We start from the raw sequence: 69,941 nt of genomic DNA on the forward strand, positions 1-69,941 counted from the left end.
AACTTCTAAATTCTAATATTCATGCTTTATCTATATTCTGTGGTCAAGGTTTTTTTTTTTTTGTTTTGTTTTTTTTTTTGCTGAATTTGTCATATCTGTTAATTAGTATGGGACCGCGTTGGTCTCCTACTTCATTTGATTCCACCATCATCACAAGGCTGCAAGGGACCTGGAAAAATGACATCCTCTCAAGCTGAAAACATCTTCAAAAAGGTACATTTGGACATTTGTCACTACCTATGTTCTGCCTCAAAATATTGCCAAATGAGTTGTATATGAAAGACCAATATAAATAAAATAAGTTGGAGAGCTGACCTTGAGTGTTATTTTTGTTATTGATATGCAGGCACCCACAAGAAGAACAGCTTGATTACAGAGTAGAGACCACATAGCCATACCTGCTTGCTGATGGGACAACAAGGAACCTCATTCATGGATGCTACACAACTGTCAAATCTACCTGTCATATTTGGTCATGTCTAGGTAAATTTGGTGATTTGGTGACTTAATGAATGTGATTTGACTGACTAATTCACCTCTACACATCTGATATATGCTTTAAAGTTGCCACTTTGCCCATTTTGTTAAATAACCGTTGATATTTATACATCTGTCTGAAGACTCTTCATTTTATGTCTGATCTTGAACATTAACACCATACAATAGCATTTTTTGTTTGCACTGAAAAGAACACTTTATAAATAACACTTATTGGATTAAAACAACACAAAGGGTGTTAAATACCACATTGTGTAAAATGTAAACAACAATAGCAAGTGTAACACTTTACACTTGGAGTGTAATTTTTCTACACTGTAAGGTGCAATATTAACACTAAAAATGCAACACTATGAACGGTGTACTTTTAACACTAGACAGACCTTATATGATCTTTAGTAGTGTTAAAATTGACACTTTTCAATTTCAAGCTCTTTTTTTATAGAAAGACTTCCCAAAAACTGGCACACTTAACACACACCGTCTCATTCTGGATGATCTTTAATGAACAGTCACATTTCGTATTCATAAACATGGCAACAAGAAAAACAGTCTTTACTGATCATATCTGTCAGTCTTGAGGCACATTCACACAGAGAGAGCTTGATTTTGGTTACTGTCCTGTGCAACATTTTCTACAGAATAAGATTAGAGTAAGGCAATAAAATTCATGAATTTGTGGAGTCAATAAACACGTTTTTTTTTTTCCTTTTCACCCTTACTTCACTAATGAAGGGCACAGATATTCCTGTGTCAAACAACAGACAACAGGCTTCCTGTGTAAATTTTTGAACTAAGCAAACAGTCATATCTCCAGCTGACACCACACTTGTGTCTAAACAGTAAACATTCAGACAAACACAATCCCACACACACACAATCAGAACTCACAAAAAAACACAAAACACACTCACTGGGGTTTATGTTTTTTGACTACCATTAAAAGATTTGGGGTCAGTAAGATTTATAAAATAATTATTTTATTCAGCAAGGGTGCATTATATTGTTCAATAGTGACAGTAAAGACGTTTATAATGTTCAAAAAGATTTGTATTTCAAATAAATGCTGTTCTTTGTATTCACCAAATAACCATACAAAATGAACCAAATCAGCATATTAGAATGATTTCTGATCACGTGGCACTGAAGACTTCAGTAATGGCTGTTGAAAATTCAGCTTTGCCATCACAGGAATAAATTACATTTAATATATATATATATATATATATATATATATATATATATATATATATATATATATATATATATATATATATATATTATTATTGTAATAATGTTTCACAATATTAATGTTATTACAGTGTTACAATATTACAGTATTTAAATTGTACTTCTTTAAACACACACACACAAACTTTGAGAAAAAACCTAAGAGAAAATTTATGAGTACATAAAGTGTAGAATTTATTATAGTTATAAAAAAAAGGTAATATCCTAATATTTTATTTTAAATGATGACCACAGATTTTAAGATACTGGCAGCTAAGAGTTTTCCAAAAAATTAGAATGTCATGTCTGCTGCCATTGGTTTCTATTTTTGGAGCTTAAGGAACAAGTAACAAGTTCAGAAACAGTAAAGCACAAAATCTTAGGCATGCATCTCTGAAATTGAACTTTTTCACCACCCGAGGGTGCAAGAATGACACCATCAGGCCTCTGATAGGACAGTGCAAACTCCTCAAGAACCTGGACAGAGCTGTGTCCAGCAATAGATATGTTATACAAAAATCAGTTCTACTTACTGTTTGACATTCTATCAGAAATCATCTCACACCATTAATACTGCAACACATAAAACAAAAAAACAACAATGAAACAAGAACATCAATATACAGTAATAATGAGTTAGAAAGGTTAAAGTGGAATTGCGATCAGTAGAAAATGAAAAGACTGAGGTTAAAGTAGAAGGTTTCAAGGCTGGGGTGTCATGTAGGTGCTTCAATGATCAATTGGCGTAAAACTCTTAAAGCATTAGTTTTTTTGTCACATCCATCTGGATAATGTAATGACATGCAGTAGAAGACCTCAGAGGCGCATGTCAAGGGTGATTACGGGCACGCAGACCACAAGAGGAATGATCGGTGTAACTGAAGAAAATCCCCGTATAAAGGTTTAAAGGCTGAGGTGGCATTTAGATGCTTAAAGGATCAGACTTCATGCAGTACAAGTCCAACATAAAAGACAGGTGGAGTTCGCCACAGTGGAAACTGAACAAGACATCCTTGTCTGAGAGTCACTGTGTTATAAAATAAAATCACAAATGGTTTGGGGATAAACAGGGCTTGGGTCTGAATTTCAAGCAGAAAAAGAAGCAAGAACACATGAAAGATTCACAGTGGGATTAAGTTTTTTTTTTTTTTTTTGGAAATTTAGCTTTTACTCTTTGTCTCCATTTTGAAAATTTTCAGTTTTTTTTATATTAAAATCTTGATTTGTTATCCTTTTTAGCCTTAAATCAGTGTTTTTTTCTCTTGTTCTCTTCTATTTTTTTTCTGTTGCACTTTTTTTTAACACTTCTTAGTTCATTGAGCAAAGATATAATTTTCTAGCATTAGCTGAGGGGGGCTGGGTGGCCCCCAAAAGGGTCTGAGTGCCACATGGGCATATCTGGAGGATTCTTTTATCTTGGGGTTCATCTGTATCTGGTTCTGTAATGTAGCATTCTGAGGTTTTTATGCACAATTGGGCCTGTGTGTGAATGTTCGCCCAAGTTAGCGCCCAACGCTGATGTTGCAGGTCTTGCAGCTGGGGTCTTTCTTAGCATTGACAGTTGACAAGCTCATCAACTGGTGGCCGCTGATCTGAGAAACAGTCCCCTGGGCCAGCTGCACAGGCTCAGTATAAATCAGCTCCAGAATCACATCCTGCGCATGCTGAAACACCACCCGCCCATCCTCCCCGCTTACACGTGTGAGAAAGCGGTTGTTTGTGACATCCAGCTCTGGCAGGCGATCTCTACAGTAAAGGTCTCCACGCGAGCCTCGAGGAGCCAGGACGAGGATAACATAATGATAGGCAGTGTACATGCAGTAGAAGTCCCCGAAGTAGAGGCGAGTGTCATGGGTGAACAGAACCTCGGCGGGTATCTGGAAGCGGAAGCGGCCGTAGGGGGAATCCTGTGGCGGCTGACCTGTGTTAAACTCAGTGTTGCAGCTGAAGAAGATCCCCTCCAGTTTACCGCTGAGAGGTGAACCATGACTACCGCTGTTATCCTTTACCGAGGGCATCATTTGACTGCCAAGAACATCCCTGTGAGAGAAAAAAATACATTTCTAAAATTCCTTATTCACATGTCTTTACATCATTACTCTACTGTTAAGTCGCTTATGCTCACTAAAGCAACATTTATCTTATTTTGCAAAAACAGCATTGTGAAATATTACTACAAATTAAAACAACAGTTTTCTATTTTAATATATTTTATAATTTATTGATTTGGTGCTCAAGAAATATTTCTTATTACTATCAACGATGAAAAGAGATGTGCTGCTTTACTTTTTTGCCATGATAAGTTATTCTACTGTGATACAATTTTTCAGGATGAATACAAAATTCAAAAGAAAAGCATTTATTTGAAATAGAAATCTTATTATAAAAATATTGTTTTTCTATAAAAATATTTAACAAATATTATTTTTAACATAAACAACTATTATACATTTCTTGTAATCAGTTTAAAGTGTATATGTGGAATAAAAGTAGGACTTTTTTTTTTTTTTAATCATACTGATCCCAAACTTTTGAACATAAATGTAAGTGAAAATATAAAGGCAGTTCATAAAAAGCCTGATATTAATACCTGACTTATTAATGAGGAAATTATTCCACAAGAGAGAGTTGTTTGCTTCCTAATGCCAAACTGAAAATCAGAAGTAAAGAAAGATAATCATCATCTTCCTCAACCAGGATTACTATAGCTTTCCCTTCTCTCTCGTATCCGTAGCGTTTTTTACTTTGTTTATTTTTTTATTATTACCTGCAGTGTTGGAAGTAATCCTCATTCTGATTTCGGTAAAAGACGGAGAACTTGAGCATCCTGCCAGCAATGACTTCAGCCTTCTGCAACAGCTGTGTCAAATGCACTGAGGAATAATCTAGAAAATTGAAGAAAATATTTAATTAGTCTTGTTAACAACATAAAAAGCTGATCAATATCATAACATTTTATTATCTTTATTCTCCTATTTTAAATTATTTTGGTATTAGGTTTTTAAAAAACTTTTTTTGTGATTTCACATGTATGCGTATTTTTACATTTTAATTTCACTCTCTTTTTCTAATGCCAATTTACAGCACTTTTATTTACCTTTGTGTATCAAACAGTCTGTACAGTCTTGTCTTGCATTCTTTTTTTATATGTATGTGTGTGTTTGGGTGATTTACCTGCTGTACAAAATTCAACAATGTCACTCCATTCTGATACAGAGTAGTCTCCATCCGTCTGTTTGGATGCTATTTGCACGGCAACTGTGTATTCTGTCCGTGGACTCAGGAACCAATGGCCTCGCACTGTCATGGGCAACGGGACTGCCTTAGCAACAAGCTTTGTAGGCACATCCTAGACAGAGGATCATCAAGGAAAAGAATTTACTAATTAGTGACATTTAATCATTTTTTATTATGACTATGAACAACAGAATGAAATGTGGCTAAAACTCTCTCATAAATAGGCACAAAAAAAGCCAATTTGTATTATAAACTTTTACAAACTTTGAAACCCCAGGCAATACTCATACTAGGTATAATCTGTTGAAAAATGTCACATGAAAAAAATGTATTTGTAGTGTCATTGTGAAAACTAAAATTTTACTTGGCTATATATTTTTTTACATAAAAGACTAAATAATTTGTGTGGTGAACTGAATCATTGAGAACCTTGTGTTTGAATTTGTTGGAGTTTTTGTTCTCCTTCTTGTTAAGATCAATGAAGTAATGTGTGATCTTCTCTGTGGTATGAGGGTCCATTTCCCAGCAGATCTTAAAGGAGTCACATGTGATGTTACTGATCTTGATGTTGCGAGCAACAGGTAATTCCATTCCTACCACTCCAGGATCCTCAGCCTTACCTGAGATAAAGAAAGAAAGCATAGTGTCTAAAATCCTTTGAACTGTTTGAAATATTTATACTTATGTGTTTCTCTATAAATACTGGTACACTGACCCACATACACAATCACACAGAGCAAGAAAAGTGCTTTGTTGGCTACAGTGTGGCACTGTGCTATCTTAGTGTCCAGAAATGCACAACAGGAATGTGAGATTCCTGAATGCCACACACACTCTAAACAAAGCACAGTGAACATTGAACCGCCTCTTAAAACCATGAATGGGGTCATGATAAAGCTTTACTGTACAATAAGCACCCTCAGCTCACTGTTCACTAGACACTGAGTCCTTTTTTCTCCAAAACTAATTTCTTTATACTGCTGACATATTCCTCTGGAAAGAAATGACTCTAATATGAACTCTGTATGAGTATTACTTTATTGGAGGATACATATCTGAATATTGACAGATGCTCTTCCACTAAATGAATTATTGAACCCTGAAGTTTCACTAACATTTATGGACCAATTAAATTGATTAAAAATGTATAAAAAATGTATAGTGTTCCAAAAGAGTTCTATTTAAATTACATTCTGTTGTTCTGAACTTTATTAATCATATAATCCTGTAAACATGTATCATATTTTCCAGAAAGTAATAAGCTACTCTTTTAAACACTGATAATACCAATTTTATCCTGAGCACCAAATCAACATATTACAATGATTTCTGTATTATGTGAAAAGCCAGCTTTGCCATCACAGAAATACATTTTGAAAATGTTATATATTAAAACTGAAAACAGATATTTTAAATTATAATAATGTTTTGCAATATTCTTACTGTATTTTTTATAAATGCAGCCTTGGTGAGCATAAAAGACTTCTTTCAAAAACATTATCAAAAACATTAAAATTAAATCTTACTGACCCCAAAATTTTGAATGCTAGCGCATGTTTCATGCTTATGACCACAGAACTCTTCTGTTTTATTTACCACAGCACAATCCTGTAAAAGCCTGTTTCTGTCTTTGAATAAAAAATAAATAATGTAATATTGAGACTAAACATGAAATAAGAAAGTCAAAATTTTGAGAAATTCACATTGTGTCACAATTAAGGGAAATAGTTTCAACTACAATAAATATAGTTCAAAACAAGAAATGAAGTCAGCATAGAGAGACATAACGTAATTTGGAAATACAAAGTCACATTGTGTTGTAAAAAAGCCATATCTGTGACGAATTATAGAAAATAAAGTGACAATTTCAAAAAATAAAGTTGCACTTATGAGATATAAAGTAAAAAATGAAAGAGACAAATGCACAAGGAGACAAGTGCACAAATAAACAGTGAAATGTCTTATAGAAAAATAGTACTCACAATGTTCGGCTGAGTTATAGATATGTTCCTGTACTACACTAGTCCTCCTACAACACTGGCTCTAACAGAAGAAGCTCTCCAAACCCGCCTCTGCCAACAGCCTCCCTCACACAAACAACAGATGTCTGTTTATCAACCTTTGCTTTTCTCTGACGTCTTCTCACTGCAGAATCTGCTTTCCTTCACACTTTAAGAAACTGGTTTGATGCTGCATACGTTTAGCATACACAAACAATTTTATCTCCAGCAAATGTTAATGTAATCTTATTGAAGTTTTGGTCAAACGGTCATTAAAAAAACTCACTACAAAATCATAAAGCAAGTGTGTATAAATGAGATTACTTTATTTGCACCAAAAACAAGTACAAGACCAGCAGTATGCATCTCTCTAGAAAAGTGCCAGCTTCAAAACACACCCACAGGTCCTTCGACATGCTTTAACAAAGACAGATGTTTCCATGGAAGCAAACCAAGGCCATTAATCAATGTAGCATAATTTGAAGAGGAAGATGGGCAAAACCTTCACATACACAGTGATCAGAGCTGCAGGAAGATAAATTAATTTTCATTGTCTCCATTTCTCAGAAAAGCTGACACCTTTTATACCTCATGCACTACCATTGAAAAAAATTTTTTTTAAAGAGCTTAATACTGTTTCATTTGTCTTCAGAAGTGACAGTATATACTTTTTATTTATTAAAGTACCCTGGAAATAATGTATAATGATTTCCACAAAAATATTAATCAGCACAACTGTGATAATAAGAAACCTTTCTTGAACACCACACCAGCAAATTAGAATGATTTCTGAAGGAATAAAATACATTTTAGAAATATAATACTTATTTTATATTGCAATAATAATGTTTTACTGAATTTCGATCAAATAAATGCAGGCACATCAATCAACCACAAACTTTTGAACTGAAGTGTATATATAGAAAACAATGTGAGACTCAAAACAGGAGAGCACAGACAGAGAAATACCTGCTGAATCATGGGAGAGTATCAGACGAGGAAGGAAAAGTGTGGAGCATCTGGTTCTATATCGACTCTAATATTATCTCTAAAAGCCTCCTGGGGGACCACAGTCTATTTAAAGCAACACACACACACACACACACACACAGAAGAACCTACACTACTGAAACATCAGACATTTCAAATAAATCTATCACCGAAGCCCATTTTAAATATCTCCTTCATTAACACCTAAACAACCACGAATATCCATCAACAGAGAAGCTTGTGTGAGCTGCCTTCTCATAAAACTGCATTGTTGCATAACAAAGCAAAACAGAAATGTCCAGACTGTACAGACAGCACATCTAACATACGAAATAGCACACACTCACAAATCCAAAACTGCAGCGAGGTCTTAATGTGAGCAAACAGCACTGCATTTGACTACAAAATAGTATTGGTCTCTGTGCAAGCAAACAATGCTTTTCTCCTGTACGAGCTTCAACAGTAGCGAGATTGCCGGTTAAATCTGTAAATGTCTCTGTGTTGTTGCAGAATGCTAGTTTAGTAGGGTTTAGAGTTTGTTTAATGAGCTCTGGACCCACTCCAAACTGCACACAGAATTGCATATTATTTAACACATTTTCCATTTGCATAACAACAAGCTGTGCACAGCAGTAAATTCATATTTTAACAGTTTAGTCTGGCATAGTTAGTCAGGCTTTACATGTTTTATGATATCTACTGCAAGTGACAGAACCTGCCGCCAAACAAGCACAAAAAAGCTTGGTTAATGGTTATATACTGATTATTAAAAATATTTATCTACACTAAATAACTTTACGTTTTGTTTATAAGGTTATTAATGTTAATCCAAAGCAAACGATTCAAACAATTCCCACAAAAGCCTGCTAGTCAATGATTATGGCAGTTGAATGAAATGTTATATATGTTATATAAATGTTATATATATATATACTGTATATATAAACACACACATTTCTACATGATTCTCTTAGGATCCTAGCTCCAAATATGTGTGGGAAATTTTGATCTGAGCATAATCTGTTTCTCTCCGCCTACAATAAAGACACATTTACTTTGCAATTAACTTTTGCCAAGATGAGCTGCAGAGCTCACAATGAGTGCTGTGCACATAATATAATGGTACAGCAGGCTGCTGTTTTCTAGTTTATGAGCCCACAGCTTCTCTAGGGGAGGGAAAATGAACTTAAGTCAAGCCTCAAGCAACATATAATAATTACAGAACTTAATCATACAGAATGAAATATTTGCATTTAATTATGGATGATTTTCCAACCAGTCTACCAGTTAATTAAGCATGTGCTGTCTGTAATTCAGTAATTCAAAATGAATGTCTTTCCCTAGCTGGGAATTTGATGTTTCTTTTCTTTTTCAACAGCGGTGAATTGTATAGAGGTTTTGTTTGTTAATTCTCTTATATTTCACTAATCACATACATCAAAGCCTAGTCTTCATATTGCATCTCTCTTCATACTCGTATCCCTTGCTCAAGGGCACAATGGTGGAAGAAACAGTTTACAGTTCACTGGTTGCCTCTTACTATAATCAAATCTACAGCAGCTTCACTACAAATCCAGGTCCTTATTGGATAGGCTCACTTCAACATCTTAAACCGTTTATGTTATTTGTGCAATGTTTCTCTAAATGTATTTGTTCATGTGTTTCCAGCTGCAGTCAGGAATTCCCAAGGTTGCTCAACATCCTGCATGGAACAGATTCAGGTTTCTAGCTAATCTGATTTAGATATTTACACCAGCACTCAGCTGATGGATTAGAATTAGTCAATCCCAGCAGTTTCAATCATAATATGAATGCACACATTAACTAAAATCTTCTTTAAGAGCACAGTTTTTCAATAAAAATATCCAAAACATCATCTTATAAAGATCTTAAATTAGGGTGTTTAAAGTCAGATACAGCTGTCTGGTTAGGACATCTGAACAGATCTTCATGTCTGAGAAACACTCATGCCAAATAATTAGAGAGTTCAATTAGTACCTCAAAAACAAACTCAGTTTGTTACAATTAAACGAAATGAAATGAGCGCTAAAATGTAAACGTGGTAACTCAAAGAGATAAGAAGCACTGTGCTGCCAGTACAGCAATCTATTCAGGCTAATTAATGCTTATTCAAATACATTCATGTAGGGAAGATAAAAGTGGTGAGTCATTGTGGAACACTGCATTCTTCTGAAGCCTGCCAAATTGCGTATGCAGTTTGTTGCTTCAGTCATTCTTAAAGAGGATGACACATTTTGACATTTTTCAAACACATGCTCACTATTGAAGCACTGATGGTTGTAGTGCTTATTAAAAAGACAAAGGTGATTCCTTCAGTTAAATGGATTTGCATTTATAGGCTTGCAATTCCACTCAAACAAAATGAGATGTAAACAAGTGATGAAAGTGAAAGGCAATTACTGTATCCTCATGTAAGACTCTACATCAATCCTGTATGCCTTTAAAAGCCACAGCAGGTTCCTCCCAATATGAGTCCTGCTCAGTATGTGTGCGCAAGCACCTGACTTCACTTTCTGCTGTGAATATGTAGCTGTTAAAAATGTCTGATGCTCCTTGTAAACAGCTAAGTAAGTTTAGTGATTCAAGAAATGTGTTTATGCATTATTTAACACATTGTAAATATACATTTATATAAACAAAACATTGTGTATATTTAAAAAATATAAGTATCTTATATTAAGATCTTGTATTAATATTTTTACAATGATGTATGTATTACATAATATATGTACTGTATATACATTGTCAAAAAAGTAAAACTATAAAGTCATTTTTATTGATTCAAGTAAATGTTTTTGCATTATGTATATGAATTATGCATATGAATGTAATGTATATTTATATATCCGAAACAATATATAGGAAAATAAATAAATTGCAAACTAAAAGTATGTTATGATGTTATGTTTAGGATATATTAATATATTTGACAATTATTTTTATATATTGCATGATATAAGTATATAAAATATACAAATAATACAAAAATGAACATTAACACATATATAGCTCTCACTGCCAAAAAGCCTCACCCCCAACACATCAGCATCAAGTGCTTTAGGGCACCTGAGATTTTGATATTTATCATATTTTCTACAATACCAGTTTCTTGGTTTCAGCTTGACCGACCGCATGATGATTAAATGAGATTGCAAGAGAAAACACAGCTGACTACATGAGGGTAGTGTCCATGGTGCTGAAACCAAAGCCTCACACAGACAGTGAGATCAGATACCACAGCCAGCACACACAAAGGCAGCCTGCAATGTCTCACTATTCCGCTTTTCATGGATGTGACAGGCGATTCTTTTCCTACAGCAATGTATAACCCCGTGTTACTACAGTCTCTAAGCACTCAATACATTTAAAAATAAACGAGGTCCCTTAAAAAGGTTTGTTAATAGTGGAAAACAGGCGTAGATAATAGTGTCAAGTTTACAGTCTCTCACTGTGTGTTTCTTACCGTCTCTCTCGCACAGCTGGAGCGACTCCAGGCTCACGTTCTTGGTCATGCCCTCACGCGGTCTTACCGGGCTCGCGACCCCGTGTGCCTCCATGTCTGCAGAGGCGTGTGGATGTCTTTGGAAATAATTCTTAAGCTTCGGCTTGGAAAACCAAGTAGGCTGTGTATGGTGCTCTGTCGCCTTGATTCCTCTCTTTCTTTTCCTTGTCGTTTTGGTGGAAACTGCGTCTTCACCACCACCACACTGTTGGACATGGATGGGCAGAAGCATATACACTATAAGGAAGATTAATTTAGTCTAGTGGCTCAATAAAATGAATGTAGTTCTCCTCATCTTGAGAAAATAGAAAGGTATCTTAAGTTCCCTCGTTCTCGAACGCCACAAGTGTTTTCGCTGTGGTGAAACGGATTAACGCAAAATGAACAGAAGAACGGCGCGTTCAATGATGGTTTAGGTGAAGAAGAGATTACGCTCTACACTATCGCTGATTCTCAATTTCAGCACACTTCGATCCTTTACCTCTGCTCTTTATTCCACCACCCATTTCACTGACGTCACTTTAAGCGGTCTAACTCATGTCCTTATTTGGTACCGAATCGGCCCCTGCGTGAACAGGGTGGGGATATTGATTCATCCCAGTGATTCGAATCTTTTGAATTCGTTCAGTCAGACAGTGAACCCTTACATCAGATCACGAGTAAATGATTCAATAAAAAAAATTGCATTCATGACCGACACAACTTCAATTATATTGTATTAAAATGCATTTCTACATTGTGTATGGTCATTAAACAAGGGGGTGGTGTTATGAGTGACATCAATTCACGACAAAGTCTTAAAATGAGTGTCAACACTGTGTATTATCAGTCATTTTTACATATTCATAAGCGAAAAATAGTCACTGCATTTAAGTGCACAAGAATAAGTCGTTCACTTTCCTTAAGGTGGCTTCACAATTTTGCTAAAACGGTAGGCTACAAACTGATGGATTATTTAGAGCACTTTTTTCCCCACAAGGCTTTTATCAAATTAGCATTTCTTATTGATGTACATTACAACAATATAGGCAGAAATAGATTCTAACTAAAATCTACACCAACACAATACATACAAAAGCTTTTCCCCTTCGTGCATCTGATCTTCAGTCTGCAGTTTCTTTAGCTAAGGGTGGTTTATGTCTCACAGAATTAAATTAGCTTGTTCTAAAATAGTTAAGGTTCAAAGATTAGTTGCTTGTTAAATTACACACATTTATTTTGCGTTGCACTTTTTCACATCATGCTGACAGCTTCACCCTTTGGCCTCCCTCTCTCTCTCTCTCTCTCACACACACACACACACACACACACACACACACACACACACACACACACACAGTTCCTCGTTTAGAGGTAGATGTACATTGATATGCAAAACACACCACAAAATCCCACACGATCACCCATGTCTTTGCTTTTACTTGAATTTAAAGAGAAGTGCCTGAGATGTGGGAAGCAGAGTGATATTTCAGTTTTTCTGTGAAACTGTAAATTGCTACTATCATCAACCTTAAATGTGCTCTTACAGTCTCAACTTGACCAGTTAGCCTCATTTCATTTGCATTCATCAGACAACAGCCATACATTTATACCTTTTGCACTCCCTCTCTTTGATTTGATTGTGTACCTAAATAAATTGTAGTTTATGTTGAATGTCTATGGATTTATAGTAACATATAAAGATCATTTGATATGGCTTGCAAACATTTTATTTTCTAGAACAAAACCACAAATCAGTGGGAAACATTTAAAATATTTTTTTTCTTACACTTTAGCTTGAAATCCCTTTTTGTTACTTTCATAGAGGAATACTCTGGCAACACTCACAATCACAGGCAGCAAATGGCTTCTGTCCATTTTAAGAGACACTGATTTGGATTTACAGAACATTCTAACAAGGTAAAAACATGAACATTGTTCCCTTTGTCAAAGACTTAAATGTGATACAAATGCCAGTGTGACATCCAAAACAAAAACATTTCTCCCATAATGCTCCACTCCAAGACAATTGTAGCACAATTAGAACGGAAGAACAGTTGTTCCCTCAAAAAAAAAAAAAAAAAAGACTGTTAAACCAGTGACGTTATTTCAGTTGAAAAGTTGGAATAACTGAATGAACACACATGATTTGTTAGATGCAAAGACGCAACATATTCACTGGTTCCACTATGGTGAGGAATTTTACCTCTATACTTTATATCTATATAAAGTCTGTATTTTGCTCGTGAATGTTATGGTATTTTCACCTTGGACCTACAATCAAGCAATTAATATCACTGAGCAATAATACAAGAGTACCACAAACATTCTGTGCAATGTTTCAAAATTGTAAAAAAAAAAAAAAAAAAAAAACACAAGCATAAAAAGAGATTAGCAAGGCTTCTTATGGTGAAGCATTTAACAACAGAAGTTTCAAAAAGCTCTTTTCTCTTATGCATTATACATTCCTCTTTGTAGGCTGTACCGTGAATATAATACAAACCTAACATAAATGAAAAGTCCAAGTAACACTGATTTACTGTGAATGCTTCTATTAATATACACAATCTGGTTGGAAAGGAACAACTACACACATATATATATATATATATAAACTTAATAGAATGATAAACAAAAAAAGGTAATTTCTGATCAAAAGCAAGTATCTGAAAAATCATAAATTTACCAACAGTAGCCTTTGAGTTTAATTTATGGCTTTGAGCTATGAGTAATGGATTAGTACAAACATGCACATAATTATGCACACAAACCTGAAAGAAAACACCTGCCAGATACATGTTTGCACATACAAAGAGGAAACATTCCGTTACACATACCAACATTAAACTTCAACAAACACCCCACTTAGACTTGAAAAGTACCTAAGGCAGCTTAAATTTGATGTCTGTGCTACAAGTAATAAGGTAAATAACTTAAAGATTTTCCTAAACAAATGACTGGAATTTTATGGATAATATTTCCAAACATACAGTATTCCTTCAAAAAAGACTTCATTTACACCATAAGAATGGCTGACATCTGTCTGAGATTACTATTACACGTTCTGACAAATCAGACCACAGATTAAACAATAAAAACGAATTATGTCAAAACAACCAAAACAAAAAAAATAAACATAATGCCTTTTAAAAAGATTAACATAAAAAATATGAAAACATAATGAAACTATAAAATTAAATAGAATATATTTAAAATACAATAAGACCACAATAACCAATGCGTAATTAAACTGAATATGAATATAACAGTCCGGTAAACAACATAAGCATCAGCTGGTTGTGATTACCAAGCAGATGATCTTTGAGTGTTATCTGGAAATTCCTACTAAATAAGTGGCTTTGCTACTGGACAGCCCAATGTTACAAAAGAAAGACACTGCATACAACCTACCGGCAAAAACAGCAGAGTTTAGAGATTAAAGTGCTAGACACCAATACTGAAGCATTCTTGCTGACAGTACGGTTAGTTTTTAACTCTGTGCTTTGCCTGTTCATCCAGAGTAAACACACAACAACATTAACAGCACATTCTCTTAACAAAAGTTTCTAAATTCCTTTCCATATATTTTAGGCAAAAAAAAAATAAAAAATAAAACAAAAAGCAACCTTCATAACATCTCACCACATTTTTTTTTTTTTTTTAGATCTGAGACAATCTGTATTGCTTTATGGCTTTCTGTATCAATAAGAGTCCTATATGAAGTGGTTTGGGGTTCATATTCCCACAGGTAAGAGATCACCAGCGACCACTGACACTCGCCATGTCTGGGTGGAACTGGCGCAACAGACGACCGCTGGCCCCGCCTTCTAGGAAGGAGGAGCGAATGTTGGGTGTATCAAAGAGCTTCCTCCTGCTCTTATTCAACTCTGAGGAGACATTCAAATATCATCAGTTATCTGTCAAGTAAACACATGAGCTGCCTCTCTGCCTACATACAGGCAGCTGTATTTTAAGACAGAATCTTAACTCAAATGGAACTTCATAAGTTACTTATTTGAAACACTCTACATAGGCAGATATTCTATTAACAGTCACCAGCACACATCACATACGAGTAAATGATAACAGCATTTTTTGGTGCTGTCTAGATAGGCTGGCTCACTAAGTTTGTACTAAAGATACTAAATAGTATTCCAATGTTAAGAATTTATGAAAGGTCATCATGGAAGAAACAAAGCAGTGATTTCACATCATATTCTATCCACATCCTTTATTTTAGTTTATCTCTTTTTCTGTTGAACTGTAGCTTAGATTTAAACAAAGTTTACTGACCCGAGATCGCCAGTGACATTTTCCTGCGAGCACCAAATGTTGCGATTCCCAATTCCTTCAGGTCTGGATCCGTTAGTGTGACAAATGTTTGCAGATCTATCTATTAGACAACAACGTACAGACATACACATACTGTAAAACCACCAATCCACATTTATTACAGTGCTTGCAAGGTGAAATAGCAAAACATCTAACTTTATTTCCTAATGCAAGTAGAAAAATCAACTAAAAAAATCATCAAGGCATATTTTCCACACTGTTTTTTTACTAAATGAACACAAGAAGGAATAAAATAAAATAAACACTTCATTGACATTTTTTGAGTGACGATGCACACAATAATCTGCTTTTATCATTGCAAACACATGCAGATCTAAATTCATTATTTAAATGTTGTTCATGAATTACCTCCTGCTGCTGGAAGATGTCTGTGTATTTGCCGAGACCGAGTTTGCTGAACAGCTCAGGGAGATCTGTTCCTTTAAGAGATGAACTGAGAGAGCAGCCATTGCTGCCAGACATAGAGATACTGTCCATATAATTACTGCTGCTGAGATACTGCTCACCTACTGACCCAAACACACAGATAAAGTGAAAGATAGAACTAGTGAGTAGGCAGTTCATTTGTTGCATCTTGTTTAGAAGGAGTACAAACTCTTACGAGATTTGTTCTTGATTCTCTTTGAGCTGCTGACAGCAGGGGAATATTCTGATTTTCCTGTCAGTCCGTTCCCATTCAAATCCCCCCAATTATCAGATTTGGTGTCGTTACCCAAGCCCTCCTGACTCCCAGAGTGTGAGAGAGATAGATGAGAGTCCTGAAACCGTACAAACAAAAAGCAACATTGAAACCCTGCTTTTTCAAATAATTTTTGAAGACATCATTATCAAAATCCTTAGATGAAACTTCAATCAAACAAAATTTAGGCTGCATGTGACTGCACTAGTGAGTTTGTACCTCATAAGTTGTGCTTATGTTGGGTTTATACGGTACATGGTGTGCCCTGCGCAGCTCTTTCATGCTCTCTGCTGGCATTGATTTAGAAAAGCCCAATCCGCTCCAGGTATCTGTCGGGGTCCGAATCTCTGTCACAACCGGCTTCTTTAGCATGGCTATACAAAAACAGCACAAGTGTTTAACCACAGCCTAACTACTGATCTCACATTCAGATGTTATTTCATGTATATTTTTCCTTTCAGATGTTATATTAAGAGATCAAGTCTTTGCTCACCTTTAGTGGCCAGTAGCTTCTTTTTTTCATAGTCAAAAGCCTGAAAATCATCAGTACACAAGTGTGACTATGTTTTAATTTGTGTACACTTGCATGTGAAAACAGTGTGTGTTTATGTGTATATAAACCTGCATATGTGGTGCAAGTCGTCTTTCTGCAGCTCTCTCACTTCCTGGTGCTCTTTTGTCCGCCACAGGATTCTCACAATCAGAATCAGACAACACACACTCAACACTGCAGACACACATACACACACACAAACACAATTTTGAATACTGCCTTTCATGCAGTGTGTAATGTAGCTTTATGTGAATGTAAACATTCTACAAAAGAAAAAATAGACTCTGAACAGCCTAAACGAGTCATCAGTAATTCGAAACCCACTTCCATGATGGCTACACCGGCCTTTTTTTTTACAATGTTCGTAAACTTGACCTCACCCTCAAACACTGTATCTTGTACATGTGGTTAACATCATGTCAAGAAGATGCTGTGTCCTATGCTGTGAAAGTAAATTTGTGTTATTTTCACTTCTGAAAGATGAGGCTACAAAGAATCAGTGGTTTTAATTATGTTTTTCCACTGTACCACAGCAGTACAGCCCCAATCTTTTTTGTGTTCCCGTCATGACTGCTTCTGTAATCTCGGTGAGTTCAACACAGGATTCACAAAACGCTTAGACTTGAAAGATGTCTCAGTACACAGTTTATTTGGACCAGCTGGCTCCATTGAATCACAACCTGTATGTATGATAAATAATAGATGTTTATATATGTTTATTATTATTATTATCATTATTATTTTGTATATATTTATATTTTTGAGTGTTCAAAATACGAAACTATGGCAATGGGCATATGGTTTCCGGCATGTGCTGTTCTCTGCAGACCAATCACAAAAGACTGGGTCATCTGACCAATCAGAGCAGAGTAGGCTCATAGAAAGGAGGGGTTTAGATGGACTGAATCGTAGAACTGCTTCAAATTAATTGTTTGAGAATCATTGGAAAATGAGGTAATATTAAATGCATATTTTGAGAAAACAAAAGTGGTTTTGACCTTGCATGCATGCAAATCTTTTGTTGGAGACTCCCATAACAAAATAAGAAACCTTAAAAACTGCAGAATTGGGGCACTGTACAGCTGCAGTATAACCTTAAATAAATAAACAACTGAATTGTTATGAAGAGATAAGGTCATTTTATGATTAAACATACTGAAGAATTGAGTTCTTGGCTCTCTGCAGAAGTTCCACTGTTTGTCGTTTCCCTGACGAGGCCAGCATCTGCTTCAGTTCACTCCCATTGGCTGAGTGAGACGGGCTTCTGGGCATGCCCACTTCAACAAACGTATCTGAGCCTGATACACAGATAAACAGTGGAATAACTATATAATGCATCAATATGGTGCAGAGAGAATTAGAGTTGCAAAAAAATGTGAGATAGACAGACAGATATTCTGCATTTACAAATGCGCAGTGTAAAGTCGTGAAAACACGTTGCCTCTGAACTCATGTTCTGTGGAGTGACAAATCATGCTTGACTATTTGGCAGTATGATAGGAGAGTCTGGACTGTGCATAACTGTGCCCTAGTTACCTCACAAATGCTCTAATGGATGAATTGGCAAAGATTTCCACAGAAACACTCCAAAATCTTGTGGAAAGCCTTCCCAGAAAAATGGAAGCTGTTATAGCTTCAAATGGGGGACCTACTCCATTATTAATATCTACAGTATGTATTTAGAATGTGATGTCATTAAAATCCCTTTTGGTGTAATGGTCAGGTGTCCCAATACTTTTGTCCATATAGTGTATAAAAAAATTGTGTTTTATACCTTCATCTGTAGATTTATTGGAAATTGATTCTGATTGGGCATGTCCAATGACTTCCTGGGTTGTGTCACAGTGGGAGGAGATTCGACTGTAATGACTCTGGACATGCAACATCAAGCAGAAACACAAACAGGAAACATAATGAGATTAAAACAGTTTGAACAGATGCACTCATATTGGCATTGTCTTATCCACAAAGGACACATATCATGCTGCCTTGATTTTGGAAAAAGCAGCATATTAGATCAGATTAGATTCGTCCTTATTGTCAATATGCAGAGTACAAGAACAGAGTTAATGAAATGCAGTTTTTAATCCACAATGCCTAAAAATGTTGCCTAAACATACAGTTTAGTAAATCTGATGAAGTTTCTCACATGTCCTTTGAGATGTTCTGCACTGGCTGGTTTGTGTATTGGTGCGAGTCCAGGTGGAGGGGATGGTGTGTGAGCGTGTGCTTGACTCTTGACCCCTGAGAGCAGAAGACCACTGAGAGTCGACTGAGATACTGACTGCAACACCAGCTCTGTGGAAAACCCTGAGCCAACGAAAAAGAGAGAGAGGGTTATGTAAAACACACACACACACACACACACAGACACATTCACATGCTCCTGGTCACACACCCTCACTTTGGGCCAGTGCACTCAGTTCATCAGCTAACACAACAGGTGAGTGTGTGCTCTTTTCAACCACACAGACACACACACACACACACATATATGCTCTTGTTTTTGTGACATATCAGGACACAACTTTGTATAATGACATGAGTATGACACAGGTATGTGGGTGACTTATGAGGACATAACCCATGTCCCCATTTTTCAAAACGCTTATAAATCATACAGAATGAGTTTTTTTGAGAAAGTAAAAATTCACAAAATTTCCTGTGAGGGTTAGGGTTAGGTGTAGGGTTGTTGTAGGGCCATAGAATATACAGTTTGTACAGTATAAAAACCATTACGCCTATGGGATGTCCCCACTTTTCACAAAAACAAACGTGTGTGTGTCTGTGAAGGTGAATGAATCTGCTGTGTGTTGTACAATGCTCCGTTCTGAATCTTTAACACAGAGCCGTGCCCATTGAGAACGCAGTTTGGGGAACCATTAGGAATGGAGCTGACAGATGACCTTAGAAGACCAGCTGATGAAAGAGAGAGAAAAGAAAAAGTGCAAAGTAAATACCAAAAGTATTAGCAATCAAATTTTTAGTGCACAAAGTCTATACTCTACAACATTTTTTTTTTTATTTAGTTCCATTGTAACTTTCAAATGAGAGACATTTCAACAACAAAGAATATTAGCATACTACTTGATCCAGAGATATTTCGTATCATTCATACACTTTGTTAAATTTTTTTAATTCAATTTAATTATTTATTTATTAATTAATTTGTTTTTACACTGAACAAAATTATAAAGGGCAACACTTTTGCCCCCATTTTTCTTGAGCTGAACTCAAAGATCTAAGACTTTTTCTATGTACACAAAAGGTCTATTTCTCTCAAATATTGTTCACAAATCTGTCTAAATCTGTGTTAGTGAGCACTTCTCCTTTGCCGAGATAATCCATCCACCTCACAGGTGTGGCATATCAAGATGCTGATAAATAAAAGGCCATTCTAAAATGTGCAGTGTTACTGTATTGTAATTTAGTTTTAGTTAATTAAATTTATTTAGGATTTAAGTTTTAGTTTAATTTAGTTATTTTAACCCTAACCAATCAAAATTTTTAAATTGTAAGTTTTCAAAAAGTTTCATTTTAGTTAACATTTATTTCCAGTAACCAAAATTTTTTTTATGTTTCGGTTTCAATTAACAATGATAACGCTGGTTGGAATTGAATTTTTTTTATAATGGCTTCGCCATTGTCTTATTCATAAAGGCAGTGATGCCTTGATTTGACTAAAAAAAATTACTACAAAGAAACATAATTAAACCTTAAATACCTAAAAAACCTTGCTAGGTTTTTATTGATATTATGACATGGAACTTTAATGTAACTGTATTGCAAATATCCATAATGAGAACAACAAGGCTTGAGTCTTAATAACAACAGAAGTGACTGTTTTAAGTCACATTAATAGTGTGTGTGTGTGTGTGTGTGTGTGTGTGTGTGTGTGTGTGTGTGTGTGTGTGTGTGTGTGTGTGTGTGTGTGTGTGTGTGTGTGTGTGTGTGTGTGTGTGTGTGTGTGTGTGTGTGTGTGTGTGTGTGAATGTGGAACACAGGCAAACACAACTGTAGCTTATTTTGGATCTGCTTGGCAGCATGAGTTGTAATCTACGAACACAGACAGTAGTAATTATAGCGACTGCAGAGCTACAGCAGGACTGTGTATGCTGTATTAATATAAACAGGCCTTGCTTTGAATACACAGTCAATGAATTACTTTTACATCATAAATGTACCTTACACAAGACATAAAATATATATAAAAAAAATATCTAAATATACAACTACATTACCCAGAGTGCTTAGCCTCAGTCCAGATGAAGCGAGGGTGTCCAGTCCAATGGAGCCAGGCAGGGGAGGGGAGGCAGAAGCATGTCCGTTAACAGCCACATGGCTGATAGGAGGAGGCACACAGCTGGACTCCAGCCCCAACAGTATCCTGCGTACCTCATACATACTCCCAGCATTCTTTTCCACACTCTTTACTATCACAGACTGAGAAAGAGACATATAGTCAGTGACAGAGGCTAAATGTACCACGTGTACACAAGAGAGCTGGCTATTTACTACCTTTCTGGGTTGTTTCGGTTTAGGTTTAATACTAATGAAGACGTCCAGCTGCTCCATAAGGGTCATGACGACCTGAGACGCCACCTCCATCTCCTCCTTAATGTCAAACAGCAACACCAACGGCAGACAGCCCTAAAATATACAGACACACTTATACAATTAATCCCAAAAAACACACCTTTGTATCTTATAAACCCAAAATCAGCATAATTATACCAAGTTTCCTTAAAGAAATGTATTATTATTTATAATTATTGTGTTTTAATATAAACTATAATTATTATATTTAATATACTACAATTATTATAATATACTATATTTATTCATGACTATTATAATTATTTTTATATGATAATATATTTATATTATTTATAATATTTATAGGTATTTTTGCTGTTGACAGAGCTTAATTTTTTAAATCAGAATGTTCCTTTAAATCATTTTTATAAATCGAAATAAAGCTGCATTAAAATAAAATGTAAATACTACATTAAAAAACTTGTTGTTTTGCCAATTAAATGAAATAACATTAAGCTGAGCTACTGAAATAAAGTATTTAAAATTAAATAAAAATCTTAAATTACTTATAACAAACTAAAATGAAAATGTTGAATATAACGTTCTATAATAGCATAGAAATAATACTAAATTAAAAATGCTGATTAGTCTGCTACTCCTACAATTCACAGACCAATTGATTTAGAAAATATGTCGTTTTGCACATGCCTATTATGAGACCTCTAACATTAGATAATAGTTTGAAATGGCAGTGCGGCTAAAGCTGCATTTCCAGTTTTGAAAAAAACAAGAGCAGAGGAGAAGAATAAGTCTGGCATGAGCCTTGAAATCCCTCTGGTTGGGCACGTTTCTAAAGCCTCAAGGTCTTCAGCCAGCCAAACATGAGTATCATCATCTGTCAGTATTTACAGGCACTTTCATCCAAACATCTCTCTCAATTTCATCTCTTTCAACATATTCACCGATGAGCCACAAACATGGAGAGAGACAGTAAATTAAAGATCATAAGACTGAATAGAAAAAAGACAGACAAACTGTTACCATACCATTAGCTGTTGTCTAGCCGCACATACGGCATCAATGCTGCCCTGTATGTAGACTGAAGAGCGGCTAGTGAGTGTGCTGTGAGTGTTGAGCTCGGGGAAGTGTATGTGGGCTCCAGTGCTCTGGGAGATGTTCTTGACGTTGGCTCCGTTGCGCCCCAGAAGGAAATTGTGGTGCTGGGGTGCGATGTCCAGTTGTGTACTGACCAGCACTGAGCTGGCCAAAGACCCAGCGAGGTGCTCCAATAACAAAGCTGTACCGCACTGAAATACACACAAATATGTTAGCACACACTTGATATAGATCTGCAGTTGCAAAAACACACACAGGGATGCCAGCATGTGAGCTTACACATACACACACTAATAAAACTGTCACCCATCTCCTGTAATGTCTAGCATTTCTTGGTAGAGGCTGCTTTTTCTGGTTTCATTTCTGGCGGCTCTACTTGAAAATTAAATCTCTCCATTTCATGAAGTGACCTAGTTTCTGTACTTCTGCTGCTCAAGAGCTTCACTCATTTCATATCTGCTAATAAATGCAACTGCTGTAGGAGGTTTTGATTTTTTTTGGGGTACAAAAATACACACTTTTTGGAGATGACTTAATAAAAAAACAAAAAAAGTTTTTACATTTTATTTTTGACATTTTATGAAAATCATCACATTAACATCTCATGGAAATTTTTTATCAAGCATTTATATTTATTTTTTTTCACCTGAAATGATTTTTTACACTACCATTCAAAAGTTTCAGGGTTAGTGAGATGTTTTTTTTTTTTTTATAGTTTTGATCAATTTTATACATTTTTGCTGACAAAAAAAAACAAAGAGTTTTAAATTGTCATTAAAATATTGTTCTTTTGAACTTTTTATTCATCAAAAATATATCTAGCCACGAAAACAATAACTGTTTTCAACACTGATAATAATAAGAAATGTTTCTCGAGCACCAAATCAGCATATAAGAATGATTTCTGAAGGATCATGTGACACTGAAGACTAAAGTAATGACTGCTGAAAAATTACATTTGAACTTAATTATAGAAAACAGCTGTTGTTGTAACTGTATTTACTGTTGTTACTGTATTGATTAATTAAAGACTGATCTAATGTTATCATCAGTTTTTATTATGTAATCATACATAGTTCACTACTTAAATAATACAAGCATAATATTGTATAATATATCACTAATAAAATTATAATAAAATAGATTAAGTAAAATGCTAAAATAATGCTAATAAAAACAGTCTACAACAAAACATTCATTTCTAAGTCTATCACTTCATCCCTCACCTTAACGCCACTGGCATTGTTCTGGTTGCCACGGACGATGGCAGTGTTGCCATAGAGACGAGAGGGTGGTTTGAAGGAGATGGAGACGTTGTAAGTGTGGGAAATATGCTGAACTACAGGAGAGCAACAGTCCACATGCTGCACCAAACCACTGCATTCAAACATCAGCATCAACGGCAACAGCTCCTACAGAGAGGATGGGGAAGAATGATGCTTTTGAGGAAATAACAACACAAGGGTTAAAGATGATGACATTTCTACCACTAGGGTGCACATAAAGCTCCTGGTTGAGGCTAGATGGCATACAGCGAAAACTACTTAGCATGCATACATCAATAGAGCGTAATTCTTCTCACACTGTACAACAATTTCTATTTTTGCATTATTGTAAGGGGTAGGTTTAGGGTCACAACCCTAAACAATGGTTGACTTTTCAAACAGGTTCGCTAGGGGGCGCTAAAGAAGCCTCGAGAAAATAGACAGAAAAAAATGCTTTTAAGGCTGTCAGTGTTATTAATTATATAGCCTTATACATTGATATAGGTTTGTAAAAATATGACAGTATTTTGTAAGTGTAACTTATCAATTTATCATTTTTAAGGAAAAATTCTCTGTAAAAATATAATCCAAATTTAATTGAAAGGGTTTCTCTTCAGTCTTCACATTGAATACTCTAATGGTGGGTAGAAAACGATTAACTGTCAGCTTAATTGAACATATTTACAGAAATATTTGTTTACAGATTATATTTTAAATTGGTTAAGATGTAGCACAGTCACAAATAAAAGACGATTCATATTCAAGACATTGTTTTTATAATCCTTGCTACATTATAATTGTTCCTTTGTGTGAAACATGGCATCAAAAGGTTTGAAAACCTGCACTTAGTGTCAAGTGACTATGAAAAAAAAAGAGAGCCTGTAAAGCACAGGTAAACTTTTTTTAAATTCTCACCCGTATTTTAACTCTGGCTGCTTCCACGCCAGTCAGCTGCCCCGCTATTGACACCTGAGAGAAAAATAGAGAGAAAAAGAAAGTGATTGTACTTCATGATCTTTCTTCAAAACATGTGCAGATGTTTATTCCTTTCTCTCATCCTGTAAGCTTTTTATGTTGAGCTTAAATAAGACACAGTGTCCCATCCAGAAACCTGATTTATTACCCATCAAATATTACATGAGAGTTTGTGTGTGGCAGTGCGCCAGTTAAAAAAAAAAAGTTTTTTTTTCTTTCCATCATCTCATCCCGACAACCACACGTTTAATCACGCCCTGTGAGAATTAATCCCGGTTCGGCCCAGTTCAGAGAGTCCATCTGGTTTGGCTCTGAAGTCGGTGTTTGTCCATGCATGCACTTGTATACGCTGCTAACATTCCAAACTGTCTGCACTCCTCGTCAGACCACTCAACAGTCTATTTAAACCTGAGAGCCATCCAACAGCCAATCAGATGCATCATACTCCAAACCATTCTTATCCTCCAGCCAATACAAATTGCTTCATGTCCCTCAGCCAATAAAATGTTTCTGCTAGAGCTTAGCCACTGCTATATAGTAAATGTTGACTGTTTTGTGCTCAATTTGCTAAACATATTCCCGTATCAGGGATAATTCAAGCAAAAAAAAAAATTGGTCCCCTCATGTCTTTTAAAATCTGTATAAATGTATTTATTTTTTAAAATCTGTATACATTTATTTCTTGTTCCTCGAAGCCATGAATTTTACACATTAAAACACCAAAAAGTGCAATGAAATGTTATGACTTGTGCAGTATATTTCTTAAGACCAAAATGCAAGTAATTATTTGCTGAAAATCTTCCCTCAAGTGCATCACGATTAGTCCACAATACATGCAAGAACCAATGACATCATCAGTTACGTCATCTTAAAGCTTTTGTAAAAAAACAAAAGCACCAGCACATGAAAGAATTTTAGGGGGAACATTTACGAAAATAAAAATGGAGATCCTGAAAATAGATATGATAAAACATTAAGATGAAAATGTGTATGGCTGATCTGCCGGTCTTGGTTGTGTCTGTTACATTTCATGTGTTTGTGTGTGTGTGTGTGTGTGTGTGTGTGTGTGTACCTGGTTGCTCTTCTCCCCCTGGCTGTGTCTGTTGGAGTCAGGGAAGTGTATGTGACAACCAGTCTCTTCCATCACTCGTTTGATGTTATTCCCTCCTTTCCCAATAACATGGGAGTGCTCGGTGTGTGACACGTCCATCTTCAGGGTCACACGATTACTCTGTAGGTGTCAAAGGTCACAGTTCAGAAAAACAGCAGAGCATTCATGGAAACCTATCAGAGCTGAATTCAAATCCTTTAATCCTACTCCTAACTCTTAGTAGACTGCATTCAAATACATTAATATTTAAAATGTAATTAAGCTTTTGAAGATGTTTAGATTTTTTTTTTCCGGGATAATAAAATATACTGGTTTAGAAAAGTAGGTCTTTGTAGTTAACCCATACAGATCAGATTTTTCCATGACAATCATAAGCTTAGCACTTACCTTTGTGTCAAGAACGGACATTATTTGCTCTTTTGCCTCTTGCACATCTTCACTTTTTCCGCTGACCTTAATATGTGGATCTGTGAGGAGGAGGTTAAAGAGAGCAGATGAAAAGAAAGTCATACACTAATAAAGATGCTTACATTCCATTTGTTTCTCAACGCAATAAATTAAACGACAGCTGCGGATAGACAACCCTTTACATACATCATGAGACACATGAGATTTACTGCTACTCTCTAAAAATAGCTCTTGTAGTGTAACTTCTTGGAATTCTGTTTTTCTCTACACACATTCTCTGACTGCCACACTTCCTTAAAACACTCCCATGAACTTTGGGATTGGGCCTAGAGGACCGGGGGGGGGGGGGTGGGGATGGGCGGTGATCACTGTCTGAGACACACACATACAAAGTACATTGTTATTAGGAGAGGTATTAGAGTAACACCAGCAGGGGTCTCCTTGTCCAGCCCACCACACTATCCTCTTCCTGCCATGTGGTAGTCATCAACTCCAGCATATGTGTGTGTGTGTGTGTGTGTGTGTGGTTGCATCTGTGGCCAGCATGTTTATGAATGGAGAACGTCTATGCATGTCTGTGAGGAATGTAATAGTTCATGTGTGCATATATGATGTTACGATATCAATGCCAATGTCTGTCTTTAATTTGAAGTGCTTAACATATAGATGAGGCCGAGTAGGTATATATTATAGATTATCTTTCCTTTTTTGTGTTGATTAAATATATATAATAAATAAAGAAAATCCTTGACCGCAAGTATCTTTAACATGGTTTCAATAAATTAATTTATTTCTGTTCTCAACCAAACTGCCTGGTCTTTTCTCCAGTTGAGAGTGACTTTTTTTATTTATTTTTTGTCCGACAGAGAGCCTCATTTAAAAGTGCTTTACTGACTCAGGACGGAGTGGAACAGACATCTCTCAGATTGAGAACATCTGTTACAGAGGCAGACAAAAGAAAAAAGGAAAAAAAATCAAGAGAAAATGAGAAACCAGTTGGAGACCTGGGAAAGTAAAATATAGCATGTGAGTCACAAACACTGATCATTATTTACTAGATGAACATGGGACTTAAGAGAAGATACAGAAAACATGGAGAGAGAAAAAAAAGATCTTGGGCACATCATCAAAAAGAATTGTGATTTGGCTGGGTATCTTATTATGGGGTGAAATAAATCTTCATTTATAAGGCTACCTGATAGGATTGTGTCCATCTCAGGGGGTTATGTGATTTTGAGGAGGATTGTTATTCTGACTGTTAATTTCTTTAGGGGTTTTAAAAAGACAAATTACTCAGTGTAGGTGAACCTCCAAAAATACACTCTTTGAGTCTTTCAGCAATGAGCCACATACCCAAAAACGTTTGCAAACATTCACAGTCAGACAGATAAGCACAAAAATAGGTTCACAAAATACTAGCTTCAAAACTACATTCATATGAACATTCATCATCAATTGTATGGAAATGCACAAAATAAGAGCCTGTCATTTTTTGAATGAGACTCACAAGAATTAAAGCAATCTGGCCTCTTGTCTTTAAAAATAAAACATTAAAAGGTAGCAAAGAACACTAATCTCATTTTGAGACTCTTAATCCATCCAATTTCATGTCACTATTCACCCACACTAGTTTCAGTTTTGTTTTGCGTTGCCAGATCCTCTCACATTAAAAATTTAGGAAAAAGCCTCAACAGCCTGATTATGTTCCACACTTTGGTATGATCTATTGCAACAGAATATTAGAGAACTCACAGACTTACTCCACCTAATCTCCATTACACAACCAGGCGCTAGTTAACATTTCCGTTTTACATACACCATTTAACACATTTGGGTCTGAAAGATTTTTTATGTTTTTGTAATAAGTGTCTTGGGCTCACCAAGGTTGTATTTATTTGATAAAAAAGAGAGAGAGAGTAAAACAGTAATATTAAGAAATATTATTACAAATTAAAATATCTGTTTTCTATTTAAATATATTTTAATTTATTCCTGTGATGTCAAAGCTGAATTTTTCAACCGCCATCAGGGTCAAATTATCTTTCAGAAATTATTCTAAAATGCCTATTTGATGTTCATGAAACATTTCTTATTATTTCAATATTAAAAGCAGTTGAGCTGCTGAATATTTTGGTAGTTTATTTTTGATCAACAATCTTTAAACAGCTCCTAAATGGGAAATGTTGTGTAGCTATCAAAACTCTTAAACAGGTCCCTAAAAAAAATCTCTTTAAAACTGTGAGAAGAAAAAAAACTGAGAAAGACAGCAAGTCTGAATACAACCAAATTCTCCATCAGGGGCAGTTGCTTATTAGCCGATTGTAGGTTTGGCGTGACATGTGGCCAATTATGGTAACCCATACTCAGAATTTGTGCAATCATCAGAACTCTCTAACCATTAGGCCATGACTGCCCATGATTTTGTGGATTGTGGCATGTGACTAGCAGACCTACTTTCTGTCTGTCTGTCTGTCTGTCCGTCCGTGTGTGTTGTGTTGTGTATACCTTTCTTGGACTTTGCTCCAATCTTCAGTTTGGATGGCCAGGCAATCTGAGTGTTGGTTTCATCCATGACCTTAAACACAAAAACCAATGACATAAATGGATGCAAATGAACGTTAATCCAAATATGAATTCAAAAACACATAAGCCTGCTAAGATAATATTAGCAAATCCATGTTTAGTCATTCTCAAACACAAACACACAAGAACGCACACATTTCTGTCATGCTAGAATATTCACACTGACAGTCTTACAATCATCTCTCTGGCTGAAACATGCAACACTCTCTCGTTCTCACACACAGCTGCTTCGAAAACCCATGAAACATGTTACAGGCAGTTGGCAGAGAGTCATTGACAGTCCTAGTATGCTAACCAGTGGTATATGTGAAGGAAAAGAAAGAGAAAACAAGAATGTGTTTTGTGTGCATATAAAATACACAAAAGCGAAACTTATGGTCATTTGCAGCTACATGAAATCACAGGTTCAATGTTTATTAAAACTGCTGTGATTTGCCTTGAGCGCAGTCCTCCTGTGGAGCGCTTCACTATTTTTAATGGTTTTGTCTTTAATGTAATTCATTTTTTTAGGAGCAAACCGCAACTTTGGCAACACAGACCTTTGTCTCTATACAAAACACATTTCTGTACCCATTTTGTGGTGCACTTTCTATCTTCCTGCCTAGAAAAACCTCTTTGCTTTCATGGTCAGCAAGGCTTTACCGTACAGCAGTTCTCACGAGAAGTTTTGGCAACGAACCCAATTTCTTTCAGGAAAAAAAAAAATCTGAGCATGAAACTGCAGAAATTAATACAAAAAACCTCCAGTGTAGATTTCCACATGACATTTAAGAGAACTTCAGCCTCTGTGCTAATACTAACTAGGATTACATTTATTTTAATTAAACGTGGCATAGCTTTGCACCTGCTCCTCTCTGACAGATTGTCTGAATATAATAAGCATTCATGTAGTGTTATCTCTTCAAAGAAGCTTGGAAAGGACAGGCTGCCATGAGTGATCATGACAGTTACACTCATGCAGTGTAAATACTCCAGAATGCATGTTTACACCCCAGGCTGCACGTGTTTGTGCATAAACTGGAAACATTCAGCCCCACGTGCTCTTCTAAAATTTACAGCCCATGCTTTTCCAAGTTTCATTAGTCTTGGACCTGTGGTTCAACAGCAGGCTTCAGTTTTTATTTTGGTTTGACACCCTAAAGGACAAAAGAACATGAGAATGTTTTTTTTAACTGAAGGAACAAGTTTATTAATCTCCCCAGATCTTCTTAAGACTGTAAATCATATGCACAGCTGTGATTCATCCTGTGATTTAGAAATGTGAACTTAAGGCTTGAAAACAGCAAAGTTCAGCAGAGCTACAATAAAACAGCAATCTATACACCCTGTCTACAGTGTGCCTAAATCAGGCAGTTTCCTTCCATGTTATAACATGCAAAAACATCAGCAGTCTGAGCCAAATAAAATGACAATTCTGACTATTAAGCCATCAAAATATAAATTACAGGGTTTTTCCAAAGAGTCCAAATTTAATGCTTCATTCTCGATCATTCTGCATTTGTGATGTCATGAAAAACAACAACAAAATACATCTTATGTTTGTTGATCTTTGTTTCATGTGTCTTGAAAACAACCAAAAGATTTTTTGTTTTTTGCATTTATTGCATTTTTACAAATTCTGCTGATTTAAATGTCACCAATGTAACAATATGTAATTAGCTAACAGAGAAACAGAACAGAAAATTATAACTAAAAGTATACAACTATTATACATATTATAAAATATTTATTCCTATTATTAGATTTGTTTTTCATGCAGTTTTAATATTATAAAAACTGACATACTGTAAAATGTATTTATTTGTTCTGTTTTCTATTCCAATTAATACATTTTAAAAATGTAATTTATTTCTCTGACGGCAAAGCAGATTTTCCAGCAAAAAATCCTTTTTGTTAAATTTATTGCACAAACCTGGTGAGTCACTTGCAGACACTAGAAACAAGACACTTGTAAGCTAAAAACAAAGTAGCTTTATGATTACAGCAGTAGAAAGAGTCATCCTGTTATATTTGCCACATTGTACTCCTAAGTTAAATATTGTGTTTCTGTTGAACAGTGGAAAAACGTCAGAACACTGATGACCTTGAATCAAACGAAGGCACAATTAAACAAGCCTGAAGGAAACTCGAACATTTCAGAAGGGATGAAAAGGTGAATGGTGCTTAAAGTTTGTACAGGCAGAGCGCAGTTCCCATTTCAATCCTGTGTGTTTGCGCTGTGCCGCCACACTGCTGTGCATTGTACAGGTCTTTATACCCAACCTGCTCTCACTTTCTCTCTTGACTGCTTTCTTTGGCTCCGATCTGCAGATGAGGGAGATTTCTGACAGACCACACAGTAGTTTTGGGGTCTGCGGTTTATTTTTGTGACCGACCAGCACATACCTCTCAAATGGGTCAGACGATTTCAGAAAAATTGGGTTAACTATGCATTTGAAAATGTTCCTTTCCTTTTCCCCTCACACCCAATATCATCCTGTCACAGGTATGCACTCACCGTTAACAGGAGAGAGAGTTTTTAAACGGCAGTGACTTCAAAGTACTGGAGTCACACAAACTCTGATCTTCGTTAGGTCATTAAAAATGGGCACCGTGATGTAGAACAGAGTGTTTCTATTTGACAAATGATGTGTATGAGAGAGTGGATGTGCACGAGCATGTGTAAAGAGATCTGCTTCCGGTTTCCTTTGTTGATTCAGCTGAGGAGCACTTAGAAGAACGAGCAAAGAAAAGAGGTGTAAGGAGAAGAAAAGGAGGGAAACGGAACGAGAAAAATAGAAAGTGCTGGGAAGCCTTCACTTTGAATGGAGGCTGAGCAGCACAGGTGTGTACTCTGAAAAAAAACTAATAAATCCAATACAAACTGTAGTATATTTACTGATCTATAATACAGGCTCTTTTTGGCCTGATGGGAATTAAAGCAATACTCCACACAAAAATGAAAATTTTGCCAGTATTTACCTCACATCATTCCAAACCAGTAAGCATTGCTTTTCTTATGGAACCAATCAACACTGGAGCCCACTGACTTCCATTTTATAGAAAGAAAAAAGAATGCTCCACAGAAGAAAGTCATACAGTTGGGACAACATGAGGGTAAATGAATACAGATATATTGGTATTATATACATTACCGTTCAAATTTTAAGACATTTATAATATTATAATATTTCTATTTCAAACAAATTTTGTTCTTTCTATTTAAAAAAAAAATCTGAAAAAATAAAAAGGTTTCACAGATTCCACAAAAATATTAAGCAGCACATCTATTTTTAACATTTATAATAATACTAAATTTGTACAACCCGAATTCCGGAAAAGTTGGGACGTTTTTTAAATTTTAATAAAATGAAAACTAAAAGACTTTCAAATCACATGAGCCAATATTTTATTCACAATAGAACATAGATAACATAGCAAATGTTTAAACTGAGAAAGTTTACAATTTTATGCACAAAATGAGCTCATTTCAATTTTGATTTCTGCTACAGGTCTCAAAATAGTTGGGACGGGGCATATTTACCATGGTGTAGCATCTCCTTTTCTTTTCAAAACAGTTTGAAGACGTCTGGGCATTGAGGCTATGAGTTGCTGGAGTTTTGCTGTTGGAATTTGGTCCCATTCTTGCCTTATATAGATTTCCAGCTGCTGAAGAGTTCGTGGTCGTCTTTGACGTATTTTTCGTTTAATGATGCGCCAAATGTTCTCTATAGGTGAAAGATCTGGACTGCAGGCAGGCCAGGTTAGCACCCGGACTCTTCTACGACGAAGCCATGCTGTTGTTATAGCTGCAGTATGTGGTTTTGCATTGTCCTGCTGAAATAAACAAGGCCTTCCCTGAAATAGACGTTGTTTGGAGGGAAGCATATGTTGCTCTAAAACCTTTATATACCTTTCAGCATTCACAGAGCCTTCCAAAACATGCAAGCTGCCCATACCGTATGCACTTATGCACCCCCATACCATCAGAGATGCTGGCTTTTGAACTGAATGCTGATAACATGCTGGAAGGTCTCCCTCCTCTTTAGCCCGGAGGACACGGCGTCCGTGATTTCCAACAAGAATGTCAAATTTGGACTCATCTGACCATAAAACACTATTCCACTTGGCCTTGGCCCACAGGACACGACGGCGCTTCTGGACCATGTTCACATATGGCTTCCTTTTTGCATGATAGAGCTTTAGTTGGCATCTGCTGATGGCACGGCGGATTGTGTTTACCGACAGTGGTTTCTGAAAGTATTCCTGGGCCCATTTAGTAATGTCATTGACACAATCATGCCGATGAGTGATGCAGTGTCGTCTGAGAGCCCGAAGACCACGGGCATCCAATAAAGGTCCCCTTACGCACAGAGATTTCTCCAGTTTCTCTGAATCTTTTGATGATGTTATGCACTGTAGATGATGAGATTTGCAAAGCCTTTGCAATTTGACGTTGAGGAACATTGTTTTTAAAGTTTTCCCCAATTTTTTTACGCAGTCTTTCACAGATTGGAGAGCCTCTGCCCATCTTTACTTCTGAGAGACTCTGCTTCTCTAAGACAAAGCTTTTATAGCTAATCATGTTACAGACCTGATATCAATTAACTAGATGTTCTCCCAGCTGAATCTTTTCAAAACTGCTTGCTTTTTTAGACATTTGTTGCCCCCGTGCCAACTTTTTTGAGACCTGTAGCAGGCATTAAATTTTAAATGAGCTAATTAAGTGGATAAAAGTGTAAAATTTCTCAGTTTAAACATTTGCTACGTTATCTATGTTCTATTGTGAATAAAATATTGGCTCATGTGATTTGAAATTCCTTTAGTTTTCATTTTATTAAAATTAAAAAAACGTCCCAACTTTTCCGGAATTCGGGTTGTATTAAATACTAAATACTTGAGCACCAAATCAGCTTACCCGAATGATTTCTGAAGGATCATGTGACATATGCAACGTTCATATGGTAGGGTCAGAATTTGGCATATATATATATATATATATATATATATATATATATATATATATATATATATATATATATATATATATATATAAGCCATTTATTAAAGGGATAGTTCATCCCCCCAAAAAAAGACCTCAGAAGACTCGCTTTATAATGGCAGTGAATGGTGGTGAAAGCCCAAAAGTGAAGCAATGTTTGTGTAAGAAAAATATCCTTATTTAAAACTTTATAAACTGTAATCTCTAGCTTCCCCTAACTGTTGTACGCATGTTAATGAGAGAGTGGCGTTCCAGCGGATGATGTTTATAATGACTGCTATTATAAAGCTTAGGAGAGCAAGGATATTTTTTACTATAACTCCAATTGTGTTCGTCTAAAAGAAGAAAGTCATAAACATCTAGGACTGCTTGAGGGTGAGTAAGTCATAGGGTAATTTTCATTTTTGGGTGAACTATCGATTTAATACTGAAACCGTTACTATGACTGCAGAAGTGTAATGCTTCAAGATAATAATGTCCAAGATAATAATCATCATGTAATGTTCAAGATATTAATCTTAAATATATGGAAACAGAGACACAAAGAATGGCTAAAAAGCAAGAATGAGCAACAGTCATAATTCCAACCCTTTCACAACAGGGAAAGAAACTCAATAAAACATTTAATCACTGAAATGATGACTCTCTACTGCCTGCCTCCCAGAAAAACCAGTGATATCGCTTCCCATGTCACCACTAAAAATCTTTTTTGATACTAGTTTACTAGTGGGTCATTCTCAAAAGGCCAAAATATAGACAGCGTCAGACAGAAAAAAATTGTACAAAAAAAGGAATACACGTCACATACATAGGCAAATGTACATGAGACAAAGAAACTATAAACTTATATTTATGAGGGTTTTATGCCTTTAATGGGAGTGGACATTGGAGAGCTGACAGGATCGGCAAAGGACTGAGAGGCAGGAATCAAACTTGGGTCACCGTGAGCCCAGTACCGCTATATGTCGACACTAACCACAAGGCTATTGGCTCAGACACCTTTATCTATTTTCTAAATATGTTATTGATCTTATTGTGAATTTTTCATCTGTGCAAAATTAACAGCTCATAATTTATCAAATTGTCTTGAGAACTTCGTAAATAAGAAAATATCACTCACTACTTCAATTTCATTACCATTTCATATAAAATAAAACAAATTAAAATCACATACACACCAAATAAACTGCAAACAGCCAATACATTTACCAACTGAACAGTGAGTTGTGCTGTATTGTTTATATATCATACATGAAAACTTGAATCATCAAGTCTGCTGTAATTTGATCTCTTACAAAGATGCACAAGAAAATGTTTTCGGATGCATAAAAATGTCTAAATGTACCATGAACTTCCTGAGAACTTGCATTTGCTAAAAAAGATAACCACAAAGGCCTTCTGGATCAACCATAGAAAGACAGCAAAAGTGCAAGTGAGGACAGAAACCAGTGATCGTATCAATACCGCAATCAGAGAAGCACTGTTCATAGGCTATACACAAACCACAATCATTTAAGCCAAACCAAGAATATTCTGATAATTTCATTGGCCCTTGTTATCTCTGTTTATTAGAAACCTAAGCAGGTATAATTTTTGTACCAAATAAATCAAACTTCTGAATTGGCTTCTCCATCGAGTATCTTTGGTCAGATGTACTGGGTGATTGAAGAAGCCTCACCACAAACTCACACACACACACCAATATACGCTAGAAACACCAGCATGCTACTGCAATATGAATGACAGCTGTGATAGAGTTTGTGTGTTACATATCTACACTGTGGGATGCATCAGATGGAAGGTCTACTTCCATCCTGTTTTGAAACTAATGCTGAAATTGGTAACAACAAACTCGTTCTTATCATTTAAACATAATACAGTGAAGCTTGAAGAGCTGGCTCCCCAAACAATGTATATACAGGTAAAGTGGGACATCACAACATCAAAAACTAGGCCTACTGTTCAAAATGTTTGCGTTAATAAGATTTTGAAAGATTTTCAAATGTTTTTTAAATATGTCCCTTATGCTCACCAATAAATCTATTTGATCAAAAATACAGTAAAAAAATATATATATATTTTAAACTGATGTATACTCCAGTCTTCAGTGTCACATGATCCTCCAGAAATCATTCTAATATGCTGATTTAGTGCTCAGGAAACATTTCTTGATGTTGAAAGCAGTTGAAAACTTAATATTTTTGTGAAGAATGTGATCATTTTTTTTCAGGATTATTTGATGAATAGAAAGTTCAACAGTATTTATTTGAAACAGAAATATATTTTAACTTTATAAATGTCTTTCCTGTCGCATTTAAACAAAATATTTAAGAAATATCTTTAAATAAAATATTTTCTAGTAAAAGTATTAATTTCTTTAAAAAAAAAAAATCTTACTGACCCAAAACTCAAAACAAATTAAAAAAAAATGTATTACCTTCTGAAAAAAATCCTCTCCTCCATTTATCCTCCATTTATCCTCTCCTCCCCTGGACGCTGTGTGAGAAAAAAAGAGAGACATTTAGATTAACAACTCTCTGAATGATATTTAAGCAATACGTTATGAGAATCCATGCTATATTGTGAATGAGTTACATTTTAAAGTTGCTGTCTGGCACGATATGAAAATTTTAATGCCAGATGCACATTCTCAAGATGTATTCAAAAGACAACCACAAAACACACACATACTAGAATCACACAGCATTCTCATAACCTGCTGAAACTAAATGCATTTCATATGTGACACACTTGCTTTTCTTTTACACACATGCAAGAACCTGTATGCAAGCTCACACTCATGCACTCATGAGTTAGAGATGACAAAAAAACAGTTCATAAATCTTAATAAACACACTCACAGCATCCCACACATGGTATGACGCTCACATATGGCTTAACGCATGTACAGCATGTGTCGAAACTGCTCTTTGACACTGCAAAAAAATCTATTTAAACTAAAACATTTTTCCAACCATTATCTATTAATTTTTAATTAAACTGTGATGTTGAAAAACAAAACTGTTCGAAGACTCTCAGGTGCGATGAAAACATTGGGTTCACAGGAAAATCTGAGAATTTGTTTGCTTTGGTGGGACGCTGGATCTCCAGATGTTTGGTTGAGATTGATCTATCATATAAAATGAAACATTCTTGTGTATGTGTCTACATAGAGGGTGACTCATCTAATAGTGCCAAACCCTCTCCTTCACTTTCCTTTATCTTGAAATAAACTGAAATATGGATTTCATTCAGAAGTCAGAACAACAAACCCCAAAATGGGAGGAAATAAAAGGGTTGGAAATAGGACAATCTTCTCATCTAAATGTATTAATAACCCTAAAAAAAAAACACACATCTACCCATCTCTCCTGATCAAAACAAGGAAAGGAAGAATTACAATTACAAGAAGTGCCCATCTTATTACCAAGGTTTGGTTTGATTTAAAGCCTCCTTCAAATGCACAGCATTGCACCCGCTAGTCAACGGAGCAATGATTAAATTTGGAGATTCCTTTGGAAAACAAAGAAATGGTATCATCACAATTTCTCAACAGTGTCTGGCATGTGGTGGAGAGAGAGCGAGGTGGATGAAAACATGGAAAGAGAAGTGGCTTCAATCTTCGAAACCTCTGTGTTCCCAAAATACTTTCATTTATTGATTCCACTTAATTTTAAGCAGAAACACTTTGATTGTACCCGGTTTTAATAAGTTATTTTCCAGATAACAAGTACAATCAGTGTTAAAAAAAAAAATATTAATAATAATATTTATTGTACGTTTGCAATTTTTGCCTGTTATCCTAAAATTTGAGATGTGTCTTAATACAGTTTAATATGCATTTCTATGATTTTTTTAACAATAAATATCTAAATTAGATCAAATTGTACCATATTCATGGAAAATGCAACTACTTCACTAATTTTAGTCAGAAAACCACTTCACACTTTAAAAATCACAAGCAATTACACTTTAAAACAAAGCGCCATTCACATTAGCTCACACAAGTCTGATTTTGGGTGAAGTGAGGACAGAGGAAGACTGAGTTCTCTCTCTGAAGTTGTGAAATCAATGAAAGCTCACTTCACATCTCTTCTATCAGATGGTGTAAATTGAATCAACAGTTTCATGGGATGTTTGGATAAAATTGTATCCCTGCAGCATCTGTATTGAGTACAGCATGCAACAGATTAACACTTCTGAACTAAACCTGTCCCCACTACTCACAGACCGGAACATAAATGCTTATGATTCCATGTTAACTTCAAAAATGTTACTTTAAAATACTCTTCTCCTTCTCATACTCAATGAAACAACAGGCGCACATCCAATAGAAAACATGTACATACTCAGGCTCACACACAGAGAAAAATATGAAAATAGCAAGCCACAAACCAGACAGAATGTTAAATGCAGAGTGTGTGTGTGTGTGTGTGTGTGTGTGTGTGTGTGTGTGTTAATTTCAGGCCTTTCCTGTGCTCTATTTAGGATGTGTGTCAGAAAAACTCCAGAGAAGTGTTTGATTATAGCACAGCTCCAGTAAACTGTGTGCGTTAGGAATGTGATGAATAAGCGAGTGTAAGAACAAAAGTGTATAATTTGAGTGCATTTCTTCTGGATAACTCTGGAACTTCCCTTCAACTCTAGAGGACTGAGAGCGGGCAAGACATCAGAGAAACTGACCCATGATCATCATCTGGATTCAAATCTTATTCAGAACTATTAAAGATTTGAAGCCATCTGTTCTGAGTGGCATCACAGCCTACACTGCAGTTCAAAAGTTTGGGGTCAGTAAGATTTTATCTTTGGCAGAAGTTAATTTTGTTCAGCAAGGACACATTAAACTGATCAGAAGTGACTGTAAAGACATTTATTATTTTTATAAAATAATTTTAATTTAAATAAATGCTGCATAAAAAATATTATGGCTTCCACAAAAATGGGCCGAATGCTTCTCAGAAACAATGTGTACCACTAAAAGACTTTTCAACATACGATGGAAAATAGGGCAATAATCAGGCAACATGAACTGCAGTACTATTTGGGATTATAAATTAAAGATGTGCTGAAAACCCATTCAAGACCACTCCAAAGGTAGTGAGTGAAAAGGATTTGTCTGTAATGAGAATTAAATAATGTGGACATCTCATCTCTTGATGACGATAAGGAACTTTACCCCTGTCTGACAGGTTATATGAACACAGATGAGTTTTCAGCCAAACTAAAACTCTCCCAACACAGTTTTAGCATTCCAATACATCAGCTTCTTAAGATTTATCACTCAAGTATTTTATTAAAACAATGAAAAACCTGAACACAAGAAAATGATTTATATTTGCAAACATACAAACAGAAGTCTTTTTGGAAGAAAACTGCACCAATTCTGGCAGTGAATTTATAGCACTAGCAAAAAAGGACCTGCCAGTTGAAGCTGACAAAAAATGAATAAAATAATATTATATATCAGCATGGTTTATCTGTCAATCCATACAATTTTGTTACCAAGACAACAGTACCTCAAAATACATTCTAATACTACAACATGTGATTAATAATTCATAATTACACATCAGTTATATTGATTTATTGCTTAAATGTATTGTGTGCCTTTAATATTCAAACTGCACATGTATGCATAAAAAAAATCTAAATCCAAGACAACAGACCTGTGTTTCCCTGACAACAGTGCGCTGAGCCAAGAGCACATTCCCAAAACACATCGCACTTCCTGTTGCTTTGCTTACCAATCCAGGCACATGCAGCATGTTAAGAATGATGGGATTATATTATGCACCCAAATTATACTCGATAAATAAAACCCGCATGTCAAAAAACAAGCTGCACGCACAAGCAAATTCATAAAGTACACAGCACACTTATGGTGGTATCAAACCCGACCTACACACACATTCACACACAAAAGCCAGGATTAGATTGAAAATTAACTCACCCACAGGCCATCCAAGATGTAAAGGAGTTTCCTTAATTGGAAATTTAGCTTTACATCACTTGCTCACCAGGGTATCCTCTGCAGTGAATGGGTGCCGTCAGAATGAGAGTTCAAATATTTGAAAAAAAAAACGTCACAATAATCCTCAAGTAATTCAGTCCGTTCAATCGTATGTTTGTAAAAAAAAAAAAAAAAAAAAAAATCCATCAAGGATCTGGCCGAAATAAGAGTCTATATAATTTCACTTTTCTTCAGTGAAAAAGTCCATCCCGTCTTGTCCTCTCACATCAAAATCCACAGACATATCTGTTTCGAATAGTTTCTGCTTGTAAACTGTGCTTGCAATTTTCTCTCCTCGTTCAGACAAGACAACTTTTTCACTACAGAAAGAAAAATTATGTATAGAGGGTTTGTATTTTAGCTGGAATCAAAGGTTTGAAGTTATAAATGCACAGCTTTTCACTTCACAAGATGTTAAATTGTGAACTGATTCGTGACGATTATTGTGTTTTTATCGGCTGTTTGGACTTTCAGTCTGACGGCACCCATTCACTGCTGAAGATCCATCAGTGCGCAAGTGGTGCAAAATTTCTCCAAATCTGTGAAGAAACAACTCTTCTATATCTTGGATGGTGAGAGATGTACTGACATTTGGATATTTAATATGTAGTTTCACATCCTGCTGCGACAAAGAAAAACCTACAAAATCACACATTTGGATCAAAAAGCCACTGGGGGGGTATATGATTTCCATAAAGTCCCGGAATAAACTCTGTTAAACAAACATTACATTCTTTTCTGAATTCCTTATCACATAGCATATAAGGTCAAATTGTCACATTCCTAGTTTTTTAATCAAAACCACACATCTGATGTAACATTGGGGTAAAGTAAAATCTGAATCCTAATATACAAACTATTACCATAAAAGTAAGTGAGAGAGAGAGAAAGAGAGACAATGCATTATTAAACTGTGTTTACATACTTTTCCCTCCAAATCGTCACTTGTTTGAGTGATTATTTCTACATAAAATAACTTTTGTGCTTTCCTATTAAACCCTAAAGCCATTCAGATTCCCTTGCGTGAACATTAATCATAGGTGAATCACGTTTCTCTATTAGTCTTTCTGAATAAGTCTTTAAAAATGAGCTGATATAGTTGTAGACTGGCCAAAGCGGAAAAGCACAAGAGTGGGTCTCCCTTCTGTTTCTCCCTCACCACGTTCGTCAATGTTATTTTTAAGAAAAATTATTTTAATTGTAACTCTCTCTGTCCTGATTCTCTCGCTCTCTCTCCCATTTCCAGGAAAAGAGTAGAAAAATTGTGCCACACAATAAACTTTCACACAAAAACACACTTTGCTAGATTTATGATCACGTCTACTGCTGCATCCGACCAATCAAAACAACAGCCATTCAAAACACCTCCAGATGTTCCACATCATCCGGAGCAAAAAGATGATTACGAGTCACTGAATCATAGGTGTGGGGAAAAATGCACTCATCACTACAACGATTGTAGAGTAAGCATATGAGTGTGTCTTATGTGAAAGGAGTTGTCGACAGTCTTGAAAATGTGGTAGCCTGGCTATAGATGTTTTTCCTGCTGCTCTTAAGCTCTCTTGCGCTGAACTGACCTTTGACCTGGGGGTCCAAATATAAAGGAAGCATTTACTCATGCAATCACACACATGAAGACATAAAAGTGGTGGAACAGGACTGAGAGTCTCAGTTTTTCCACTTTTTACAAACCATATAGTTGTAAAATGCAACAAAATACTAGAATGTAGTAGATATCAAAAATATAGTGATATCAAAAATATATAAAGAAATATGGTGAATTTCTGTGAGGACATTTTCACCTACAGTTGCTACAGACATAAACTGTTTTTGTGAGGAATAGTTTATCCAGAAATTTAAAACACTGTTATTATTTATTAATTCAGCAAAATACTCATCAAGGAATGCACACACACACACACACACACATACATGCATACATACATATATACATATACAGTGCCCTATACAGTGTATTGGAACAGTAAAGACAAAATTGGTTTCTCTGCTGTGGAGTCAAGACATTTGCAAATATGATTAAAAGATGAATGTGCGACAAAAATACAGAATGTCACATTTTATTATTAGGTCTCTCGACACATGTGCATAAAAGATGTTTAACCAATTAAAAAAGGACAGCACTTTTAGAGTTCATCCCACTATCTGATGTGAGCATAAGTATTGGAACAGTTGAATTTAAGGCAGATGTAAAAGATTAAAAGCTAATATTTAGTTGCAGATCCCTTGCATGCAATCAGAGTGAGTCTGCAACCCATACACATCACCAGACTCTTGGTCTTATGCTTTGAAATGCTTTTCCCCAGCCTTTAATGCAGCCAATTCCAACTGTTTTGGGGAGTTTCTGTCTTTAGTCTCCTCTTCAGCTGGTGAAATTAATGTTCAGTCGGATTTAAATCTGGAGATTTGGGCAATCTAAGACTTTACATTTCTTTGCCCTGACAAAGTTCTTGACTGAACTGGCAGGGTGTTGGATCTTTGCCTTATAATAATAATAATAAATTCATTATATTTATATAGCGATTTTCTAGGCTCTCAAATCGCTTTACATAGTCAGGTGGTATCTCCTCATCCACCACTAGTGTGCAGCATCCACTTGGATGATGCGACGGCAGCCATATTGTGCAAGAATGCCCACCACACACCAGCTTACTGGTGGAGAGGCGACAGAGTGATGAAGCCAATCCATTTACACATTTACATTTACACATTTAGCTGACGCTTTTATCCAAAGCGACTTACAATTGCTATATATGTCAGAGGTCACACGCCTCTGGAGCAACTAGGGGTTAAGTGTCTTGCTCAGGGACACATTGGTGTCTCACAGTGGATTCGAACCCGGGTCTCTCACGCCAATGGCATGTGTTTTATCCACTGCGCCAACACCACCCCTCCACCACCAATCCACACCACCACCCCACCACCACCAATCCAGTATGAAGTGCTTTCTAATTAATTTGGTGGCATTTTCTTGAATATTAGTAGCCAAGATGATTTTGTACCCTTCCAAATTCATTCTGTTACTGCCATCATACATTAAGTCATCATTAAAATGAAGAGGTGCTGTTCTAGAGACAGCCATGCATGCCCGTGCCATGATACCACCTCCACCAAGCTTTACAGATGAGGTTGCATGCTTAAGATCATTTGCAGTTCCCTTTTTCTCTCCACACTTTTGATTTCCAATCACTTAGATAAAGGTTAATCTTTGTCTCATCGGTCCATCAACTCAGTTCCAAAACTCTACTGGCTCACATTTGGGAAGAATCTTGCCTTTCTGTTTTTGGTGCTGATCAAAGGTTTGAATCTTGTGCATCTTCTGTAATCCTGTGTCAAATTCTCCTGTGGACTGTAGATTGACAGAGCATCATCCCAGCTTCCTGGAGGTTGTTGGTGATTTTACAGACATGTATTTTAGGGTTCATTTTCACAGCTTTTATGATTTGTCTGTCTTAAACTACTGTTGTTTTTCTTAGCCGATCAGGTCGTCGTTGGTTACTGATGTCGCCGGTAGTTTCCAAACTCTTGATTTCTCCATGCCCTTTGTTTTTCCTATAGTTCTAAATGACTTCCTCTTTTCTTTTAGCATCAAAATATCTTGTTGGCTTCCTCGTCTTCATCATGGTTTGTGTGTGTCATTGTCAAATGCAAGACTTAGAATGCAGAAGCAATGGATATAACTGATAAGACACATTCTCTGCTTTTAATATCTAAAGAATTAACGCAACGGACACAGCTGAACACTTAGAAAGACCTGCGAGGCAATTGTTCCAATACTTATGCTCACATCTGATAGGGAGATGAAACTTTGTGTTGAATATACGTGTGTGTGTGTGTGTGTATATATATATATATATATATATATGTGTGTGTGTGTGTGTGTGTGTGTGTGTGTGCGTGTGTGTGTTGACTCACACACACAAATATTTATGAGTCAACATCTGTAACTATATTGAGCTTGGTTGGCTTGTATGTATGGTAACAAATGCAACTACAGGGCTTGCTATAAAAGACCAGAAGTTTTGTACATGTTTAGAATACGTCAACACCAAACCACTGACCTAAACTTGTTTAAAATTCTACTCTGCTAAAATTACAACAAAAGAAAACCAAAACGAACTGAACATTATTCTGCAGTGAAATAAACTGTCCACTGCTGACAGAGTGACTGTAAAATATGATAAAATATGATGCAAGTGTTGAATTATGAACTTTAACCAGATGATGTTGCTTAAAAAATGTTTGTTTGTGTACAGGTTTGGCTGTACTTGTGAGAGACAAATTTGTGAAAATGTCCTCACAAATTGAGCTAATCATGGTGAAATCTGACTTGTGAAGTGGTCCTTACGATTTGAAATGCTCATACATCAGCCAATTTGGCACAACTGGTTTGTGTGAAGTTCAGTTTATGGTCACAATAGTAAATATCATTAACCTAGATTAAAAGAAAACTCTGTGTCTATGAGAGTTCCTCACTGGTATAACTTCAAAAGACACAAAAACGACATAAATAGGTTTCTATGTGGGATAGTTCAACGAAAATGAAAAGTCATCATTCATTCACGTGATGTCATTCCATACCTATATATGGATTTTTATGTGGAACATAAAAGAACATATTTTTAGAAATGTCTCAGTGTTTTGTTTTGTCCATTCAGTAGAAGTTAACGGTAACCAAAGCTAACTAGTTCTTCACAATATATTTTGAATTCCACAGAAGAATGAAAGTCATACAGTTTGGGAACCACATGAGGTTGAGAGTATAAAAACCAGTGTGTCTACGAGATCTTCTGACCAGTATAGTGAAACCAGTATTTGTGTAACTGTGACAGAGGTGACCTTGATGGATGAGTAATATTGCTCTCATATTTATAACTTACATCTGACATTTTATTGTGATGCTACTGAATGCATTGAAGTGACTGAAATTTGGCAAGTATTCATGTCAAACTTTCATGGCAGTACAATAATAAATGACTGAACTTATTTCTTAACCATGTTGTGAATGTCTAACCGCCACATATTTTTAGGCTAACGTACACAATGAACACGAAGAGCTTTTTAATAGTTCAAGTGCACAGTTACTAGTTGCTAGTTCATGTGACTGTCGGTCGTATTTGGCTACTAAATTAATAATTTAAACATTCCAATGCTGGTTTTTATGTCCTACACAACAATCAGTGTCCTCAGCACTTCTCCTTCAAGAGGGACTTCGAGGAAACATTGTGTTATTTTTAGACAACTATTTATGCTTCTCGCCAAGCAACACTGCAGGGTTAGCTAAAAGCATTTTCCAGACATCAAATTGTCTTCCCAGTTCTTTATGAAAGTGTTTAAGAAGTTAACATACCCAGTAACATAGTTTCGAGTTTCTTGCGGTCAACTCGAAACCTTTCCTCGGTCCAGTCTGGGTCAGGCGGGGAGATGTGGCCGCAGTGGCCGCTAGAGTCATCCTCGGACACGGCTGACGGCGAGTCGTCACTCCGCTCGCTGCTGGAGCACTGATCATGATGCATGAAACCCAGCGGCTCTGCCATTGCGCTTTAAAGTTTTACTAACGTACTAAACGGGGTTCATATGTGGAAGAGGCAAACGGCAAGTCAATATAAGGAGTAAAACATTACGTTTCCAGGCAAGTTTTTCCAATTCTGCCTTTGAAGTCCTTTAAGCACCTCTGGCCAGTTACTGCCCCCGAGAAAAATCAATCTGCCCCTAGATTCCTCTCCCCTCCACTTTTCCTCAGGCTCCAAGACCAGAACACACTATAGTTGGAGGACATGGATGCATAGTCGGATTATGCTCCTGTGGGAGCATTCACTTGTCAGGACACCGCCCACTCTCCTCCCAAAACTTTGTCATCATCAAATCCAGTTCGCGCGCCTACAGTTTCCCCTGCACGCGCAAAATAGAACATTATTAAATTTTTAAAGTTGAAAATAGATTACAATGCAATATTACAAAACGACTTTCATGCATTTTCTATGATTGACATGTTTTCAATTACTGAATTAAATATTTATATGTAGCCTAGCCTATGTATGTAGGCTATTTATTTATTAAAACCTTTTTGACTTAAAAAATGTCTAGGCAGTAACTCTAGAAAAAAAAAACATAATTAAAAGAATGGCATTCTTGAAAAAAGAAACGTTGGCACTAGTTAAGTAGTTTGCCAGAATGTTTTATAACTATCGGTGAAGCATTTATTATTCCAATAAACGTTTGCAGTGTGGCCGAACATACAGGAATTCAATGTTGTTGTCGCGTAAAACGAAAACCTTATACACACACACACACATTTCAATTAAAACAGAAAATTAGACAAATACACCTATATCTTTTTCATAAATTAAAATATTTCATTCTGATTAGAGCAAACTCTAAGAAAAGGTAATTAACTTAAAAGTTGTATTTTTTTGTAAATTTGTATTGTACTTTGTATTTTTATGTAAGAGAAAGTGTTTACTTCACAAGGACATTGACGTTTTTAGTCAACAAATCAACCCTTTTGTAGAAAATATTTTTTTGATCCCTAAAATATGGTCAAAAGAGATTACATTTTGACTGACGTTAAGTGGATTAATATTTTGAAACAAAAACAAAAAAAACCGCATAAAGCGTCATTGCATGACAGCTATATGGTGGGGACAAAACGTGTAAACATCGACATCTAGTGGCACAAAGCTACGACACAACATAAAATTTGAGCAGAATGTGTTTAGCAAGGTTGTCCAAACTCGGTCCAGGAGGACAGCTAGTGACTGCTTCAGAGTTTAGCTCCAACTTGCACCTTCCTGGAAGTTTCTAGTATGTCTAGTATTACCTTAAACAGCTGGTTCAGCTGTGTTTAATTGGGGTTGGAGCTGAACTCTGCAGGACCCTCCAGGAGCAGGATTGGACACCCCTGGTGTATAGTTTCATCCCTGATGTGAGCTAATTCCAAAATTACACAGATATTGAAAACATCTCATTGTCAAACAATATACCAGGGTCATCATAAAACAGCTGCAGTGAGACATATTTTATAATAACACCTTTTAATGCAAAAACAATAAAAATGATCCAGTATTGTATTTATTTCTATACAATAAAATTTCTAAAATTTAACTAATTCATTGGAAAATAAAACAATATTTTTTTGTTATGTGTTAACTGACAGTTTGTTCCAGGATGCCTCTGTGAACAAAGGGACAAGTGACTTGGCCTCCTGAACAAGGATTTTATATGTATTTACTGTATATGTGTTTGTGTTGGGGATGTTTGTCTGTTGATAAATGTCTCGTCTCTGTACAGGTGCATTGCAGAGTCGTGTGCAGTAATAGTGTCCATGTGCAACCATGTCAGAATCTTGCCATCCAGTTACATCGCATACTTCTGAGTCCATTCCCTTGCCAGTCTGTTATACCTAAAAGACAAGAAAAGACATCTTCATTAAAAGGAATAGCACTCTTGATGAAGCATTCGGAGTCATTTGGGTACTCAAACACTTTTGTATTAATAAATAGTAATAAAAAAAAAAGAAAATGTAGAAAAGAAATGCAGCTTTGATTGAACCAGATGGTTCATACAGACAGGGGGGCTACATGCCCCCATATCGCTACCAATTTAATCCCCAGTGTCAGCCCCGCTGCCTTCTTTAAATAGCAATGATTGACATAGTGATAACCATAGCAATGGACAGGACAAAAATCTATGTGAAAATAGATGTGCATTAAGGCTAGAGCACTGTCAGTGATTTAATTCTGGAAAGGGGACTGGCCAAGACAGAGCATGTTCAGAGAGAGAGATCCAATTCACAGACCAAAGACGTGTGTAAACTTATCATATCAACCAGTAATTTCATTTGCAGTAAAAAGATGACAGAAAGTTCAATCTCTTTAAGTTATTCTTGACTGTGCTGTGATTATTGACTGCTTTGATGCCGTAGGACATTGTTTTGATACTTCTATCCCCCCCTTCTATCTCCCCCCCAAGAGTTAAATGCATACAGATATAGCCATTTTACAAATAAACTCGCACTTAACAAAACTCACTTACTTATCTTTGTCCGATTTGTAGATGTGTGCAATATCTGGAACTAAAGGGTCATCTGGATTCGGGTCACAAAGGAGGGAGCATATGGATAATAAAACTGAAAAACAGCAACAGAAAACAGCTGAATCATTTTAGTGGTGCTAATAAAAGTAAGATGAATATTTCTCATATTTAATGAAATAAAATCACTTAAAGTCTTAATTCTGAGCTCCACCTCTTTCAGTTGTATACTCCTTGCAATGGAGGATTATATTTCCTTTATCAGGATCTAGATGTAATCTAATTGGACGTTTATGATGAAAAGATCACATTTGTGCTCTCTAACCTTTGGATACCGTGAGGGCGGGTGACCACTGGGAGCGCAGAATGTCCAAACAGATGCTTCCATTACTGTTGATATTTGGGTGGTAGATTTTTGTTGTGAAGGCAACCTGTCAGCAACATAGTATCAGTTTATCTAACAACAAATCAGTTATTGAAGGGGAAAGAACAGTTGTAGTTCTCCACTCACTTTTGGTGGTTTAAAAGGATAATCAGTCGGGAAATGGATTGTGAGGAAGAAAACCCCTCCCTGATATGGACTATCACTCTAGGGGGAGATAAAAAGATATCATTTGTGTATGACCGAAGCCAATCCCTTTGTTTTACTGAACCAATAACTAATTTCCTAAAATAAACATTAACCTGGAATTACTCATGTGTACTTACTGGGCCCATTATTGTCGCCTGCCAGTGAAACACTGAAAGTGCAAATAGAAGATATATTGAGCAGACCGTCCTGTCAAAGTATTAAAGGCCAGTAATGAGTACATAGTTAGCAGACACACTTACAGTCTTCTCCAAGTGGTCCAGCTGAGCACTGCGAGGGTGGATCCCGTTGCAAGTCCTGTAGCTCCTACAAATACAGTATAAATGCATGTAAATGTCTATGATTCAAAAACAGACTTGCATGTTGCTGACAGTTCAGAGTAAAAACAAAAACAAAAAAACAACCTAATATCAAGTTTTGATATATATAAAATTCATAAGCAGTAATCCAGGTCTTATAAATGAATAATAGGAAATAAAGAATGTGTTTTACAGTATTTATTTAATAGCTTATTCTTTCTTTATTTTTACTTTAAATGTTCATTTTAAGTAAACATTGTTACGTGCTTCTGTCATTTAATTTACATTTATTTCAGTTCTAGATTTAGTCAGTTTTGTACTTTAAATTCAAATGATTTATTTCAGTTAGTTTCCAAGGCTCTGTTTACGTTTTTCATCGCATATTTACACTTCATTTTAACCTTATTTTAATTCATGAAAACATTTTATTTTAATCTAACACACACACACACACAGATATATATACATACCAACGTTATATATTATATAATCAGTGTAGTTATGACTTTCATATTATATTGTACGCTACATAGAGAATTATTTTATGAAATACTTACTCTTTAAATAAGGTAAACCTTTTTAACTAGAGCTGCTCAAAACATCCGTCGACAGTCTAAATCGATACAATGGTATACACACTAGAATTATAATGTAACATTTTTGATGTCCTGTAAGACTTCAGCCCTCTTTGTTCTCAACATCAAGCTCTTTTCATCTGGCCGACAAATAAATTATTCTACCATTCTGACTTTAGTAATGGGGACCGAGAGATGCTTCACTGTATCAGCCTTGTGTAGATCTTTTGAATCGCCGGTATGCTATTCTACTCTCAAGACATTTATTCTGTTTAGAAAAAATATATATATTACCTTTTGGATCCTTTTCAAAGCCATCAGAGCTCCGCTTCTTTTCTCCGCCTGAGGATGTGAAGGGAACAACAATGAGAGGGCGGACATTAGGGCAGTCTACTTCAAAATAAAAGTCTTTGTAACCTGTCATGGAACTGTGCGCAAACAGCAAAATAAAGCACCGTGTGGGATGGCTTGTTCTGTGAGGTTCAGGATGAGAATGGTTTAGATTTAATTCAGAATTACTATGACTTTAAATAATAATTAATTTAAATTAGATTTAATGCATTGGTACACAGACACTTCTGTTCATTAAGAAAGTCAGATGGCTGTGCTCAGCCCTCATTTTAATGGAATTAGGTCATCGGACACAGGAGTCCTGGCAATAAATAAGAGTTATCCATAAAATCAGTGTCGGCCCGTCCATCAGGCGATACAGGCGGTCGCCTGGGGCCCCTCTTTGATTTGAGGCTCCCGCTAATGATTTCACGCACTTTTAAATGTTTTATTTTCTCAAATGTCCACATTTAGTAGCTATGAGTGGTCAGTCTATGGTGGTCATTTGTCAAATATAATGCTTTTGTAATGCACAGACCCCATTAAACACGATACAATTTACAATGACGGTGAGCAAAATAGAAAACATATTTTATTAAAAGAATATTTCTGAATAATTCATACATGACAAATAGCTGAAAACGATAATAATAATAATAATAATAATAATAATAATAAACTGTCTAAATAAAAGCGGAAAAAAGATTAGAAACATATACAGCAGCACCACACTCTATTTAGCATAACACCTCCCACAATAGGCTATTGGGTGTTTGTTACAGGTAATAAAAATGTATACACTTAAATATTGAAATTGTATTTTATGTGCTCTCTTCTCACTGTTTTTAAACCAGTGGGCTCAATTTTTTTTTATCTCGCCTAGGGCCCCACAATGCTTCGGGCCGGCACTGCATAAAATCCTGCACTAAGTGTGTGTATGTTCCCAAGGAATGATCAATGAATACTAAGTGATTTAAAGCACCTGCCAAATTAATGCATGTAAATGTAGCCCCAAATGTATTAGCCAGGAAGGCAAGACAGAGTGTTTAGTAGTGGATGAGTGGCGAGGGATTACTGTAATTCATTTTTGATGCAGGATGCAGGATGCAGATGTTCTGTGTGCCAATCGCAAATTAGAGCTAATCCCAATAAACAACATATCAGACAGAGTTACTGCCTGCATCATCTGCAGTGAGCTCCACTTCACTGTGGTGTGTTACTTGATGAAAATAATCTGCTTGTTTGTGTAGTTTTGTGCCCATATCTTTCAAATCATGTCTGTTCAGAGATAATTTCATGTTATAAAGGTTGTTCATACTGGTTATTTGTTTCCTTAGAGTGAATTTTTTTTTTAAAGTATTTTTATTGTATCATATTTGTATCTTATTATAATATTATATTATATAGACTCAGTAACAAATTTCATTTTATTATTATTTATTTTACAATTTAAATATATGATTTATATTGTTTTTATTTATTTATAATATTATAACATATTATTGTTGATATATATATATATATATATATATATATATATATATATATATATATATATATTATTTTTATATATTATTATATTATTTATATATAATATATAATTTAGAAATGTATTGTGTTATATTTAATGCATTATATATATTCTAAACACATTCTCAAAATATGAAGCAAAGGGTTTAGCTCTTATTTATTTGATTTATTGCAGTTTGCAGCCTTCTTTCATATGGCCACTAGACGGAAGCACTACACGATCAAAACATGTTCAGCTGTTATGTTATTGCGTTGTAGACCTTTATAGGCATTGTGCATCTCATTGACTTTAGATTCAGGACACTCAGAAAATATAGTAAATATATATATATTGTATGTCTGCCACCCCATTGAACGCAAACACAAACAATATTATAGAGGTTTAGTGTATTGTTTACCAGCTGAGGTGAGTAGGCTATGAACAGATTATATCGTACCTTATGATTACAGAAACTTTAGTAGTCAAACCACGAAATTTACAACATTGTCTTGGGTATGTGTTTTAGTTATGCATTAAAATGCCAACTGGTCTCGCTTCAGACAACCTTGTCAATTTCATCAGGGAAACGCTGAACCAAATCGGCTTTGTTCGGTGATTTCACAGGGCTTGCCAAACGACTACCGAGTGCCAAAAACACATCTGCATGTTTGGAGCTCTCCGCACTGCTAAGCTACTTACAAATTAGCAGTGGACATAATATTTTCTCTTCATCGTTATCATAAACATCACAGCTTTGGTGTCTGCCAATCCACAGTACAATAAACATGGTTAATTTTTACAACTGGTGCTTGGCTCTGAATCATCTGAAAATCACCTGTGTGGGGTTAAAGTTAAACCTATAATCAGAAAAGATGTTGAAATGGGATTATTATGATTATTTTCTGTTATTATTATTATTTTATTATTATTATCTGTTTTATATGATTATTATTATTATTATTATTATCGTAACATTCAGCGGTCTGTCAGATGTTGCACTTACAAAATTATTCAAAAAGTAACGGGATCTACTTTTAGAGGGGAAAAAATAAACAATCACACCGTCATAAAGTCACACCGTGCTACAGATGTTTATTGTGACTTTTTTTTGGTATGTGCCCTAAAATCTTTTTTTTTTTTTTTTTCATTAATAGCCGTGAAACAAAAGGCAGGATTATCTTCCTGTCTGATCCTGTGTATAATAGTTTAAAAAGGACCCATCATCTATAATTGTTATTCTGTTAAGGGCAGTTGACACGAAAGATTATTGGGATCAGCAGTGGTTGATAGTATTTTAATAATTTAATTCCTGGGTCCTGAGCTTGTCTCGGGCTGAAGTGTTTTAATCTCTGTTTTCATGCCCCTCTCCTCTGCTAATCTGTTTTTCTATTATTCTCTTTAAACCCCTAACAAAACAATTACTTTTCCTAATGTCATATTATTGAGATTACCTTTAAAAAGCAATAGATACTATCAAATAGTTTATATCTACCCATTAACAAATGACAATCAATTTAGCCTAAATTGTGCGGCCGTTTGTAATTCCAATTTAGCTTTATCTACAATTATATCTACAAAAACAGTCTGTTAAGATTTTGATATTGCTAACTGGTATTTGTAATCATTTTATTTAAATGCATTATCGTATCGTATTGAAATGCTGTATTTAACATATCTGCAGAGCTTTTGCTGAGGTTGTTAAAATAAAAATATCTGGGAACGGATCATGCAAGCTGATGTGTATTACAACCCGAATTCCGGAAAAATTGGGACGTTTTTTAAATTTTAATAAAATGAAAACTAAAGGAATTTCAAATCACATGAGCCAATATTTTATTCACATTAGAACATAGATAACTTAGCAAATGTTTAAACTGAGAAATTTTACACTTTTATCCACTTAATTAGCTCATTTAAAATGTAATGCCTGCTACAGGTCTCAAAAAAGTTGGCACGGGGGCAACAAATGGCTAAAAAAGCAAGCAGTTTTGAAAAGATTCAGCTGGGAGAACATCTAGTGATTAATTAAGTTAATTGATATCAGGTCTGTAACATGATTAGCTATAAAAGCTTTGTCTTAGAGAAGCAGAGTCTCTCAGAAGTAAAGATGGGCAGAGGCTCTCCAATCTGTGAAAGACTGCGTAAAAAAATTGTGGAAAACTTTAAAAACAATGTTCCTCAACGTCAAATTGCAAAGGCTTTGCAAATCTCATCATCTACAGTGCATAACATCATCATAAGATTCAGAGAAACTGGAGAAATCTCTGTGCGTAAGGGACAAGGCCGGAGACCTTTATTGGATGCCCGTGGTCTTCGGGCTCTCAGACGACACTGCATCACTCATCGGCATGATTGTGTCAATGACATTACTAAATGGGCCCAGGAATACTTTCAGAAACCATTGTCGGTAAACACAATCCGCCGTGCCATCAGCAGATGCCAACTAAAGCTCTATCATGCAAAAAGGAAGCCATATGTGAACATGGTCCAGAAGCGCCGTCGTGTCCTGTGGGCCAAGGCTCATTTAAAATGGACTATTTCAAAGTGGAATAGTGTTTTATGGTCAGACGAGTCCAAATTTTACATTCTTGTTGGAAATCACGGACGCCGTGTCCTCCGGGCTAAAGAGGAGGGAGACCTTCCAGCATGTTATCAGCGTTCAGTTCAAAAGCCAGCATCTCTGATGGTATGGGGGTGCATAAGTGCATACGGTATGGGCAGCTTGCATGTTTTGGAAGGCTCTGTGAATGCTGAAAGGTATATAAAGGTTTTAGAGCAACATATGCTTCCCTCCAAACAACGTCTATTTCAGGGAAGGCCTTGTTTATTTCAGCAGGACAATGCAAAACCACATACTGCAGCTATAACAACAGCATGGCTTCGTCGTAGAAGAGTCCGGGTGCTAACCTGGCCTGCCTGCAGTCCAGATCTTTCACCTATAGAGAACATTTGGCGCATCATTAAATGAAAAATACGTCAAAGACGACCACGAACTCTTCAGCAGCTGGAAATCTATATAAGGCAAGAATGGGACCAAATTCCAACAGCAAAACTCCAGCAACTCATAGCCTCAATGCCCAGACGTCTTCAAACTGTTTTGAAAAGAAAAGGAGATGCTACACCATGGTAAACATGCCCCGTCCCAACTATTTTGAGACCTGTATCAGAAATCAAAATTGAAATGAGCTCATTTTGTGCATAAAATTGTAAACTTTCTCAGTTTAAACATTTGCTATGTTATCTATGTTCTATTGTGAATAAAATATTGGCTCATGTGATTTGAAATTCCTTTAGTTTTCATTTTATTAAAATGTAAAAAACGTCCCAACTTTTCCGGAATTCGGGTTGTAAATATGAATGGGCTATTGAGTAGTTTGACAGTTTCTGGGAAACAAACTGCTTAATCTTGTTGTTGTTTGGCTTAAATATTATTTTTTCCACATTAAGTGTTAACAGACCATCTAATAGGTCAGGTTGTATAATGGAAGACATCTGTATACCTTTCTCATGTGTTTGACAGCAAGAAGACTGGGACCAGTGATGAGCCTTTTTCTTAAACTTCCTCTTCTATGTAACAAGTCAATGTAATTTTTTTCAAGTCAAGGCAATATTTTTATATCTGTGTGCTGAAACAATAAAGAAACAGAAAGCAGGAATCAAAAGCATAATTTTTTTGTTGTTGTTTTCATTATGTGGATTTGTTTTTGCTGGTATTATATTGCTCTGTTAATGACATTGATCAATGCAAAACATTCATCATCACAGCAGGTAAAGTGCTTTAGAATCCTTTCTGTTCCACAGACACAAACCTTTTGACAGAAGAAGAAAGAAAATATATAAAAAATAATAATAATAATAATTTAAAACTTATTTTAAATCAGATTTATGGATAATTCCCATGAACGTAACATAAAACATAATATTTAACACTTTTTACATGAATACTTTTTACACATGAAAGATAAAATAATTTAGAATAAAAAGTCTCGTAATCAAATACTTGATAAACAACAACAACAACAACAACAAAAAAATCATAATACAGGAAAGCTGACAAAACAAAACCATTGTCAAAAGATGACAGACTATATAAACCTTTTTGCCCCTTTTTACTGCGTGTGCACTTCAATATTGTCCATATTAATTGGCATATTTAACTCTCAGTTTCAGAATCACTGCCGTCTCCTGTGCGAGGTGGTGATCTTTTCAAAGTGCTTTTACTCTCTTGTTTTGAAGTGCTGGACAAATCTATTGCCATGTCCTCTGAGTCGTCTGCTCCGGTAGTTCCACTCGACCATGTTGTGTCACTGTCCTTCCCCTTGTGTTCGTCTGAATATGAATCTGAATGCGTCGATTCAGGTGAACCGGGAGCTTTTTTTGTGATTTCCAGAGATTTTTTGTGCATTCCTGAAAGAATAAAATGCAGATGAAATTAAAAAAAAATGTAGCTTAAGTTGCCAAATATTTGTAGTTGGATTACAAAACACTTTTAAGTCAGACCCTGGGTCTGTTTTAAGCCCAGTTCATGTGAATTAAAATTTTATGCATTGCAAGTGTAAAATATGGGCAACAGACATTCACAAGACACCTCAGCTATGTATTCAAGTGATCAAATACATATTTGAGTCTTTGAGTATTAAATAGAAAAACCACCTGCTGGCTCACCTAGAAGCCAGGGAGCACAGGAGCCCATCATGCCATTCTTGGCCGAATTGATGATGGATTCTGGAAGTGGAATGGAGTGACGGACCATCGCACCATAGAGCCCATATTCTGCCATAACGCTGCTGCGGCCCCAGCACTTCTCCCTTTTCCTCCACTTAGCACGGCGATTTTGAAACCATACCTGGGCAAAAACAAGTCTGGGCATTAGCTAATGGAAAGAGAGAAAGATCAAGTAAGAAAAAGAGAAGGAAAAACTGTGAAAATCATTGTATACCTGTATCCTGTCCTCTGGTAGCTCTGTCTTCATGGCCAGCATTTCTCTTGCGTACACATCTGGATAGTGCGCTTCATGGAAGGCTTTCTCCAGCTCCTCAAGCTGATGCGAAGTGAAAACTGTCCTGAAAATCAAAAAGAGATGTGTGGTTAATAAAACCAATTACCAGATGTCACGCTGTCTGGTCTCTGTTTCCCTGAGTCTCCACTAGTGGTCTCACTTCCCCATAGGCACCTCACCGTACTACAATTCCCACAAAGCCTTGTCCCTTCATCACAGTAATTGCACTCCTGTTAATTGCACTCAGGTGTCTTCACTTGTTAGTCATTATCCTCCCTATATTAACCAGTCCTTTTCTGTTTGTCTGCATGGAGTCCTTTCTTTCCGTCACTCAGTTTCCTCGTCTTCCAAGTTCCTCGTCTTCCGAGTTCCTCGTCTTCCGAGTTCCTGTTCCTGTTCCCGTTCCCGTTCCTTTCCTGTTTGTTTATTTGTTGGTTGGATTTATGGTTTTGACCCCTGCTTGTTGATTTCTCTTTAGATTACCCATTAAACCCATACTGCGATTGGATCTCTCGTCTCCTGCGTTTCACTGGGTCTCCGACCGTAACAGAAGGACTCCATCAATGTCGAGATCCAGCGGTGTGGGACTTCATTCCCGTTCCCCAGCCAGTTTGGTGGAGCGGAGGGCGAAATATTTAAAACTAACCACCCTCCGCCAAGAGGGCAATGAGGTGGGTGCCATGGCACAAATGTTCTGGTCCCTATAGCTGAGGGGATGGGATATAATGCCACAGCACAAGGTGGTCACCAGTCCCGTGTCATGACGCAAGATGGCCGCCAGCCCAGCACCACAGCACAAGATGGCCGCCAGCCCGGCACCACTGCCCAAGATGACCACCAGCCCGGCGCCACAGCACAAGATGGCCACCGGTCCAGTGCCACTGCCCAAGATGACCGCCGGCCCAGTGCCACTGCCCAAGACGGCCGCCGGCCCAGCGCCATGGCCCAAGATGGCCGCCGGTCCAGAGTCATGGCACAAGATGACTGCTTGTCCAGCGCCTCTGCACAGGATGACAGCCACAGTTGACCCTCCAGAGTCGAGTCAGGTTCCCGTTGACCCTCCAGAGTCGAGTCAGGTTCCCGTTGACCCTCCAGAGTCGAGTCAAGTCACCGTTGACCCTCCTGAGTCGGGTCAAGTCACCGTTGACCTTCCGGAGTCAGGGCTAGTCACCGTTGACCTTCCGGAGTCAGGGCTAGTCACCGTTGACCTTCCGGAGTCAGGGCTAGTCACCGTTAACCTTCCGGAGTCAGGGCTAGTCACCGTTGACCTTCTGGAGTCAGGGCTAGTCACCATTGACCTTCTGGAGTCAGGGCTAGTCACCATTGACCTTCCGGAGTCAGGGCTAGTCACCGTTGACACTCCAGAGTCAGGGCTAGTCACCGTTGACACTCCAGAGTCAAGTCAAGTCACCGGTAATCTTCATGGGCAAGGGCAAGTCACCAATGATCTTCATGGGCAAAGTCCAGTCACCAGTTTTCTACATGGGCAAAGGCAAGTCACCATTGATCTTCATGAACAAATGCAAGTCACCAATGATCTTAATGAGCAGAGTCAGGCCACCAATGATCTTCATGAGCAGAGTCAAGTCAGCATTGATCTTCCTGAATCCAGTCTAAACACCATGGAATTACCAGAGTCTCTCCACGTCTCTGTGGAACTACCAGAGCCTCCCCATGTCTCTGCTGAACTACCAGAGCCTTTCCACATCTCTGTTGAACTACCAGAGCCTCTCCACGCCTCTGCTGAACTACCAGAGCTTCTCCATGTCTCTGCTAAACTACTAGAGCCTCTCCACGCCTCTGCTGAACTACCAGAGCCTCTCCACGTCTCTGCTGAACTACCAGAGCCTCTCCACGCCTCTGCTGAACTACCAGAGCCTCTCCACGTCTCTGCTAAACTACCAGAGCTTCTCCTCGTCTCGGCTGAACTACCAGAGCCTCTCCTCACCTCTGCGGAACTTCCAGAGCCTCGTCACGTCTTAGCCGAACTCTCTGAGCGCCCGACTGATCCTGTCGTGGCCACGGAGGCCACCCTTAACTTGTTCATGTTCTCTGTTTCAGACTTGCCTAACCAGACTTGCTCTCCTGTGTCATCGACCCCACTGTGGTGGTCTTCTGCGCTGCCCGGGTGGCCCTCTGCCTCGACCGCATGGATGTGGTGGTCTTCTGCGCCGCCCTGGTGGGCTTCCGTCTCGACCACACGGATGTGGTGGACTTCTGCGCCGCCCTGGTGGGCTTCTGTCTCGACCGCACGGATGTGGTGGTCTTCTGTGCCGCCCTGGTGGGCTTCCGTCTCGACCGCACGGATGTGGTGGTCTTCTGTGTGGCCCTGGTGTGCTTCTGTCTCGACCGCACGGATGTGGTGGTCTTCTGCGCCGCCCGGGTGGGCTTCTGTCTCGACCGCACGGATGTGGTGGTCTTCTGCGCCGCCCGGGTGGGCTTCTGTCTCGACTGCACGGATGTGGTGGTCTTCTGCGCCGCCCTGGTGGGCTTTTGTCACGACCGCACGGATGCGGTGGTCTTCTGCGCCGCCCTGGGGGGCTTCTGTCTCAACCGCAGGGCTCCAATTCCACCATGCTCCTCTCTGGATTCCTGCCCTATCGGTTTGGCCCTGGGACACTCTCCTCTTCCCTCTATGGACCTGGCCCTCCGTCCCTCCCCCTGATCCTCCGCCAGTCCACCTCCCTCCTGGGCTTCTCGTTTTTGTTTTTCTCTCTGTTTCCCTCTATGGACCTGGCCCTCCGTCCCTCTCCCTGATCCTCCGCCGGTCCACCTTCCTCCTGGGCTCCTTGTTTTTGTTTTCTTGTCTCTGTTTCCCCATTTTACCTGACCCTCCATCCCTCCCCCTGGTCCTTCGCCACTCCACCTCCCTACTGGTCTCTGTGTTCCTTGGTCTCTTCTTGGGTTCAGGTGGAGCATCTGGTAGCTGCTCCGTGGAGGAGGGGGTAATGTCAGGCTGTCTGGTCTCTGTTTCCCTGAGTCTCCACTAGTGGTCTCACTTCCCCATAGGCACCTCACTGTAGGCACTACAATTCCCACAAAGCCTTGTCCCTACATCACAGTAATTGCACTCCTGTTAATTGCACTCAGGTGTCTTCACTTGTTAGTCATTATCCTCCCTATATTAACCAGTCCTTTCTGTTTGTCTGCATGGAGTCCTTTCTTTCCATCACTCAGTTTCCTCGTCTTCCGAGTTCCTGTACCCATTCCTGTTCCCGTTTATCTGTTTCCCTGTTGTTTATTTGTTGGATGGATTTATGGTTTTGACCCCTGCTTGTTGATTTCTCTTTGGATTACCCATTAAACCCATACTGCGATTGGATCTCTCGTCTCCTGCGTTTCACTGGGTCTCCGACTGTAACACCAGATCCTTACATAACAAACATTTAATGTAATATTTAATTTCATTACATACCTGTGCCTTCGCTTCTTCCTCTTTTGTGAGTTCCCTGAGTTCTTCCCATCATTGTTATCCCCAGAAAGACAATCATCATCTGTAATGAAAAACATTATTTATTTTTATAAAAAATAAAATTCCTTGACAGATTATAATAGAATTTCATATGTTGGGTAAAGGGGATTTATTATTATTTAAAAAATTATATATATATATATTTTTTTTTTTAATGTATATACAATATAATATAAAAAAGTAACTAAAATGTTCTTTAATTTAATTTATCAGTTTTTACAAATTCAAAAAAGTCAAAAACATTTAATATGACTTAATAAACCTGACTATATTAGGTTAAATCATCAATTCATTTTTTAAAGGGGATGTCGAGTAGATATTTTTACCGCTAAAGGTTGCCAATTTTTATTTAGATTATTATTTCAGATTCCATCAAATTAAAAGTCACAATAATGAAAAAAATAAAATAAAAAATCATTGCAAAAAGATAAAAGGTAAATTTCAGGGTCAGTTTCAGCACCAACTTCAGTGAACAGCTCTTTGGCTGATTCAACAAACAATAAAGTGATTTGTACCGGAATAGGCGTCTCGTTGCTGTTCTAGATTCTGCATGAAGTGACTCTCTGTCCGTGACTGCAGGAGCGGGATGTGGCTCGGGAGAAAACACGAGGAACCGGGAGGTTGTTGTGCCGCCAAACTGCAGAGAAAACCCAAGCCGAGCGGCAAAGTGCCTCCCGGGAAAGCAAATCCTCCGAGCGCCGCGCTCTGCCCCTCTCCATTGGCCCCCGCGCCAGGACCGGACTGATGCGGCTGAAGTTCCGACTCCAGACCGAGCAGATCTGTGATTGCGAATCCTTTGGACCTAAATCCAGATCCATTAAGACGTGATTTGTCGATTCCGAATGATGGATACAGTTTAACCTTAGGTTTTTCGTCTATAGTCTCTTCTTTTCCCGTCATGGTGGCAGTGTGTTAAATTCACCTTCTTTCTGAGGAGGTCAGGTTGGTGGGACGGTTAAGCGCTCTGGCGGGACTATTTATCCGTCTGTCCAGTCCAGTAGATCGTCGCACTGTCCAATCAGATTCAAAGTCTGATACGTCCATGAGAAGGCGTTTCCCTTTTTCAATCACAAAGGATTAATTGCCACCAATTTTCCCTTTAATCCGATAAGGATTTTCCTCTTCTATCTGAATTGGTCCTAAGAAGTTTTCCCCGTTTAGATGGAAGATTTCGCTCATATCCGCAGACTGTAACGCGTTAAAAATGTTTAATGTTTCATTTGGAGTCAGAATATAAATTAATTAGAAACAAGAAACCAGAACGAGATAAATATTCAAAATTGTAGTGACTAACTAACGTTTCGTGATATTTCTTTATCATTCGATAGCTGTAATCTAATTTGAAATATAATGCCGGAATTAGGCTATAACAAGGCTACTAATTAGCCTACTACTGAGACAAAATAAATAAATAAATAAAAATAATTCTGTTATAAAAGAATAAAAAAAAGAACTTAAAACAATTAAAACGCAATTTCTCTTCTAAATTATATAACCATAACTATTCATTTAAATAATGTAATATATAGGCTATAGCTTGCACTGGACTACATAGGCCTATAGATTAATTGTAAATAATTGTAAATTATATACAATTTTTTATCTGCCTTAAAAATGTACTCTGCATATTAAAGAGTCTTTTTTCATATCCTCCTGACAAACAGATGGAGTTTGTCCTCGAGGACATCATTTTTTAACGATTTCTCTGACCACTTCCTTTCATTGATCTTTAAAATGGCCGATATTAATTTAGTGATCAAATTCAATACCCTTATGAAAATATGATAATATTTTGTAATGATCATTTAAATCTGACAAATTTTCAAATTGATTGTCATAAATCAACATCTCAGGAAAATGTTATTGTGTTTGAAATCAAAATATGACTTTCTTTTACGAAACAGGATATCCATTTCATACATGTCCACTGTAGAGGACACTAAAAGCATGTTTATTGCACATTTTGGGAGACAACAAATGGAAATAAATTATATTTCAATATTCCTTTGAAAAAGAAGATATCATTATGAAAATCTTGCCAATTACTCCCATTATTACACTTTTTTTCTTTACATGTTGACCAAAATAACAAACTAATATGCAAATTATATACAGTGAATGTAGCTACATTGTACATTATGGGACCGCCCGTTTATGGCCATTTTACGCACATGCTGCATTAAGTAAAATTGTATATCAAAATCAAATCATTCTGTTATATCTTTCCTAGCATATTTGAGAACCATATTTAAGTTTGGTATAAACATTTAAATATGGATTGGGGATTTCTATTTAAAAAAAAAAGTCCTGGTGTCCTTTACAAAGGAGAATACATATGCATAAAACAGCATTTTTCAGAAATGTTATTTTTCCATTGTTATCTTATGCTCTAAACAATGTAATAACATGAAAAAAATATTAAATTAATTTTTTCTTCTGGTATAAGACCATGCGTTTAGGTTGGTGAATAATAACAATAATCATTATTATATTTACTATGATAACACGTTTAATAAATTCATTATTTATAGGACTTGCAATTATTCTAATTTAAATATAAGATATAATGTACTTTACGAATTAGCTGTTTTAGTATATTTAAACCTAAATGTTGCTTTAACATTGAGAAATGTAAACAACGTATTCCATGTTGCATTTAATTATACAAGGTTAGAAAGCAGCTAATCAAGTTTTGACAATGAACTGGTCCGTGCATTTATAAGCCTATCCTATTCCCACCTTTCAGCAAATTTCCTGTCTGGAATTATATTGGAATAAAAACATAGTTTTCTCGACGTGATAACAGAGAATCTGTTTTATTTCGTCGAATGAATTATTACGTCAGCAATGAGGGAAAAAAAGCTCTTCAAGCGTAAAATATTTTGGAAAATGAGGTCAAAGTTAGGGTGACGCTGTCAGATCGACGTGAAGCAGTATATAGTAGCAGAGACCATCCCATGTTTCAATAACAGAGCGAAAACATCTCCGCCAGTCTGTTTCAAAAAGCAGCAATTAGAGAAATCGTCTTACACGAGATAATTAAATGAAGTCCATTAAATTCGTTTACAACATTAATCTGTCATATAAAGAGCTCGACTCTTTAAAATCTGCTTTTAGGGCCCGTTTCCACCAGGACAACCTCCAGCTTTTTAACTGGTAGAGAGCTGCCCCACATAATCCTCATAACTGTAGCCCAATGTAACATAACTAAAACTAGGTCTAAATGTGATCATACTGGAGAAAAAGGAGGGATGGAGATCATTAGACGTCACTCTGAATAATAATCTCTGACTATTTTTATTAAAACAACACCAACAATACTATTAATAATAATTATTATTATTATTGTTAGTAGTAGTAGTAGGCTAGTAGACTATTATTATTATTATATTAATATTATTATTATTGCAGCAACAATATTTATTTTTATTTTTTTATTTTTATATTATAACTTGGTACGAATTGTGAACATATAGGCTAATGAACGAATAATTTCATTTAATAATTTCTTAAATCGATCAACAAAATAAAAAAAAAAATCATTATAATGGATAATTTCTTTAGCCATTATTTCACATAAACAGATACATTGTGAAATTGCGTTAAGATTACATGATTTCCTCACTCAGTTTTCTATTTCAAACGCAAACCCTTTATATATATATATATATATATATATATATATATATATATATAGCCTATATATATATATATATATATATATATATATAGCCTATATATATATATATATATATATATATATATATATATATATATATATATATATATATATATAGCCTATATATATATATATATATATATATATATATATATATATATATATATATATAGCCTATATATATATATATATATATATATATTTTTTTTTTTTTTTGCTAGTTAATTATTTTGATTCTAATACTCCACAATATCTGCTGACCAACAGGTTGCAGTTTAACACTGCAGATCCTTGTAAATAAAATCAGTTATTGTAAAATATTTCTGAAACCATTTAAGTAACGCATCTTTCAGCGTAAAAATACAAATAAAAATTCTTGACCGCTGATTTTTGTTCCTGCTTTTGTTTTTAGGCAGATCATACAATTTTACGGAAACAGACGAATAAAATAAATCCTTACAGAAATCATGGCGCTAAGTAACTGAAGCGAACAACACACAACCTGTGCTTGCGTTAAAGTGAGGGAATAAATTATGCTATTTTAAAGGCAGATTACAAGGCTGGGTTTCATGGTGTCATCAGATAGGATAATCCTGGATTAAACTAATCATTAAATGTTTCTCCGCTCATTATTTTCCAGAGAAGATTTCCAACCGATTCTCCACCGCCAAGATTATTAATCTCTTAAAGAGCGTAACATCAAAAAATCGCTCTTTGCTCTAATTTTCTCTGGCCATGGCGCGCGGCACATGTATGGAGGTTGTTTGACTAATAGACGTGCCACGTGTCCCATTTCTGAACAGCATCCACTCGTCACCCACCCAGCGAGCTCCCAGCAGACTGGCTATTAAGCAATGGGATTTCATACAGATTTCACAGTTAATATAGGGGAAAATATTAGATTTTATAAATTAATCTAAGTATATAAAAAAATAACAATAATATATATATATATATATATATATATATATATATATATATTTTTTTTTTTTTTTTTTTTTTTTTTTTTCAATGTAAACAAGAAAAATTACCACAGGACCTTCACATTTTTCTTGAATGGCTTTAGAGGAACAAGATTTCTCAAAGGATGCTTATTGTACAACATTGAGCAGATGTTCAAATCTGAAACCAAATCCTCGATTCTTGGGTAGCTGTGTGTGTCTGTGCTCAAGGGTCAGAGGTCTTATGTGTTTGTTGTGCAAACATCTGGGCCCTTAGATTTCCAGATGTTCCACCCAATCTATTAAGATTCCAGCTGATTTGTAATCATCAAGAACATGACACACGGCTACTTAAACTCAATCTGACCAATCGTCAGTGCTCAACACTGTACTTCTCATTGCTTTTCAACAACACTAGATGATCACGCTAGACAACTTGTTTAATGTTCCACAAATACGCCATGTGGATCACTTAGTAGTCTATGAAATTCAATCAGAAGAAAGCTGCACCGTCAAGGTTAAGCTTCATCCTGAAATGGCAAACAAGCTGTAACCCAGCATCCTATTTGTCCCAAACCAGGGCAAAATATTAAAAGCGTATATTATTTTTAAGCAAAATGAAATGCCCTCATCCCAACCCTATATAATCTTTTATATAATAATGAAAAACCGATGCAGATGTCCATTCGACTGCTTTCAAACATGCAAAGGGAGACCAGCCCGATAATCATTTTGCTGCATTAGAGGAGAACAGGCTTAACAGCATTTGTGCACAAAATTTCTGAGGGCAAAGATTTGCATTTTGACGGGTAATATTCTGTAAGCTGCTGATCGTTTTTTCCCCCCAAACGTATGCCACATTAATGCCATGAAATGTAATCACAAAAGTATTCATCCTCGAGTGGTAAATAATTTATGTTGAGATTAGGTTTTTGCATTCTTAGCTCCTCTGGCAATTCATTCTGTTTTTGAAATTGGATTGCCTTTTCTTGCTTCACTATCCTTACACACTCTAATAATTGCTCGTCTGCGTCTGATGTTTATTTTCACTGGATCTTCAATAAGTCCAGTTCTCATGAGCCAGCAAACCCTGCAAGGTTCAAGCATGCTCTAAGAAATGATAATCCTCATTGAAATGTATCAATTTTGTTTCACATATAAATTATAACTTTCTTTCTCACAAAAGACATTTGAACATCACTGAACATTGATTTAAACTGTATGAAAAAAAATTGCCAGAAGAAAGAAAGTCAGGAACGACATGAGAGCAACTAAATGACAGAATTGACATTTTTGGGGAACTCTCTTTTTTTTTAAAATTTGAATCAATGCATGACATGGCAGATATTTGACAGGTATTGAATAGCTTATGACTTGTTTATCAGTATTAAATGTGTTTCTTGCTACTGACAAACATCTTTAGAATCTGTTACCAACCACTGAGAGCAATAAAGGCAAAAAAAAACTAGCACACACCCATTCACATGCTAAAATAGATGCATTGTGGGAGGACGTGTGCTACAGACAATGTGTGAGGCGTTAGGACGCGGTTTTCTCCCGCTTTGGGGAATAAGTACAAAAGCACGGAAGAGCCCACCTGGGACTAAGAGAGCCGGGTTAATTAAAAACCTTATGTACACACACACTCATATTCACACTCTGATTAGATGACCTCTGATATCCCTTCTGTGTCAATTACACTCAAAAGCAAAGAGAAATTGGCCAGTCAGTTACAGCTATGAATCACTTATGTAATGTTAATTTGCCTCTCGGGAAGACACTCCAAATTAAGCTAAACTGCTGCTTTAAAATACATTTTTTTGTGTGCAACTATGCTGGATAACAGTCTACTAGAATGTGGATTAATGAAGTCCAATGTGACTAGTTGTAGAAAATGTTGCATATTTTAGGGGTTTCATTAGTTTGGTCACACTTCAGTTTGGGGACCAGTTATCACTATTAACTAATTATAAACTACAACTTTTGCCTCAATAAACTCCTGGTTTGGTGCTTATTTATAGTCATAAGGTAGTTGTTAATGGTGTAGGATTAATTAATCTAAACCATGGTAATGCATTAATAATTGCTTTATAAGTACTAATAAACAGCCAATATGCTAGTAATATGTGTGCTAATAAGCATGCAGCTATTTAATAGTTACAAATAGGGTCATAGATTTGACTATCTTTTTAGTTTATCTTCCACAGAAGATGAAAATTAATACAGCTTTGGAACAACATGAGGGTGAGTAAAATAAACTTAAAGGGATAGTTCACCCAAAAATGAACATTTTGTCATCATTTACTCATACTCATTTACTCATGTTGTTCCAAACCTGACTTTCTTCTGTTGAGCAAAAATATATTTTGAAGAATGCTGACAACCAAAATTTTGGTTTGACTTCTGTTGTATGGACAAAAACATAAAAAATGGGTGCCGAAACTGTTTGGTTACCATCATTCTTCAAAACACCTTGTTTTATGTTCCACAGCAGAAAAAAGACAAATTGGTTTGGAACGACATGAGGGTGAGTAAATGATGACAGAATTTTTGTCTTTGGGTGGACGATCCCTTTATATGTATCATTACACCTTCAACAGAATCAACAAAAGCTTTAACTGTTTAAAAGCAAGGCAATTTGGCAGATGGAAAAGGAACTCATAATTAGAATCTTGAGTGGTTTGCGCGGCACATTGTAAACGATAGCAGTAATTGCTATAATTCTGTATCCAGACAGTGATTATGTCCTGGGTCATCTTTAGCAATGCCCTATAAACACCAGACCCAAATGAGTTTGTTTTTAATTGTTTAGCTGGTCTATTGTTTATACTAGATAAGGAGGCAGCAATAGTCTGGCCACACGTCACCCACTTCAAATCACACCCCGTTCACTGCCTCTGGCCCACTAATTATTCAAAAATGCACATTTATACAAATAGCCCTTGTAGATTAACCTTCAGTAATGTAAACAATGGATAGTCGTGGGGTTAAAGTTTTGTAAATTAGTCAAGACCACTAATGATATCTGATGTCTGTCAAGTCTGTGGATATTTGATCTTCTTAGAGCTTTATATTTATAGTCTTGTGGTAATCTCACATCTGAAGTGAGGCCACGCCACGCGGTGCGAGACACGATACAAATCTGTCAACTTGCGTAAACAACATTTAGCAGAATAACAGTTTAGGATTAAAATATTATTAGGGGATGCACAGGGTCAGAGGTATTTTATAAATATGTAATTATGTTTGCCTTTATATGCAAATAAGCCACGTGTTCAAAACAAAGCTAGAAAGCTAAATTCTGGCAAGATGCTAGCTTGGGGTAGTTCATGGTAATTTTGGATAATTCAGTCATATAACAACTTTTTTACATTTTATATGATAACTATGATAATATGATATGAAATATGATAGAAAGAATAGTGATTGAGTCTTAATCCTCTGGTCCATTGCTTAAGTGTCCCGTCTTCAACACTTTCACTAAAGCTGAACATGCAGCTTCGGTCATCCTGAGACACAGATGATTAGCAAAGCTTTGTGACCCTGAAAGCACACATTCAGGAACGTTTCTTTCTGTAAATATTAATATAAAATAAATAAGGGCTGAAATAGTGGTTTTGACAGCATGTCTGTATTCATTTATTTCTGTGTGGGCAAAGCTGCATTTTCAGCACCATTACTCCAGTCTCCAGTTTCACATGATCCTTCAGAAATCATTTGAAAACTGTTTTTCTGCTCAATATTGAGGAATACTGAGGAAACTGTGCCTTTTTCAAGATTTTCTGATGAATTGAAGTCCAAAATTCACATTTATGTGAAATAGAAATCTTTTGTAACAAATGTATTTATTATCACTTCTCATCAATTTAATGCATCCTTGCTTAATAAAAGTATTAATTTCCTTAAATCTTACTGACCCCAAAAATTTGAATGATAGTGCACTCATATTACTACTGGATGATTGAATTATAGTTTATTATAATTATTATAATTATAACTATAGTTTAGTTACATCACTGCCACTAGCTAGTTACACTCCAACACTGATTACTAGTTACTAGACACATGATTTCACAATTTAAAAAAAAGAAAAAGAAAAAACTTTTTCGGGGAGGAAAAGCAAGATGAATGAGAAGAAGACAGATGAGGCGAAAATATAAAGGTTAACAGATGTGCCTAACCACTGGTTGAGGGCTGGGTTTGTGTAATGAGTAAGCCAGTTCACTAATGAACTTAGTGTGTCTTGTTCAGTTAGTTTAGCAATACAAATACATTATCCACACGCCATAACAGGCCTGTCTGACTCACTCAACCTATTAGACCATGATTCTTCTTTCTCCCACTCCTTCCCTTTCCCCCTCACTCCTGTCTCACTCTTTCTTCTTTCTATTTTTTTTTTCTCCAAATGTACTTAAAGTGTACTAATTAGAAGGAATCAGGTCAATTAAAAGATGGGGCCTCATTATGAGGCCGTGATCAGTGACACAATGTAATGTCCAGACAACCAACCGTCACTGTGCCGCACCATGGAGAAAAAGAGCCAATGCACTCTTTACCTAAATGTGGCAATAAAAAGCCTCTGTGTCTCAGCTATCTGGTCTCATCAATGGTATGACTTTGATTTTTTAGGTGCTCTGGAATGTATCATTCTGATTGTTCAGGTGTGGAACTCTGCCGCTGGATATTTTCATTCGATGACCTCTAAACTATATGATTAATCAATGACCCAGGCAAATGATTTCTGTGCTCTCTCGTGGGTCACATAAGAGAATATCTACTCAAATCAATATTCTTTCTGTTTTCACTGACTGCACATTATTCCTTACTACACATTATATCCTTACATCCAACCTGCTTACATCTGTGTCCAAGTGATGATCGGTCTTTCATTCATACACTATTGCTCAAAATTTTAGGGTCAGTAAGATTTTTTTTGTTAATTAAATATTTGATTCAGCAAGGACATATATTGTTCAAATGTGTCAGTAAAGACATTTATAATGTTACAAAAGATTTCTAGTTCAAGTAAATGCTGTTCTTTTGAACTTTCTCTTCATCAGAGCACCCTGAAAACAACATGTACTACGCATTCCACAAAATATTAAGCAGCACAACTGTTTTCAAACTTGGTAATAATAAGAAATGTTTCTTAAGCATCAAATCAGCATATTAGAATGTTATTAGATCACGTGATATTGAAGTAATGAATGCTGAAAATTCTGCTTTTCATCAAAGGTATAAATTGCATTTTAAAATGTAAAAATAGAAAACATTTATTGTACAATATTTCTGTTTTACTATAATTTTTTAACAAATAACTTTCTTTACATTTCTTTGTTCAACAACTTTTAAAATCTTATGGAACTCAAATCTTTGAACAGTGTATTTATGCAAAGTTATACACATTTTACCAGTTTATGTTCCCTGGAAATCGAACCCATGACCTTAGTGGTGTCAGCTACATTATCCAA

At 36.3% G+C, this 69,941-nt stretch overlaps 4 protein-coding genes across 6 annotated transcripts; all 4 read right to left on the reverse strand.

The window, feature by feature from the left end:
- Positions 1-1,898: 1,898 nt before the first annotated feature.
- LOC132111467 (phytanoyl-CoA hydroxylase-interacting protein-like) lies at positions 1,899-12,020 on the reverse strand. Of its 2 annotated transcripts, none has more exons than XM_059518795.1 (5): positions 11,440-12,020; positions 5,395-5,585; positions 4,903-5,077; positions 4,496-4,613; positions 1,899-3,768 (listed from the first exon to the last, which is right to left on the reverse strand). In XM_059518795.1, the coding sequence occupies exons 1-5, from the start codon at positions 11,708-11,710 to the stop codon at positions 3,231-3,233; spliced, it is 1,293 nt and encodes a 430-aa protein (XP_059374778.1). In that variant the 5' UTR covers positions 11,711-12,020; the 3' UTR covers positions 1,899-3,230. The 2 variants fall into 2 exon arrangements, with proteins under 2 accessions (XP_059374778.1, XP_059374779.1); XM_059518796.1 differs by lacking the exon at positions 11,440-12,020 and adding an exon at positions 6,948-7,033.
- A 3,059-nt stretch (positions 12,021-15,079) lies between these two features.
- On the reverse strand, positions 15,080-45,822 carry LOC132111468 (protein bicaudal C homolog 1-B-like). The gene is made up of 22 exons (XM_059518797.1): positions 45,396-45,822; positions 36,455-36,501; positions 28,959-29,028; positions 26,433-26,512; positions 26,007-26,165; positions 24,875-24,928; positions 23,921-24,106; positions 22,625-22,885; positions 21,561-21,692; positions 21,284-21,485; positions 19,814-19,961; positions 19,441-19,496; positions 19,192-19,352; positions 18,817-18,913; positions 18,199-18,340; positions 17,111-17,216; positions 16,983-17,022; positions 16,709-16,863; positions 16,412-16,568; positions 16,159-16,319; positions 15,751-15,850; positions 15,080-15,344 (listed from the first exon to the last, which is right to left on the reverse strand). Exons 1-22 carry the CDS (start codon positions 45,580-45,582, stop codon positions 15,214-15,216), a joined length of 2,832 nt encoding a protein of 943 aa, XP_059374780.1. The 5' UTR covers positions 45,583-45,822; the 3' UTR covers positions 15,080-15,213.
- Positions 45,823-47,060: 1,238 nt separating this feature from the next.
- Positions 47,061-49,956, reverse strand: LOC132112042 (ubiquitin-conjugating enzyme E2 D4-like). Its single transcript, XM_059519633.1, has 7 exons — positions 49,834-49,956; positions 48,908-48,971; positions 48,785-48,816; positions 48,588-48,665; positions 48,402-48,507; positions 48,080-48,173; positions 47,061-47,447 (listed from the first exon to the last, which is right to left on the reverse strand). Exons 1-7 carry the CDS (start codon positions 49,918-49,920, stop codon positions 47,402-47,404), a joined length of 507 nt encoding a protein of 168 aa, XP_059375616.1. The 5' UTR covers positions 49,921-49,956; the 3' UTR covers positions 47,061-47,401.
- A 5,260-nt stretch (positions 49,957-55,216) lies between these two features.
- On the reverse strand, positions 55,217-60,855 carry LOC132112043 (visual system homeobox 1-like). Of its 2 annotated transcripts, none has more exons than XM_059519634.1 (5): positions 60,366-60,855; positions 59,794-59,872; positions 56,319-56,442; positions 56,033-56,225; positions 55,217-55,786 (listed from the first exon to the last, which is right to left on the reverse strand). In XM_059519634.1, exons 1-5 carry the CDS (start codon positions 60,748-60,750, stop codon positions 55,533-55,535), a joined length of 1,035 nt encoding a protein of 344 aa, XP_059375617.1. In that variant the 5' UTR covers positions 60,751-60,855; the 3' UTR covers positions 55,217-55,532. The 2 variants fall into 2 exon arrangements, with proteins under 2 accessions (XP_059375617.1, XP_059375618.1); XM_059519635.1 differs by having other exon boundaries at positions 56,045-56,225; positions 60,366-60,854.
- Positions 60,856-69,941: the final 9,086 nt, after the last annotated feature.

The sequence above is a fragment of the Carassius carassius genome, chromosome 31, assembly GCF_963082965.1.
Source record: "Carassius carassius chromosome 31, fCarCar2.1, whole genome shotgun sequence".
Classification (NCBI taxonomy): domain Eukaryota; kingdom Metazoa; phylum Chordata; class Actinopteri; order Cypriniformes; family Cyprinidae; genus Carassius; species Carassius carassius.

Bases quoted from the DNA above. Each gene is read 5' to 3' on its own strand.
- LOC132111467 (XM_059518795.1), bottom strand. From the start codon at position 11,710: ATGCTTCTGCCCATCCATGTCCAACAGTGTGGTGGTGGTGAAGACGCA. The intron at 5,586-11,439 runs GTAAGAAACACA...TCTTTATCTCAG, and splicing joins CCAGCTGTGCGAGAGAGACG to GTAAGGCTGAGGATCCTGGA. The intron at 4,614-4,902 runs GTAAATCACCCA...TCAATTTTCTAG, and splicing joins TGTTGAATTTTGTACAGCAG to ATTATTCCTCAGTGCATTTG.
- LOC132111468 (XM_059518797.1), bottom strand. From the start codon at position 45,582: ATGGCAGAGCCGCTGGGTTTCATGCATCATGATCAGTGCTCCAGCAGC. The intron at 18,341-18,816 runs GTATAAAACACA...TCTGTGTATCAG, and splicing joins CAATAAATCTACAGATGAAG to GCTCAGATACGTTTGTTGAA. The intron at 16,320-16,411 runs GTAAGAGTTTGT...TGTTTGGGTCAG, and splicing joins GAGAATCAAGAACAAATCTC to TAGGTGAGCAGTATCTCAGC.
- LOC132112042 (XM_059519633.1), bottom strand. From the start codon at position 49,920: ATGTCCGCCCTCTCATTGTTGTTCCCTTCACATCCTCAGGCGGAGAAA. The intron at 48,817-48,907 runs GTAAGTGTGTCT...TTGCACTTTCAG, and splicing joins TGGACCACTTGGAGAAGACT to TGTTTCACTGGCAGGCGACA. The intron at 48,666-48,784 runs GTAAGTACACAT...ATCTCCCCCTAG, and splicing joins AGGCGACAATAATGGGCCCA to AGTGATAGTCCATATCAGGG.
- LOC132112043 (XM_059519634.1), bottom strand. From the start codon at position 60,750: ATGACGGGAAAAGAAGAGACTATAGACGAAAAACCTAAGGTTAAACTG. The intron at 59,873-60,365 runs GTACAAATCACT...TTTTCATTACAG, and splicing joins GCAACGAGACGCCTATTCCG to ATGATGATTGTCTTTCTGGG. The intron at 55,787-56,032 runs GTGGTTTTTCTA...TTATTCTTTCAG, and splicing joins GCTTCTAGGTGAGCCAGCAG to GAATGCACAAAAAATCTCTG.